This window comes from Diadema antillarum, unplaced genomic scaffold (assembly GCF_040938485.1).
Source record: "Diadema antillarum isolate AM-2024a unplaced genomic scaffold, OU_Dant_1.0 seq00000565_RagTag, whole genome shotgun sequence".
Classification (NCBI taxonomy): Eukaryota; Metazoa; Echinodermata; class Echinoidea; order Diadematoida; family Diadematidae; genus Diadema; species Diadema antillarum.
This window is the reverse complement of record NW_027271504.1, coordinates 1505695-1577783: the sequence shown is the minus strand read 5'-3', so window position 1 is coordinate 1577783 and position 72089 is coordinate 1505695. Positions and strand designations below refer to the sequence as shown.

The 72089-nt window shown below is 39.1% G+C and overlaps 4 protein-coding genes across 4 annotated transcripts in view; 2 read left to right on the top strand and 2 right to left on the bottom strand.

Annotated features, from left to right (window-relative positions):
* Positions 1-2008, top strand: part of LOC139735211 (putative methyltransferase GWCH70_2453) — a 5514-nt gene extending 3506 nt beyond the window's left edge. The window contains exon 5 of the mRNA XM_071645968.1: positions 1818-2008. Within this exon, the coding sequence (XP_071502069.1) occupies positions 1818-2008 (191 nt within the window). The remainder of the gene's footprint in view (positions 1-1817) is intronic.
* Positions 2009-12714: 10706 nt separating this feature from the next.
* On the bottom strand, positions 12715-49515 carry LOC139735180 (rabankyrin-5-like). The gene is made up of 23 exons (XM_071645942.1): positions 49494-49515; positions 45212-45404; positions 41049-41167; positions 39918-40053; positions 39077-39200; positions 37370-37519; positions 36116-36281; positions 34643-34847; positions 33763-33831; positions 31838-31989; positions 31004-31101; positions 30193-30538; positions 29403-29655; positions 23675-23843; positions 22288-22406; positions 21557-21713; positions 20822-21022; positions 20204-20380; positions 19642-19789; positions 19113-19203; positions 17388-17659; positions 16426-16516; positions 12715-15228 (listed from the first exon to the last, which is right to left on the bottom strand). The coding sequence occupies exons 1-23, from the start codon at positions 49501-49503 to the stop codon at positions 15099-15101; spliced, it is 3576 nt and encodes a 1191-aa protein (XP_071502043.1). The 5' UTR covers positions 49504-49515; the 3' UTR covers positions 12715-15098.
* On the bottom strand, positions 27771-29090 carry LOC139735169 (uncharacterized). The gene has a single exon (XM_071645930.1). It carries the CDS (start codon positions 29088-29090, stop codon positions 27771-27773), a length of 1320 nt encoding a protein of 439 aa, XP_071502031.1.
* Positions 49516-49736: 221 nt separating the features above from the next.
* On the top strand, positions 49737-68690 carry LOC139735210 (NFATC2-interacting protein-like). Its single transcript, XM_071645967.1, has 8 exons — positions 49737-49859; positions 53614-53736; positions 54868-55030; positions 56043-56177; positions 57396-57585; positions 64469-64613; positions 66445-66569; positions 67648-68690. Exons 2-8 carry the CDS (start codon positions 53616-53618, stop codon positions 67810-67812), a joined length of 1044 nt encoding a protein of 347 aa, XP_071502068.1. The 5' UTR covers positions 49737-49859; positions 53614-53615; the 3' UTR covers positions 67813-68690.
* The last annotated feature ends 3399 nt before the right edge of the window (positions 68691-72089 follow it).

The following is a 72089-nucleotide window of genomic DNA, read 5'->3' as shown; positions in this document are numbered from 1 at the left end:
GTGTGTGTGTGTGTGTGTATCTATATATATATATATATATATATATATATATATATATATATACACTCAGCAAAAAAAGAAGGTAAACACTTTTTCGAGTTCATATTTTTTCATGGCAGATTTTGATGAAAATCAATGTATTATATACCATATTAAAGGTAATTTAATTGCCTATCAAGCTAGTAGGTTAATACAAAAGGAAATTTTACGCATGAGTGAACACATTCGTTTTTTGTCCTCCAAAGCACAAAAGTAAAAATTGCAAAAATTGACATGCTGCCATTCATTTGCAAATGCCCTTCAGGATAACAATGACAGCAAAAGACAAGTTTAACACAATGAGAGACATGAATGGAATAGCAAAAATAAGTTTTTTTTTTTCTCTTTATATATATCTAACCTCGAACAAAAACAAAGTGGGGCACTAAAGTGGAAAATAAGGATTTTTTGTCAACTCAAACTTAAAATCATATAGGGAGTAATATGCATAAACATGGTTAAATGAACATATTTTTTTTTTAATTTCATTCTTTTATTTTTTAAGAATTCGTAAGACCAATTAAAGAACCAAACATTATTGACAATTTTCTAATTTGAACAAAGCAAAACTAAAATTTCTGCCATTTTTGTTAATTATTGCTTCTTCTCTTATTTCATTTGAATTTAGATTTGACAGAAGATTCTTCATTTTCCTCCATTGTTTTTAGCCTTCATTGATCTTTGGGGCTTTAAAGATATCATAGAGATCATAGGTTTATTTTTGCAACTTAATTTATGTTGCTTTTTGTGTGAAATTTGTTGTTTGTTCTCATTGTTATATGGAAGGGCGCCTACCCATGAATGACAACTTGCTCAGTTTTGCAATTTTAACTTTTGTGCCCTGGAAGAGAAAAACAAAGGTGTTCACTCATGCGTAAAGTTTTCCTTTTTGTTGACCTACCGGGTCGATAGCCAATTAAATTATCTTTAATATGGTGCATAATACATTAAATGTTAGCCAAATATTATATGAGAAATATAATCTTGAAAAAGTGTTTACTTTCTTTTTTTTTTTGCTGAGTGTATTTTTTTTATTCATTCATATGTATAGATATATGTATATATGTTATATTCATATTCTTAATTTATTCAAATGTATAGATATGATTACATAGATGTAGACATATTACATACAGACAAATATATATTGTGTGAGAACTACCTTAACCTACTGGGCTCTATCAACAAAATAGAAGGCGTAAGGCAGTGAGTATAGAAAAACAAAACATTCACAAAAGTTCCTTGTGCGTAGTCAAACTTACGACAGTCAGAAAAAAAAAGAAGAAAGCAACCTTAAAGGGATAGTACAGTATTGGTGGAGATGAGAATTGGGCTTTTAACTTTTTGCGAGATACCTAGAAAAACACTTATGATATAGTACAGAGCATACCATTTTAAGAGGAATTCAAAGTTTATTTGATGAAAATCGGGTTTGGAATGACTGAAACATCCAAAAACAAAGTAAAACAAAGCGATCGTAATAAAGTGTGGGTCCCACACTTCATTAGAATCGCTCTTTTTGGATATCTCAGCCATTTCAAAACCATTTTTTTTTTCAAATAAATGTTGAATTCGTCATAGAATTACATGTTCTTTCATATTTCATAAGAGGGTTTCTCATTATCTCACCAAAAAATATTAGAAACTTGAAATTAGGTCTCAACCAAAACTGTACAAATCCCTTCAAGCAAAGCGATAGCTTTTTTTCATACTCTTTGACCTTAAGGATCAAATCAAGATGATGGAAAGACTCTTTTACTGTTTTCTTTATAACTCAGGAGGTTACATCGTTATCGTGACGAGAAAACCGGTCTTTGAGGATGAAGAAGGAAACATGAAACTGAAGAGTGGTTTGGTGAAGTTCGCCAACGAGGGCCTCGTCGAGAAGGTCTCTCACGAGGACTTCGTCTACATGACAAACGGCCCCGTCTATGGGGTCATCCTCACGTACAGGGTCTTGAAAATGTAGCGTGCATCCTTGCGACGAGGCCACGATTTTTATCCTCATGGGATAACACCTTGACGGTGATTAATGTACATACAATTGTTGCGTATAATGACAATTACAATGAGAGCACATGCCTATAGTATCAGGATTCGTCATGAGCGGTGGCCTGGGGCTACTGAAAATTGATGTCGGCCACCAAATTTTTCAAAAAAAAAAAATCAATCATTTGGTGGTCCGTTTGGGCACTCAAGATTCAAAGTGGATTGTTATGTTTCCTCTTATTTCGAGCCGCTACATTTTTTTTTCGGGCCACCAAAATATCAGATTTAAGAGATTTTAGTAGTCCGGACGAGCCATCAGGCAAAAAAAAAAAGGGTTAGTGCCGAGCTCTGCTGTAGGATTGGACCAACTTCAGGACTTTCGGCTGTTGTCACAGCTCTCTTGACATTAAAATCTTAGCTGTTAAAACTTTTTTGGCAACATTTAAATAATAGATGGTGAGAAAGCTTGTACATACTATATTGAATGAGTGCGTGTGTGCGTGTTGTAATTTTAACTGCTGACGTAGGTATAATTGAGTTTGCAGATTGATCATATCTAAACTGTTTCAGGACCCGTATCTGGAACCCAGCTCAGAAATAGTTTGAACAGCAAGCCCCATCGTTTTTGTCAAACGGTGGAGAATTTGTCAAGCAAATACTCGATAGCAATGTGCACTTGTACTGCTTTGACGTCCAGGGTTCTAGGAAGTCTAGAGGAACATAATATGCGTATCGGACAAAGTTAAATACATCAAGGCGAAACTTCAGCTGGTATCGACTAAAGCACCATAACCACTTTATCTTGCATATTATATCTCAAAAGCGCTTTAAGAAAAACGACGGCTAGAGAGGACATTGGACAGCATCTTCTAGGCAAAATAAATAGAACGTGCTGAAATCCTTTATTGGTACGACACACAATATATAAATCATAGTGCGAAAATGTAGGACTTCTGTATTATTCTGTTGTTGCTTTTTTTTTCAAGACGCTGGTATGCAGCATTTTTAAGTGTTTCGTGAGAATGATATGGCATTTTGAGAGATTGCGTGTTTGCATTACGCGTAATATTTCGTAAGAAAACTCAACAGAAAAACAGGGAAAAGAGTTCATATTCGGGTTTGTGTCTGGCGACTGTCATTGTATAAGTCGCATATTTTTTTTTCTTTCTTTCTTTTTTCGCTGAAGGATAGAATAAATGATATGATAACTTGCATGCCATTATCTAAAACATTGTTTGTTTGTTTGTGTTTTGTTTTCCACCGTAATGGCAAAAGTTATAGTTTATGTGGAATGAGTGAACGCTTCAACAATAGTCGAACAATATACAACACATCAGTGATTATATTATATGGAAGAGCACATACGCATGAATGAGAACTTGTCCATTTTTGCAAAATTTTACTTTTGTGCCAAGGAAGAGAAAAAACAAGGAAAAGTAGAAATTACGCGGTGCGTAATATATGTCCCCGCCGGAAGTAACATTTTGTAGCAAAATGTACAATATAGGTTAAAAATCAAGGTCAAAGGTCAAAGAAGTCAAAGGTCAAAATTCTGTGTAGAAATTTTGAAGCCCTCACCTAGTGCCATCACATAAAGCAAACGGAATCGAAATCGGGTTAGAAATGGCGAAGGAGTAGCATTTTGTAGCAAAATGTACAATATAGGTCAAAGGCCAAGGTCAAAGGCCACAACTGAAATTCTGTGTAGCAGTTTCAAAGCTCCCATGTAGTGCTACCATATAAAGCAAACAGAATCAAAATTGGCTCATAAATGACAGAGAAGTAGCAAATTGAACATTTTGATCACACACGGACGCACACACGGACACACGGACACACACATACGGAGCCCGTTTCCATAGTCCCCTGCTCGAACTCATTCGGCGGGGACAACAAACTCAGATCTATTCAAACTGTTAAGTGATTTTTCCCCCTTAACACCTATTCAATTACGTAGATAAACATGCGTTATTCAACTATTTTACGCTACTGTCACCCATCGGGATTGCGATGACTTCATTGTATTATAATTTCATACACACTCATATTTACTAGCCAGCAAAACAACTGGAAGTCGGAATTAAAAAAGGAAAGAATAATGATGAGTTGCAAACGCATTCCAATTTTCCATTTTTGGCCACGAGTGTCGCTACATGAAAAGTTTTTTTTTTTTCCGTTGCGGTGTGGTCTGACCTACTGTCACGCACACGTATCTTTCGATAAAGAAAATCAAATGATTTCAGTAAATGATATAGTAGGAACATCGAAGATATTTCTGTGTCACATCGCGTGGTTTAGAAGAAAACATGGAAGGAACGGTACTTTCCAAAACGGGAAAGAGACATGGATAGCGTGAATTCAGTTTTCAATGTTTCGTTTGTCGCGTGTTTGAAAGCGGCAAGTCAAGAAATGTTTTTCGTTGCGGTGTGGTCTGACCTACTATCGCGCACGCGTATCTTTTGATAAAGGAAGAAATCGAATGATATAATACATAAATTAGTAATAACGTCGAAAGATATTTCTGTGTCTTATTGCGTGGTTTAAAAAAAAATGGAAGTAACGGTACTTTTCAAAACGTGAAAGAGACATGGATTGCGTGAATTCAGTTTTCAATGTTTCGTTTGTCGCGTGTTTGAAAGCGGCAAGTCAAGAAATGGAACCTCGCTATATCCGATCAAATTGCTTATGTTTTTCTTTATCATGATGAAACGAAATTGTCCTCGTTATAACCGGAATCTCGTTATAACCGAACTCGTTATAACCGAATCGTTCTGCAATAAGTTTACACGCAAAGGAAAACGGGACCGACGCGATCAACTCGTTATTTAAGCGGTTCTTCGTTATCACCGAACTCGTTATAACGGGGTTTCACTGTACTGGTATTCAACTGGCCTCTTTGGTTTTCAACTGTTTGTGGGATCGATCATTCCCCAAGACTTACGAATTGTTTCACTCAGCCATTTGGGAACAGTATACACTGGGCCAGGCATTGAAACCAGTAAAAGACCAGTTGAATACCAGTAAGACACCAGTTGAAAACCAGTAAGAGATGAGTTGCATGCCAGAAAGAGACTGGCAGTTGATTAGGCCTACCAGTTGCAGACCAGTAGAATACCAGTAAGAGACCAGTTGAAAACCTGTAAGAGACCAGTTACATGCCAGTAGGAGACCAGTTGAAAACCAGTAAGAGACCAGTTGAATGTCAGTAAGAGACCAGTTGAAAACCAGTAAGAGACCAGTTGAATACCTGTAAGATACCAGTTGAAACCCAGTAGGAGACCAGTTGAATACCAGTAAGAGACCAGTTGCATGCTAGTAGGAGACCAGTTGAATACCAATTGCAGACCAGATGAAAACCAATAAGAGACCAGTTGAAAACCAGTAAGAGACCAGTTGAAAACCAGTAAGAGACCAGTTGAATACCAGTAAAAGACCAGTTGAATACCTGTAAGAGACCAGTTGAAAACCAATAAGAGACCAGTTGAAAACCAGTACGAGACCAGTTGAAAACCAGTAAGAGACCAGTTGATTACCAGTAAAAGACCAGTTGACCTGTAAGAGACCAGTTGAAAACCAATAAGAGACCAGTTAAAAACCAGTAAGAGACCAGTTGAATACCAGTAAAAGACCAGTTGAATACCTGCAAGAGACCAGTTGAAATCCGGTAAGAGACCAGTTGAAAACCAGTACGAGACCAGTTGAAAACCAGTAAGAGACCAGTTGATTACCATAAACAGACCAGTTGAAAACCAGTAAGAGACCATTCATGCCAGTAGGCCAATCCCAGTATGCAACGCTGCACACTGGCACTGTTCCGACGGCCCAGGACCAGTAAAAATCACTGGCACACCAGTAAATTTTCCAGGAATGAAACAGTAAAAAATGGAACAAGGAAAAGGAGAAATTACGCTGTGCGTAATGTCCCCCTCCTGAAGTAGCATTTTGTAGCCAATGTACAATACAGGTAAAAAATCAAGGTCAAAAGTAAAAGAAGTCAAAGGTCAAAATTATGTGTAGCAGTTTTGAAGCCCTCACCTAGTGCCATCACATAAAGCAAACGGAATCGAAATCGGGTTAGAAATGGCGAAGGAGTAGCATTTTGTAGCCAATGTACAATACAGGTCAAAAATAAAGGTCAAAGGTCAAAGAAGTCAAAGGTCAAAATTCTGTGTAGAAGTTTTGAAACCCTCACCTAGTGCCATCACATAAAGCAAACGGAATCGAAGTCGGGTTGATATGGCAAAGGAGTAGCATACTCAGTAGCATTTTGTAGCAAAATGTACAATAGGCCCTACAGGTCAAAAATCAAGGTCAAAGAAGTCAAAGGTCAAAATTTTGGGTGGAAATTTTGAAGCCCTCACCTAGTGCCATCACATAAAGCTAACGGAATCGAAATCGGGTTAGAAATGGTGAAGGAGTACCATTTTGAAGCAAAATGTACAGTATAGGTCAAAGGTCAAAGGTCACAACTGAAATTCTGTGTAGCAGTTTCAAAGCTCCCATGTAGTGCTATCATATAAAGCAAACAGAATCAAAATTGGTTCATAAATGACAGAGAAGTAGCAAATTGAACATTCTGATCACACACGGACGCACACACGGACGGACGGACACACACACACGTACGGAGCCTGTTTCATAGTCCCCTGCTCGAACTCGTTCGGCGGGGACAATGAATGTGTTCACTCATGCATAAAGTTACCCTTCTTAATTTACCTACACAGGTTGATAGCCAATTAAATTGCCTTTAAAGGGATTGTATACTTTTGGTTAAGATCTAACTTCACATTTCTGACATATTTGGAGAGATGAAAAGAAAAATCTGGGGGGCATTTCATGAAGCGTTTTGGTCGGATATTTTTCGGACGAACTGTTACAAGCTACTGAAATCCTTGCATCTGATTGGCTGAGAGCAAATTTGTCTGACAACTTTGTCGGACAAAATGCTCAATGAAATGCCCCCCCCCCCCGATGAAATATGAAAGGGCATGTAATTCCAAGAGGAATTCACTGTTTATTTGATGAGAATTGGTTTTGAAATGACCGAGATATCCAAATCACAGCAATTCTCATAAAAGGTGGGACCCACCTTTAATTATGACAGCTTTGTTTTACTTTGTTTTTAGATGTCTAAGCCGTTCCAGAACCGATTTTCATCGAATGGACTTGGAATTCCTCTTGAAATGGTATGTTCTGTACGATTTTAGAAGCGGTTTCTTGGTATCTAGTAAAAAGCTAAAAGCCCAATCCTAGTCTCCACGAATACTACACCACCCTTTTAACATACAGTAGTATATAAACACCAGTATTTAGCCCAATATTCTATGAGAAATATAAGCCTGAAAAAGGGTTAAGGTTTGTTTGTTTATTTTGCTGAGTGTATGTGTGTGTGTGTATATATATATATATATATATATATATATATATATATATATACACATACATATGAATGATGTATTAATCTCAGTCAAGTTAGAGTGGATTTAAACTCCAGGAAATCTAAATTGAATCAATATATCACCTGTTAATACATTACCACGGATATAACACTGAAAGAACTGTTGGCCTGACACCTTTTATTGGGAAAAAAAAATACTATCATTTAACCATTATGATAGATGGAGAGAGAGAGAGAGAGAGAGAGAGAGAGAGAGAGAGAGAGAGAGATGGGGGGGGGGGGAGAAAGAGATAGGGGTGAAAAAAAAAAGATATAGGCAGACAGGAAGATATATATTTAGTATAACATTAGGGGAGACACGCTTGGCATAGTCATGCACAGCACGCTGAAATAACACTCAGTCAGGAATACCGAATTGCCTCTTTTCAAGAATCGTATTTAACATATTTCCCATTCAAGAGAACATTGGAGTCTTCAATATACATGCATTATTTCAATCATCAAAACTTAGTTTTTAAGTATATAAGATTTCACATAGTTTATCAACAGAAACTGTACCGCGTGTACAGCTGTATTAGTAAGCATCACATGTACACTTAGAAAAATAAAAAAAGTAAATAGAATAACTCGTAATTAGGAAACAGAGAACTTTGCGCGACATACAAATTTTCGTACCTCCTAGAGCAATACTTTAAAAGGAAGTCAACATACACAGATTCCTTTTGGAATGAAGCAGCTACAAATGAGACAAAAACATATCAATGATTTCTAAAACATTTTACACACATGGACATTTCAGGGCAATATTCAACTGACTGCGATACCAACTACACTATTATTAAAGTCAATTTGCCAGGGGAAAAACCCAATTACACACACATTAAACAGAGACTTCTTACTACACAGGATTTAATCAGATCAATCTGTATTCTGACTCTTTTTCTCTCCCTAAACTCTCCCCATCTCCACCCCCCCCCCTCCATCCTCCCCAAACAAAACAAAAGGAAGAAGAAGAAAAAAGGAACAATCCAATGACCACAAAAGCATGCAGCTAAACTACATGTAAAATTGGTCGACGACAGCCCCATCTATCTCCCCGTTCTGACTAGAGCCAATGCCGTTTTTTTTTTCTTGAATACTGCATTGCAGCACACTACCTGGCATTACCACAGCAACCATTAGCCCTGTTGAATACTTGTAAAATGGTGTCGACATCATGTGGTCCTTGTGAGCACATAGTAATAAACACAGACATGTTCCATCACCACAATGATACAGTACACAGAACTGGGAATTCAGATTCAAATCCACATTCCTAACTCTGCTGCCTGCCCCATCGATGATACATGCCTAACCACCCCATTGAATATCTGAATCTGCACTGCTCCAACAGAAGAGATCATTTAGAAATGGGGGGGGGGGGAGATGTTAATTCTATACATATCTGGCTACCAGTTTCATGACAACCGCACATCAAACTGTGGCAGTGATGTCCATCCTTGAGAAATCACACAAACTGTGTGAGACATACCTTGAGATAGCGACTGCACTGTAATTTACAAATACATGTACTCACTTGCTGACATAACTTCAATACTGCCTACACCATTTAATCGTCTGCTTCTCATATGCAGTCATACCATGCGGCCATTCCACGGTAAAAGGGTCTATCTTGAGAAATGTTACTTCGGAGAAAAACGGGTTTAAAGTTTGGTGTATTTTTAATATTTCATATTTTCATAATACATAACACTCACAAGCCATTCTCTTTACAAACACAAGAGGCAGACATACAAATACACAAAACTTTAAACCCGTTTTTCTCCAAAGTAACATTTCTCAAGATAGACCCTTTTACCGTGGAACGGCCGCATGTACCATGTATCAAAATCTGTGGAAACAACCACACCTCCGAGTCAGTGTGTGAATGTGGCAATGGACAGACTTTCTCTTCAAATTTCAACGAGTCTGAAATACAGACAAACACACTTCCTTTTCTGATCAAAGACTTTGCCAGCAAAGATAGAAATCTTTACCAGTTAATGATAATACTTTGACACATCTACTGCATCTCATTCACTAATGCGTTGTACAATGATGATTAGTTGTAAAACAAATCGAAGAGAGTTTAAATGATGTCTTTACAATTATGTGAATGTCCCTTCAAAAATAATTTTCATTTCAGTTTGCTGTTTGTAAGATCCCAATAAGGAATTATTCTTTCAATTATTTATTCAATTATTCATTAATCATTTATTGCTTGCCTGTCCGCCATCATTATTTCCATTGGCCTAAATTTCTTTCCCTTAAATCAGACCTGAGTTGCTTTAGAACTGAAATACATGTAAATGAACTACAAGGTGGAAACAAGAAATGCATAGAGATGTGTACTCAGCCAAACATTTTGATGCTCTTAAATGTATAAATTCAAAGTCTGTATACAGCTTCACACTATCCTACTGACCTAAAAAGAAGCACAGTGGAATCTTGTTGTAATGAGGACTTAGAAACCATGGCTTGTTAAATTACATTGTTAAATGAAAGAAAGACAATTTGGTGAATATTCATTTGTAGAGGGAGACAAATCGAAGGAACTCACACCTGAAATTACACGGTTCTATCACTTTTCTCACTCCAACAGGGTACAAGAACAAAGAGTATGGACTTTCAAAGTCGCCCTGTGCAAGGTTTTGTAATATTGGACCTCTAAAAAAAAAGGTTCAACTGTACCAATACTTCTTAATTCTAAAGTATGTGTATAAAACTTGCTCTCAATCATATCCACATTAACACCAGCCAGAGGTGCAGTAAGCATGTTTAAACATGGGCAGACAAGACTTTACAAAGCACTTATCTTAAGCCCTCCACAAGAAGTTGGATAAAGGTGTCGCTATCATTAGCCACAGCTTGACCATCACTCACAAGCATGGCATGCCATGTGGTGCAAGTGAATTTCATACTGCATGCAGTGGCGGATCCAGGGGGAGCGCACTGAGTGGATGTCCCTCCTTTATTTTTTTGTTAAAATAAAGAAATTAAAAGAAAAAAAAGAAAGGGGGTGCATGCGCCTCCCTTTATTTTTTTACTTTGTTGCGCCCCCCTCCCTTTCCAGGATTCCTGGATTCACCCCTGGCATGGTAGGTCAGCAATTGGAACATGACGTACGAGGAGGATTTTTTTTTTTCAATCAAAGTATGTTGCTGCTGTTTTCCTTTAACAAGACAAATGCCTAGTGATGTCTTGTATGCATATTGCACTTTGTGATTCTTTGATGTAAGTTCATTGACATTTTGATCTTTGACCTTGTTGGACTTCACCATTATGTGAACTTTAATAGCATCTCTAAGTGATATACCTGTTGTGTGAGTTTGGTGGTTACAGCTCAAAACTGAAAATTTATTGAGAGGACACCACAATTCTACGAGTACAGTGCTTATCAGGTAAAGTTCCTTGATCACTTGACCTTTGAACTTGTGAGACTTCCCTAAAATTCAAATTTTGACTGGCATCTTTAGGAGATGTACCCAAGGTGTGAGTTTGGTGGTCACATCTCAAAGCTGTCGAATATAATTTCAGAGTACAGCAAATTGTTAGAGACACCGCCATCGCCTCCGTCACCGCCGCTGGAGGAAAAGTGATGCCTATGTCTCGCTTCCACTACGCAGAGGAGACAAAAATGGCACAAGGAGAAATGCGCTCAAGGAGGTGCGTGGTACTCATTTGAGTATTTGATTGATGTTGACTCATCTGGGGGCACACTCTGCCCAATTCATGAAGGCACCCACTGCCCCAGTCTGGTGGTAGAGCTTTCCCCGTCCAGGGAGGTGAGAAGAATCACCTCCCTGCCCCATCACTCTCGTGCTGCGAAAGACTAGAACAATACAGCACTCGATCACGGAAGAGAAAAAGTGATAAATTTAGAGGACGAGTAGATGATTGGTGTAAAGCGGTGGAGGAACTGTTTTCTGCCCAAACAAAGTTAGATTCACCAGAACGGGTCATAAGTTCACAAGAAAAGGCCATAACTTTAACAATCCAGGCACCTCCACATCTATATCAATGTCCATCTACTCATGAGTTCCTGTCTTGCACAATACATGGCCCTAAGCTCGCTGGAATGAAGGGGTATATCGGCACTATCAGGATTATGCAGGATTAGCAAGAACAACAATGAAGTTAACTCTTCTGGTTACTTGTTCCAGGATTTTACATTTTGATGAGCGGATAAAAAAAGAGGTATCATTCATCAAGGTCACCTCATGTAACAACCATTTTGTATAGATTAAGGTTGATAGTTCATCAATGCATTGTCAATGAGATAGGCTACTCTACATGGATGGACAATGCATGTAATTGGTACCTGGACAGGTATTTACCTGATACAACATCCATGCATGGGTAGTTCATTGGCAGTTCAGTGTAAATCTGGACTTTATTAGATGACGTGCATTGATTAGTTTGTGGCCGTTCTGATCTACCGGGGGGGGGGGGGGGGGGGGGGGGGGGGGGGGGGGGGGGGGGGGGAATCATTGTACACCACACTGCTTTATATTCCTTTATCATTATATATACTGGAGAAAGCTTTGAAGAAAGTTAACAACAGAAGTATATGAGTAACAAGCACAAGCATATTGCATTCATCACCCATTGTCTGTAAAAAAATGTTTTACATGGGTTCTAACTCACTACGAATAAACATAAATACTGTACATGAAATGTTCGATATACATATCAACTGACCAACAATAAATCTCCAGCAAATGGAATTTCTTGAAAAGATGTATTCAAGATTTCGTACACGTCATCAGATTCAATGGTCCTTTACTGTTCCTTCGGTATCAAATGATAAATAAGTCCACAATCTTAAGAGGAATACTATCAACTTCAAAGCAAATACATACAGACATCCCAACCATGCTGTCATGCAAACAAATCAAGGTCTTCTAATGTCCTGTACCCCCCCCCCTTTTATCATCTTGCTCTGAAGCACATAATCACTGATACAGCAGATATTTTAAACAAATCAGTCTACTAGCTCAAAGACTCAAAATTATTCAGTATCAAGAATACTGTCAGCCCCATACAAAACAACAACTTATGGTTTTGTTACAATATCAAAAAGAGAACACTTGAATGTCTATTTTTAGCAAAAAGGTCTTCAAAGGATAATTATTAGACAGTTGACAGTGTTGATGTAGAAGTAATGAGGCATTATCCTGTTCTGTTTTTTTTTTTTTTTTTTTTTTTTTTGGGGGGGGGGTAAGTTTTCCACATTGACTAGAAAAAAAAAAACATAATTATGACTGGAAATAAAAGATGATCGGGAGAAGAGCATTAACATAAGTTGTGATAATGAGGCTAAAAGTGTTGCATACATTAAACACGATTTCCCCCTGGCATAATGCCCCAGTCACATTTAGACATCCCGGATCGCGCCGGACCACCCCGGATCTGATCCGGGGTGATCCAGGGAGAGATCTGTGTTGACACCTTGGACATCCGTGTAGATCCAAGGACATCCGGGAGGCCAACATGGCAACTTTTGAAGGTCAAAAACATTCGGCATCATCCGGGGATTGCCGTGTTGGCAGAGCAATCCGGAGTGGTCCGTGTGGCTGCCGTGTAACTGCCGTGTTGATCCGTGTAGACGCCGCGCTCTTCCGGCCTTATCCGTGTAGCTGCCGTGTTGATACTGTGTGTACAGTCATACCAACGCTCATTGACACTCCACCGAGGTCGAAACTATCCCGGATCTCCCTGGATCTCCCCGGATCACCGTGTAGATCCTTGAGCATCCGTGTTTATATGTGACTGGGGCATAAAGTATTCATGCTTGGCTGCAGCAATGTGCAAGCATTATCTCTAATGACCTTGACCTCAGCACACAATGGCATTACTGTCCATAAATATGTGGTGGAAGAGTTATAAATGACAGAAATGGAAGGAAAGAAACAAAAACAAAATACTAACAAAAAGGAGAGAGTATTATTGATCATTGATCCCTCTGCCACATAATAACAACTTATTTCCAATTCTACATAGATATACTGGTGAGTGGTTGTATAAAGATGAAATATAGGAGGGAATCATATACTGTAGGTTTGATTCAATGATACACTTCCATCAGTACAACTTTGGAGTCATCTTTCATATTCCACAAATGCAAATCCATTCCCAAATACAAAATATGTTCATTTTTTCCCCTTTACTCTCGCATGTTCTGATAGAAATGGAAAATATATGTCTTTGTTAAATAGAGTAATGTAGACGATATAAAGTGTTTGCTGCAGAATAGTATAAAAAAGGAGAGATTGTCTAGCAAACCCTATGAACCTAGGCTAAATGAATTATGTTATTCAACACAACTTTGACTATAGTGATCTAGAATGGGTATGGATATGCATATATGAATATAAAATGTATTTACATATCTATACTATATCAGACCTCACAACATTTCTGATTGAAAAAAAGGGGATAATTTGGCTCAAAAGTAGGAAAGAAAGAGCAGTTCACATAGGAGTGTGTAGTGAAATTATCAAGAAACTCCTATTGAAGAGCTGGGAATGGTCAAAATTCAGATTCTTTCCTCAAAATTCAGAATGGTTGGGAGGTGTGCTGTCATTGTGATAAACACAACAACTGCTGACTTTGAAAGGATAGAAGGAATGAGCAAAAGTATCAGCATTTAAAGGTGAATCCCAAATAAATTTTGTTTGACTATTCATCAATATCTTATCTATCAACCTATTCTTATCCAATTTATCCAATTCATTTATTAATACCTAATGTTTGATTTCATATCCCTCTCTCTGTGTTCAAGTCAAATTGATAGATCATCCAATACACTGTGCATCTTTTTTTTTTATAATATCCTCTTTTCCTCCATAAATTTCAGACTATAACAGGAAAGTAGCACTGATATCAGAGAAGAACAAATACAAAGTGATTATTTGTCAATAATACAAGATAAGAGACAAAATATGCTGGATATCTACTCACAACATCTTTTTTGAAATAGTCTACTCGCATTATCGGCATGAAATTGCAACTTACTTCTCAAGTTCCTGGGGGAAACATACCATTTTGGTTTTTGTACCAGCATAATGCACATTTTAGAAGTCCTTCTGTGACAAGAATGGTGCACACACATCCCATTCATGGATTCAAATTGGGTCAATAAAGTCCCAAGAAAAGTATTGGTATACCGCAAGAACTCTCATTCATACCCCTCACAGAACCTCACTTTCTCTTCTCACAAAGGAGACCACCTTTGTGCTCCTTCTTTACTCATTTCTTCGATGATCTACAGAACACATAACTCCTGCATGATCGTAAACTTACACCTGTTTTCAAATTTCACAATGAAAGCCATGATCATTTCACCAAAGTCGGCATCAATTAATCAAACTAAAAAAAAAAAGAAGTCCAGATACCATTAAATTTGAGTCTCGCAAGAAAGCACGTCTGAAAGGATGTTGGATGTCCAGCTGCCACTACAGACGATGCAGATGAGGAATAATGTCTTTGTCACCCTCAGCATGTGTCATCCACTACTGGACCTCCTCATCCTCCGGCCAGGAAGAAAAACTGTCACTTCAAATTTCACCCGAAATATATATAAAGGATGCTTCTCTCATTCTGCGTCATTATCGTTTTCATCAAGGAAAAGTTACATAGCACCGAGGGAGAGGACGTCGAAGCAGACGTCGCACGTCCTGACCGGGCGGGGCAGGTCGTACTTGACGATGGGAACCATCTTGGACGAGCACTTGCTGCACAGGATCCGGCCGCAGTGGCGACTGAAGCAAAAAAGAGACAGAGAGAATTAACTTGTATTCCTGACGATTAACAATAACAATGGGAGTTGTGACTAATCGGCACTAAAAATTACAGCACAGATTTAGAAGAGTCACACTTAATGGGGAGTAATTTGGTGCATGACTGACGACTAAGTTGGAAGAGTTTTAACTTTGTTCACAGTTACAGGATTGTTGTGCTGTCAAAACTGCATTTTGTTGTTGTTGTTGCGGCTCATGGTATAAATAATCTCATAGATCACAGTGAAAGAGAAAGAGAGAAAAAATGCATAATGGTTTGCAATCAGAAAATTGCATTTTGATGAAAGCAGGAAACAAATTTGACAATGTGCAAAAAGTGAAAAATAAAGTACATAATGAAAGACTAAGGCACCTCAACATATTTTCATGCACTCTCAGTGACCCCAAATCACGAAGTAATAATATTGCAGGAGGACTTGGGTCACACAACAATAGCTTTATAAAAGTTACACATTTCTAAAGTGCACTTATCAAACATATGTTTCTAATGTGCGCCTGGAAATTTTGAAGATTTACACATGTTTCATTTCATACTGTGAGACTATTTCTGCACACTATCTGTGCAAGACATGGCACTGCATGACACTTGGTGTAAGTGAAGTTAAGTCTGAGTGAAGTCTGATACAGCTTGTTATGGTTGAATGAATTGTATTTCACTTGCAATGGACTGGCAGTCACAAATGCTGATAGAGGAAATTAGAATGCTTGTTATCCGCAGTATTGCTCAATATCAATGTGACTGGTAACAATTATATTGTGATTACTCACAATCATTATTCTTATGCAACATACCTGCCATATTCCAAGGAAAGGGTAATAGACATTGTCTGATGTGTACACATTTTGTTACCATGTTCTTCAAGACACAACAGCAATGATAAAAAAAATGAACCAATTTCCAAACATGACATTTTGAATACCATACACTTTTTCATACGTAAATCGTGATGAGTCTAAGGTCAAAGATCTTTTTTTTTAAATTCCGAGTTTGAAACCTGCATTATTTTATTTTTCAACAGAAAAATGGAGAAATACAATAAAAACACTGACCACATATAGCCGAGCTCATGACTGCAGATCATTTTTGTTAAAAATGGTGACCTTGGTGATAAGTATCGATAAAGAAAATGGAAATTGCAAAATGCTTTTATCCCATACCAGTGATGTTTTCTCGTCTTGATGGTGAATTTCACTTGACATTCCTGGCAGAGCTCACTTTCTGACCAAGCCGGTTCCTTTGACAGCATGTCTGTATTGTAATAAAATAAGCACAGCATATAGATAAGGAATTACCATAGGAAAAAAATTTGTTTCCTGAGATATTCTGATTTCCCATAAAGTTTGTACAATACATATCTGACTTCCATAAGTCATGGTTGGAAAAAAAAAACTCTCTGTATAAATTCAGCTATCACTCACATCCTTGACCTCTACATTTCATGTCGATTTCAAATTATTTTCATTGGTGTTGTTCACTGGGGAAAATACCCCATTTTGTAATATTTCTTTAACCAGCACCACACGAATGATTACTTTTTTCACTACATTATTCAACAATATCCACAGCCAACATAATGATGTGATCTTTTTATTTTCTTTCCTTCAGAATGAACATTGCCTAAAGTACATATATCCTAGCTGAGTCAAAAGGAAGACCAACCAAATAATCAGTACAACAAAATAGAAATACTTGCTCCAACCCAATAATCTGAAGGATGTTCTTGCCCAATACTGTGAAGAATGTTCCAACACTATCGAGTCACCCTTCATGTCCTTTTAATAGGGACTTTTCAATATCATGTCCGGGATATGGACGATGAAAATAATGACATCATTTCGAGGAACTGCACACGCTCAATGTTCTCCAGCACGTCCAACGCCAGAATCGGGAACGCATCTCCTAAGAATTTCACATCCTCCTGGATTCAGGATGGGAATGACTTCATCGTTTGGCGCGCCAATAGCCAGCCCGTGGGAGGGGACGGGGCCATGACGTCATAACAGTATGGGTGATAACATCGCGTACATAGGTTGCAGCCATTTGGATCCACTTTAGTACGAGAATGGCGTCATCGTCTACACAATCAAAAAGTCCTGAATCTCTGAAAGTGGGTTCTCACCTAATAACCTGAAGAGGAGTTGCTTGGTCGCCACCTGTGCATTGAAGATGGACACGCCCTGCTTGTTCATGATGCCCAGGCTGGCACCGGCCCGGACGATCGCCCGACAGACGGCCCCGTTGCCCTTCTGGTAGGCCAGCAGCAAGACTGTGTTGCCCTCCGCATCCTGCTTGTCCAGCGGGTAGTTGGGCATGCACTCTCGGAAGAGGTCAAAGATGGCCGCTGCATTGTCCTTCCCGTACTGACCAAGCAGGTGCATTGGTGTTTGCCCTCTACATGTGTAAGATTTTAGATACCATTAAACCCTAATTCTCAAAGTTGTCCAATATTCATTTGTCTGGAAGTCTAATCCAACAGCGATTCAATTAATAATATACGTAAGACATACATCACCAAAGTCACAAAGGGGCAACATATTTATTTGTAGGGCAGTAAATTTTGCTTCTATGAACAGTACTAAAGATAGCGATGAACATTGCTTAGAATAAGACAGGTAGAGAATAATGTCGACAGAACTGGTAAAATGCTTTGACAAGTTTCACTGAATGCCATTTCACACACAAAAAAGAGTTAGCTTAAGAATTTGCTACATATACACTGCATACACAAATGCAAGTATCCACCCTTTCTAGAAACATGAATGAAAAGATCACTTTCACCATTCCATCTCACGATCACATAATGACACATACCCTAAACAGCACATACACTCACAGAACAATAACAGTTAAAAGAAGACTGACAAATCTATCTTTCTGTTTGTGTGGGTTTGTTTGTTTGCTTGTTTCTTGTTTGTTTTTGTACATATTTATTGTGTGATGGAGATCTCAACAGATCAATTTTGATCAATTCTAATTTGCAGAGTCTCAGTAGCAGCAAATGGTTGAAATTCATTGTGTAACATTTTTTCCTTCCCGAGACGGCTTTCACAAAACTACCATGCTATGAGTGAATCAAAAATCAAAGACTTTTGGGGCTTCACTGGCTGTGCACGCCTTCTCTCTTTAGCACGCACACTGAGTGATCTCTAAGGAAGAAATCCACACGTTGAGGCAGTCGACAATCTTACAGCATACAGAGTTCAACATTCATGCATCTAATACTTACTGTATACGCTATATATTTCGCGGGGGTTTTATTTTCGCGAATTTCGCGAGTCGGGAGCTATTCGCAAAATTAACAACACGCGAAAATGTTACCTTCCAAAACGAATCCCTTGCCTTGATGATACGAACATTTCAGTACTAGTATACTATGTCATGGCTTACCGAACAGACCAACATACACTGGCTAAGCTTGTTTACGTACATATAACGTGTCCACGTCTACTTACGAATACTGTAGAGAGCCAATCCATTATCGCAAGGGGACCACTCGTCAGAAATCTAGCGCGATGGACTTAACCACTTCAAAAATGTTGAATTCTAACTTACTAGTTCGCAGAGTTTGGTAAATTTTTTCCATGCAGTGTATAACTAGTATCATTCTTATTTGCTAGTAAGTTCAAAATTCATACTTTCTTTGCCACTTCATACTTTCTCTGGTCCCCCAATCGTGAATTTAACCACTCGCGAAAATGTGTGACAGCGGCAATTCGCGAAAATTTATGTACGCGAAAATTATAGCGTATACAGTACATTCCAGTCTCATCAAAGACGAAAACATAAACATTTTGAATTAGATAATTCACCACAAAAGAAGAGAAGGAAAAGGAGAGATTCTGACCTTGCATTGAAAGCTTCTGCGTCAATGTTGGACTCGGTAAGAAGCACCTTTGCACTATTTAAATTACCATATTGCACTGCAAGGTGAAGGGCTGAAAAGACAGAAAAGACACAAATATGGCATAGTTACAGACTTCACACATCCTTTCTTACTGCAGTCGACCTTGCTTAAGTCGACCTTTTGGAGATTCATCACAGAGCACATTCCCATCCCTTTGCAAGATGGCTAACTCTTGATATACCTTAAGTAAATCTTACACCATACTCTATTTCTCATATTCAAGTAATAAAAAAATGAACTCAGGAGATCCCACCACATGAAGAAGACAGGAGTATACAGTATATAACTTCAGAATATTACAGATACTAGACTGATAATGCAGCAATGACAAACTACTATTACTTCAATTTCACAAGGTAAGTAAAAGGGAACCCCCATCTGATCACAGAGCACTCCATGAATGTTGAAACATGCCAACTTGAAGAGACTCTAACAATCCTCTACACTACTTGCATGACTCATAGCATACCTCCATTCCCGTTGTCGTCCCTGGCGTCGACGTTGATGCCATTCTCGATGAGGATGCCGCAGATTGTGGCGTGGTCCTTTGCTGCCGCCATGTGCAGAGCATTCTGCTTATGATTGTCGATGTCATGGACACTCGCTCCTGCAAGAAGCTGTCAATGATAAACATAAAACAATATTATTGTACAGCACCTTTTTTTTGTTAACAAAAATAAACAGTAATTCTCAGGAGCCAAACCACTAAACTGTGCATTCTTCTACATGTAGTAGATGTATATAGTTGGAGATTTAATTCTCAATAATACCATCCAAATATATCAATGTCAAGGTAATAAATAATTAATCTTTTTACAGCAATCCAATGGTAGTCATGATGGATAAATCAAGAAACGATTTTGTGCAAATTGGATGGGCTTACAGAGAAGGGCTCTGTCCATTTCCAAAGAATCCGAAGGATACAGTAAGTGATAAAATTATAAATTTGACAACAGTGAGTATCAGCGTGAGAAGAGTCGCTGTCTTTCTGATACTTCACTGACAATACAACTTTCTCAGATGGAACTCACCAAGTTCCTGACTATGATTTCAGAGCCAGCCTGGACGGCGAGATGAAGTGGGGTGAGCATGGAGGAATCCTGGATGCGAGAGTTGGCGTTGGCTCGCACGCTAATCAGGAAAAGCACGCTCTCGATGTCGGACTTCTCCACGGCAACGTGCAGGAAATTCCTGCCCTTATTGTCAAGCTATGGAGGTGGGAAGCACAGTGAAAGATGGACAATTACAATATGTTTTTTAAGACCATAGAAAATATATATGTAAAATAATTTGTTGCATACCAGGCAGAAGGGCCTTAGAAGGGAAATTTCGACCACAAAATTGAACGCCACAGAGTTTTGAAAGCTCTTTCATATGATGTAACCATCACTGATTTGTGTTTCAATCAAGAAAGCAATACTTAGGGCCCTTATGCTGGATAGGTGACAATATGTTCAGGTGTAATATAGACACTTAAGAGTACAACTTTTAAAAACAACTGGAGACTAACAAAATTATGCCTTTGTAAAAAAAAAGACAACTGTGGTGTTGAAAACTAAAATCAAATAACACAATATGCTGTCATAATCATTCCCGTTCCAAACGTTTTGACCTAACTGTCCACCTTATCGCAGAAAAATTGTCAGCACCTGCTCAGCTGCCCGCGGCTCCCGATCCAGGATGGCCTGGGCGGCCTTGTTGTTCTTGTGGGTCAGGGCAGCGGCGAAGGGCGTCAGGCCACTCTTGTCCCGCAGCGTGAGGTCCAAGAGAGGGTGAGAGATGATGAGGCTGATGATGGCGGAATGCTGGTTAATGATGGCAATGTGGAGTGGTGTCCGTCCCTCTACATCCTGAATTTATTGGCAGAAAAATATTGAAAGATTGAAAGATCTGTGATCAACCTGCTACTTTCTTTCACATATACTGTAAACCCATGAATTTTTGCACGCACGAAACTTTCATAAGGAGCTAGGATTTGTGAAAATGAAATGCATATGACAGATCTATAACTGTCTACAAAATGCATCGAATGCACTGAAAGTTTCATGCCATGATATAGGCTGTTGCCTCCAATTCGCAACAGTTTCACGCCGCAAATGATTTTTGTTTTACAGTATTCCTTACAATCTTTATCATTTCTACCTGCACATAACTATTTTTTTTTTTGTCAGTAGTAAAAGTTTCATTGAAGTAGATGGTAACCCCCCCCCCAAAAAAAAAATATCTCTTATCAAATTCTAAACGGAGTAATAAGTGTCTTGTGCAGTATGATGAATATGAAGACTCACACTTCAGGCAATTCATTTCAGAACACTTCCATTCGTCACTATGGAAATATCAACTGCTACAAGGAACAGACATGAAAACAGCGAATCTCCTGTTACCTTGGCGTTGATGTCGGCCTGGTGCTCGATGAGGCACTGGACTACCTCTTCTTGGCCCCACTCACAGGCGTGGTGGAGGGGACCCTGGCCGTCGAAGGCTTCGTCTGGCCCCTCTCCATTTGGCCCGGGTCTTCGAGGGCTGTTTACATCACACATGCTGCAGGGAAAAAAAATAATCAGAAGTTATCTTCACTGTACTCATACCAGGCAAAATGATTATGATAAAGATGGTTCTTGATGATAAGAATAGCAACATTACAAAAAAAATAATCATTATGATGATGATGATGAACATTAATCATCATCACCATCATCATGTCCATCATCATTATCATTATTAGCGTGACTAATTTCAGTACTGTCATCATTATCATTAGCATTATGATGATCAAAATAATGATTATTATTAAGAACATGTAGAATAGTTGTATAATCATCATCATTATCATTCCTATTACCATCATTGTGATTACAACTATTGTGAGCATCAATATCTTATAAAATTTGGAAGCATAATGATAGCAATAACAATTACACTATTGATGACAATATTTCAAATGAAGTACCCTGCATATTCTGTAAAACCATCATGCACTGAAATAGAGTTCTGTCAAAAGCTGACCATTCCTAATACACAAATGCTAGCCTAATATGAGACAGCACCAACAAAACTGACTTTGTTTTACCCCAAGGGAATGGACACAAAATGTCACTGGACAGCCAAGGGTTACCTTCTGATGAGGAAGCAGGCCACAGACTGCTTGTTCTCATCGATGGCTCTGTGTAGGAGGGTTTGCTGCAAACCACCCTCGCCCCTCCCCCAAGCTGTCGTGTCGCACCCATGCCGCACCTGAAAAAGCCAAACATTGTGTCATTTACCATCACTTTTCATAGGGGTGAATGATATTACACAAACAGTAAATGGTCATGATTGTAATAGCACAAGATTTTGCATTCAATGAGAGATGAGGCGCTCTATTCAACGAGGTGAAGCTAAGCTGAATAGAGCAACCATCCTTCAATGAATGGGAAACCTTGTTGCACTTGCACGAGTAAAGACGACACACTAATTGTTTCATGCGACACATTTGATGCCAATGATTGTGGTGCATGCTAATTCCTGAATGAAGTGCAGAAATGACAACCTATTTTGAATTGTTGTGTTATGACACTGTTGTACACAGAAGCAATCAGATGAAATTGCTGACAGTAAATAAATGACTGAGTCCTGCAAAAGTATGTATAAGAAATTGTGACCTATCATGGGTAAAAAATGTAAAGGATGACATCAGAGTGCAATACATGTAACAACAACTACTTGACAAAAATTGCATACTTAACAGCGGTAGTGTGCAATGGCACTTTTTAGTGATTGTCATGTGATGAGCAGCCGTCCAATTGGATAGCAAGAAGCTTTGTATTGTATAAACTTGTGATGACGCTATGTTTTGCCTGAATAAATTTATATCCATGACTCCAAAGGTAAGAGAGGGTGATGATCAGATATGACCCCGTGCAAGTTGAAAATTAAAAGAAAGAGAAACAACCCCAAAATATAATGCCTCTGATGACACTTTGTGGTGGAGGCATAAAAACAAAGAACCAGAGCAATTTGCCTGCTGCTAACAGTAGACAGAGATGCCTCAACTTTCCCATGCAAATCAATTTATCTACTACAAATATTCTCTTTGTAATAATTTACATGCTGATAAAGCTTACTGATCCATACGCGACCTCAAGAACAGACCTTAAACCCTCCATGCACAAGGATAATAGGACTTTAAACCTAGTGGAATTTATGGCTAGAAAATGATATTTTAGCACAATTTGCACTTGAAATTTAGTTTTGTCTTTGAAATTCCTTTTTTAAAAATAACCAACAAACCTTGCAACACTTCTATCAGATGGCAATCAAATCATAGATTGTTATGGGTTGGTTACTTTAGCAAAGGGATGGTAATGAAATTATACAATACTATTATTTAGGCACTAGAAATTTAATACAGCACCTTCAATTAAGCATAAATGCAACTGAATTTGCACAAAAGCAGCTGTCATTTAAACTTTGTCATAGCCTCAGATTAACTGGTCCTGTTTTCCATGTCTTGGTTTACCCACCAGAGTCGAAGCCATGTCCTCTTGCTCACTCTCAAGAGCCACCCAGAGGGGTGGGTTCCCGTCCTCGTCAGGGGTGTTCATGTTGGCCCCCCTCACGCACAGGGCGTCGACCACCACGGGCAAGCGATTCTTGATGGCCAGCTGTAGAGGGCTCTGTCCATCTGATGTTCTGCGAGATCACAAATACCCACAAACATAAACATGAATACACTTTTCCATCTTCTATAACATCACATGAGGCATAACCCATGGCAATGTTGTTTCCACTTATATTTGAGTTACAAATCAATCCCAATTCATCAGAAAGCTCCTTCATCATACAGAATAACACATATCCAAGGGAAAAGATCAAATCCAGTTGACCATTCTAGCATAGAAATGGTGTGACATTCAAAACAATTCAAAATACAGACCTCCTGCCTACCTACATCATCTCAACAAAAACTTAGAAAACAGAATAAAAGCTAGGCTTCAAAATTGTACTTTTGTTTGATCTGTGCAGGCAACTCTATCTGATATGACAAATGGGGTGACTTGTATAAATGCAACATGAACATATGCCAAACAATGTATAAATACAGTCTAAATCATATGATTACCTAATCAATACATTCCTTATCTAATTTCATATTTGAGGACTATAGCTGGTTCATGCTGAAAACAAAAAACAAACAAATTATAAAACAAATTGATAGATTAAACGAGAACTTACCTGTTTGTAGTTTGATCTCAATTATATGAGTAATATTACGGAAGGGATTACGTTGACAAGAGAGAGACCCGCTGACGCATGCGCAGATTCCCCAATATTCGTAGAAAAAACGGTCATGGCTAACGAAAACATAGATCAACGAGAACTTTCCACTGTAGTTTGAATACACAGGGAGGGAAGGGAGGGACGTAATCCCTTCCGTAATATTACTCATATAATTGAGATCAAACTACAAACAGGTAAGTTCTCGTTTAATCTATCAATTACACTTCGTAATTCCGTCAGGGATTACGTTGACAAGAGATTTTAAAGCCGTTAGCCATGAACGGCTTATGTAAATTAATGGCTTATCTATGCAGTAGGTATTTACCTGCATTAAATGGCCCTGTAGTCAATGTGGGGCTGGCTGCCATTAATTCTGGTGGTTTAGCTGTGGATTGCTTTTGCTCAGGATCACAGCTGCAGCATAACTTCTCCTCGTTTCCAGTGGTTTGTTGTAGAAATTTCTAAATGTTCTTTCTCCAGCCCAGCCCGCTTGTGCCAGAATTTGACTGATGGGCAAATCCGCACACCTTGCGGCTGATGTCGTAGCTGCTCGGGTAGAGTGGGCTGCGTAAACCTGAGTATTTATCCCTGCAGCTGAAAGCGTGCTCTTGATCCACCTGGCTATGGTTTGTGATGTCACGCGATGATGAGGCTTCTTGAAGCTAATGAACAGGTAGCGCTCCTTGCCTCGTAATGTGCTTGTTCGCTTGATGTAGTGCTGCAGATAGTTCACCACACACAGTCGTCTGTCGGGTGGGAAGGCCCTCATCGACAAATTGAGGTTAGCGTTTCCTGGCCTGCTGTGCTTTAAGAGGTCCTTGAAAACAAATTGCGCACCGCTGGTTTTTAGCTGCATGTGGTCGAGGTGCAGATTGTGCAGCGACTGTACTCTCTGCGCAGAAACTAAGGCCATTAATGTGCACAGTTTCCAGGTCAACACTTTCAAAGAAAGTGTCTTTGCAGGTGCCCACCTATGAAGTTTATTAAACACTATGTTCACATCCCAAATCTCACGATATCTGGGTAACGGTGGGCGAAGATGAAAAACACCTTTCACGAAACGCGAAATGAGTGGATGTTTTCCAACTGGACAATTATCCTCCAATATCAAAAACGAAGAAAGTGCACTACGTGCACTGTTGATAACACTGTAACTACAACTTTCATCATAAAAAAGAACACTTAAAAATTCCAGCACGTCCTTTGCTTGTGCTGTTAGATAGTTCAAACTACGCTCTGTACAAAAGGACTTCCATTTCCTGATGTAAACCCCATACTGCTTTTTTGTAGATTTTCGCCACGATGCTGCGATGATGTCAACTGTTCTTGAATTCAGTCCACCTCTGCTTAGGGGTTTTCGCAGCACCTGAAACAGAGCAGATCAAGTCTGTCATGCAGGGGATGAGGTTCTCCCGTTCCCGGGAGCGTAAGCAACTCTGCACTATGCCTTAATAACATTGGTCTTTCAGTGGTCAGGGACATTAATACAGGGAACCATGGTTGGGTGGGCCAGTTTGGTACAACTACGATGCCTTTTGCTTTGTCCTGCCTAATTTTTTGTAGGCATCTTGAGATAAGACAGAAGGGAGGAAAGGCATAGAAATCCAATGGACCCCAATCGAGTGTGAAGGCATCTACATTTTCTGCCTCTGGGTCTGGCTGCCATGCTACATATCTTTCTACTTGTTTATTTAGCCTTGATGCAAACAAGTCGATTTCTGGGGTACCATAGTGACTGGCAATTTCCTGGAATTTCGCTGGATTTAGCATCCATTCAGACCCATCATTAAACTGTCTTGACCTGTGGTCCGCTTCTACTTTTAATTTTCCAGGAATATGGGACGCAGTGATCCAAATGTGCTTATGTATGCACCATTTCCAAATTTCCTTTGCGGCATCATTACAGTTAGGGGACTTAACGCCTCCCATGTTGTTTAGGTATGCTACAGCTGTAGTGTTGTCTACACGCAGCAAAACATGCACATCTCTTAGTTCTTTGCAGTACGACTTGAGACCATGCCCAGCCGCAACTAATTCAAGATAATTGATGCCACTATGCTTTGCATTATGTAGTTCCTTCTCACTCCATCTTCCCCCAGTACTACTGTGGAGGTTTGTGGCGCCCCATCCTGCCCCACTGGCATCTGAGCGCAATTCTAGATCTGCTTTCTTTCTTTGGATTGGTGCGAAGGCAGTGTGAATGTTCTCTACCCACCACTGAAGCTCCTGTTTTGCTTCGGTGGATAGTTCCATTTTTCTATCGAAATGACCTTTGTTTGCCTTCAGAGCTTGAATTTTGTCCTTTTCCAGTTCACGATAGAACAATGGACCATACTGTACTGCCGGAAAGCTTGCTACAATCTTTCCGATCACTCGTGCTACTTGCCTAATTGAAGGTCTATTCATATGTAGCAAGTTAGTGCACAGATCTCTGATTTCTGTCATTTTTTCTTCTGGCAGACTGATAGACATTTCTACAGTGTCAAGCATAAAACCAAGGAATTTTATTTTCCTGGTCGGATAGAGCACTGATTTTTCTGGGTGCACCACAAACCCAAGATGTGTGAGAAGGCTTACTGTTGTAGCTATGGATTCCTTCAGTTTCGCTTCACTTTCACTGATCAGTATGGTATCGTCAAGATATCCAATAACGATGTGGCCCAATCTTCTCAGTGTTGCAAACACTGGTTTCAGTATTTTCGTGAACAAACGGGGGGCTGAGCTAAGCCCATTTGGCATTGCTTTGAATTGCCAACACTGGTCACTGAAAGTGAAACGTAGGAATTTTCTGTCTCCATCATGTACTGGGACTGAATAGTAGGCATCTCGAAGGTCGACTGAGGCTAAGAAATTGTTTGGAGATATCAATTCCAGTACTTTGTGAATATTGTCCATCTTGAAATGACGATACACAAGGTACTTGTTTAACTCTGACAAGTCCAGAATTAACCGTATGCCACCATTCTTTTTGGGCCGTGGGAATACATTGGAGATGAACTCTCCTTCCACATGACTGCATTGCTCAATAACATTTTTTGTCTGCAGATTTCTGATTTCTTCATGCACACGAGCATTGTCAATTGAATTTCTCCGAAAGGAGTGAGGATTTCTTGTGCTTGTAGGGGGGGGATTTTCCCTCCTTAAATTCCAATTTCATGCCAGAAATTGAGTTCAGAATGAATTGATCATGTGTCACTGTCCTCCAGTTATTTCTACATAGCCTCAGTCGACCTCCAATAGGCCTATCATGTTTCAATGTACTACATGTACTAGATCTAGTGCCAAGTCTAGTGTGATTAGGTAAGCAGAGATTACTCACCGTTTCGGCGGTATCAGCTCCTACTTCCTCCGATGGGAGTGCCCACCTCGCTGGGCTGTCTGTTGAGTTGCCTGGCTCGACGAGCTCAGCGTTTGTGTGTGAGGTGGCTGCCTGCCCCTCCTGTTGTAATTCTGGCCTAAAAAAGGTCCAGCAGTAGATCCAGCTACCGGTCTGTTATATGCAGCATGCTGAAAATCACGTCCTCTCTGTGGATACGGCCTACTGAGAGAGCGCTGATACGCCGCGAGTGGTCTCGCCCTCCCTTGCGATTTCATGACTCCAGCTGCCGCTAGCTGTTGATCTTTCAAGTCCTTGACTTGTTTGCCTAGGTCGTCTCCAAACAGTAGACGGGTAGCAGGGAGGGATGGCTTACACAAATGTGCAAATCTAGAGTTTATGTCTGGTTTGATCAGCTCCTTACGGAGACAGTTGAGCTCGAAATTCGCGTTGCAAATCAGAGCGAGGGCATCTTGCTGCGTATCAGACATGCGACCTGCTGAGAGCGATCTTGTGAACGCATTTAATCCCTTTGTAAGTGATTTTTGCACCCGTTGTAGCTTTAGGTCCCGACTCTTGGTCGCTGGTGGCAGAAAATCCCAGATAGGCGGATTCACTTTGGGCACATCGATGAGCTGACAATTGTTTGGAGAGGGATACTTTCCAACCACATCCTCCAGAACTTTCAGTTCGAGTTGGTGAGTCATGAGATAGGTAGTCGACTTTGCCACTTCATCGTCTATTGGATCCCCAATGTCAGTGGGCATCGCGAATTTAGCTGCTATGGTGGGGATCTCAAACTGTTCCACTTGGGACTGCGGGATCTGCTCTGCGTGGTCGAATCCAGACGCAGTATCGTCGTCATGATCTATCATGTACATATCCAGTTGCCCAGTGGGCGAGTTATCCGGCAAGTTCATGTCCGCGTGTGGCGCGGTTGGATAGTATGCACCCCGCGTACTCATATCTTGCTCGCCATTGCCCGTGGCGGTTGCCATGTTGGCCGGCGAACGCGATGAATTTGCGGTCGCTTGTGGGAGAGCTTCGATCACTTTGGAAAGCAAACTTTCCATTTTGTCAAGCCTTTCAGCGAATTCAGTCATATGAGCAGAAGTTTTTTGTTGTGAAGATCCCGCTACGGTTTTGGCAGTACCTTTCTTCACCTTCGTATTACTGACCGACGAAGCGATCGTCTTCTTCGCGGTGTTACTGATAGCTACTGCGGCCTTGCCGCTTGCGTGTTTTTTTACTGGGATACCGACCTTGCTGGTGCCCGGAACCAGCGGGCCAGCTTTAGCGGGCGCCGCTGGGGTTTTGGGAGAGGCAGCCGTGCTTGCCTCCATACCGATCGTTAATTTATTGATAACGGAAACGTGAAATATAGTCTCTAAAGTGATTTACACTTCGACTAAGAGACTTTAAGTTTCAAAATTCCACTAAAGCGCTAACCTATTCTTGAGGATCGCACCGATATTTTCAGGGGAAAAAACGGGCATCCAAAGCCTTGCTTCAGTGCAAATGCGCCGTCAACGAATTGGGGAATCTGCGCATGCGTCAGCGGGTCTCTCTCTTGTCAACGTAATCCCTGACGGAATTACGAAGTATAATAACACCCACTTGGCCCTTATCCATCCGACGGGAATGAGGTGACTCACTTAACATTGATGTCTGCCTGGTGTTCCAGCAGAAAGAGGGCACTAGACGTGTCCTGCTTCTTGATAGCCAGGTGGAGGAGCGTTAGGCCGTCTGCTGTGGTGTAATTGATGTTTGCCCCGGCGTGGAGCAGCTGTGCGGCAAAGCTGTGCAGCCCCGTCCAAAGTGCCAGGCCCAGCACGGTCTGGTCGTTGGAGTCCCGCAGGTTGAAGTCTGGAATGATCTGGATGCCGTCACGGGACTGGAGAGCCATTGCTGGGGAATGGGCATGAAGCAATATGGACATAATGAATATATGAATGCTTGTTGATGATGGAGGATTCTCTACCTTTCTTCTTCAATTTATAGGTAATGCTTTGCTCATCTCATTGGCATAAACATAAAAAGAAGAAGAAATATGATTCTTACAAAATGAAGAGTGACACAGGTTCATCATTTGAGAAACATGTTTATCATTTCAGATACAGGTTCATTATTTGAGATTAGATGAATTTTCCAGTATTCATTTCAAAGGGATGGTGAAGTATTAATGGAGATGAGGATTGGACTTTAAACTTTTTGGATATCTCAGCCATTTCAAAAACAATTTTCATCAAATCAACACTGAACCCCTCTTGGAATTACATGCTCGTTCATATTTCGTAAGAGATTTTTCATTATCTCACTAGAAATGTTACAAACCTGAAGTTAGGTCTCAACCAAAACTATACAATCCCTTTAAACAAACATTTATTTATAACAAAACAGCTGATGAGAATCAATATCGCATGTATTGATGTCCACACAACTCACTTCTGTGCTCCATAAAGACACCGACCACGTCGGCATGGCGATTAGCCACAGCCATGTGGAGCGGTGTCTGTCTGCTGGCCAAGAGCAGACCCGGATCTCCGCTTCCACCTCCTCCTCCTCCTCCTCCTCGATCCATGCTCCCTCTTACAGCCTCATCCTCGAAGGGGTTACTCCTGCCACCGCCACCACCACCGGTAGTAGACTCCTGGCCGACGCCCATGGAGCCGAACTGGCTGGAGAGACTGGCTTCCCGGGTCTGGGCATTGGGGTTGGCCCCCTTGTTGAGGAGGAGAGCGGTGAGACGGGAGAGGCCGCAGCTGGCAGAGGAGTGCAAGGGTGTCTCTCCCTACATGGGATGAGAATGAAATCTTTAGCACAGGACAGCTCTTGAATTAATTACGACACTTTCAAAGGATTCTCATTATTCCACTGTGCCATGACTTTTTGCATCCCGAACACTTGCTCTAATCCTTACTGTAATCATCACATACCATGACACAGTGTAACTGTGCACAAATTATACTGTTAATGCATGCTAAATCTTACAGTCGACCATGAAGCATTCATCTAACCGACAGTATTCCATCAGGGGAAAAACACTTTTAACCATGCTTAAAGTTTCCATCTGTTACAAAAGGTCTATCTACCATGGCAACAATAGAAAAGACTTATTTCTTAACATAGACATTAGTTATTAGACTTACGTTTAACATTACAACCATAACACCTACAATGCAGCACTGTACTGCAACTAATTACATTGTGTTTCCATACCAATGTGACACCAGCTTTGTGTGACTGTTTGTATTACCTTGAAATTGGCAAGATTTGGCGAGGCACCATGCGTGGCTAGAAATAGGGCTCCCTCTTCATTCCCTGAACGTGCAGCTCGGTGTAACAGAGAATCACCTTGGTTGGGAGAGAGAAAAGCAAACACACTTCATTATAATATTAAAAAAAAACCAACTACAACGACTGAAAGACATAACAACCATACAATGACTAAAGGGGTTTGATACTGACAAAATTTTTGGTATAGTCACAGGTACATATTCAATCAATTCAGAAATGAATTAACCACTGATTTAAATTCAATAGTCACTCAGGAAATTACTAAAACTCTTCACATTATCAAATCCGAGGAGTATCCAAAAAACTTGACTACATAGAATCCATCCCACACAGAACTCTCATATGCAATTTTAAACAGCAATAAGTTCTATTTCTTCAGCACATATCGAGAGGGCTGGATGCTCCTCTGACTATACAAAAGGTGCCATGTTACTTCCCTTATAGTCATATTTCCAGTATGCATGCATAGGGTATGGCAATTCACTCATAAAAGTACATTTTCAAAACTAATCACCTCATTACAAAATCCGATATTCTCTGATTGCATTGTTTGAAGAAAAAATTATTCTATTACGGGATGTACATTGTATATACATTATACATGTATATATACATCACTGAGGTGATACACATGAAAAAGTGAAGTCCATTTCTACAGTTTGTCACAATTAAAACACAGTATTTCCATGAATGTGAACACTTTAGCCAAGGTAGATAATTATTGAATTCCAGCAGGGTTTAAACAGTCTGTTGCAGAGAATGGAAGCCAAAATATAGAGTAAAGATATGGTACCAGTCTGAGGATTAATGGCATCGGGGCTGCACCCCTTTCGGATCAGCTTGGCGGCAAAGCTGTCCTCCCCGTAGCTGACGTTGGTGGCAGTATTGTCCAGGGCCCACCAGAGGGCACTGTCTCCGTCATTGTTCAGGAGGTCAAAGTTTATCCTGAGGAGAGCATGGTAAGATACATAATGAGGGGAAAATTTCCCTTCGGAACGGCATCAGCTCTACAGACCAGCAAGTATCTTTCACAAAATGATCTTGGAATGTTATACTAAGTGATGGCCCAACAACATATCCACACCTGCAACCTCAAAGTGCATGAACAAATGAATAAAATGAGTACTTGAAGTGAGTTTATACACAGCACAATTACTTCATAAAGCCCAAACAACAGAGTCCAATTTCCTATAAAACAAGGAAAAGTAGAAATTACGCGGTGCGTAACATATGTCCCCGCCGGAAGTAGCATTTTGTAACAAAATGTGCAATATAGGTAAAAAATCAAGGTCAAAGGTCAAAGAAGTCAAAGGTCAAAATTCTGTGTAGAAGTTTTGAAGCCCTCACCTAGTGCCATCACATAAAGCAAATGGAATCGAAATTGGGTCAGAAATGGCGAAGGAGTAGCATTTTGTAGCCAATGTACAATATAGGTCAAAAATCAAGGTCAAAGGTCAAAGAAGACAAAGGTCAAAATTCTGTGTAAAAGTTTTGAAGCCCTCACCTAGTGCTATCACATAAAGCAAACGGAATCGAAATCGGGTTAGAAATGGCGAAGGAGTAGCATTCTGTAGCAAAATGCACAATATAGGTCAAAAATCAAGGTCAAAGGTCAAAGAAGTCAAAGGTCAAAATTCTGTGTAGAAGTTTTGAAGCCCTCACCTAGTGCCATCATATAAAGCAAACGGAATCGAAATTGGGTTAAAAATGGCGAAGGAGTAGCATTTCGTAGCAAAATGTACAATATAGGTCAAAAATCAAGGTCAAAGGTCAAAGAAGTCAAAGGTCAAAATTCTGTGTAGAAGTTTTGAAGCCCTCACCTAGTGCCATCACATAAAGCAAACGGAATCGAAATCGGGTTAGAAATGGCGAAGGAGTAGCATTTTGTAGCAAAATGTACAATATAGGTCAAAAATCAAGGTCAAAGGTCAAAGAAGTCAAAGGTCAAAATTCTGTGTAGAAGTTTTGAAGCCCTCACCTAGTGCCATCACATAAAGCAAACGGAATCGAAATCGGGTTAGAAATGGCGAAGGAGTAGCATTTTGTAGCAAAATGTACAATATAGGTCAAAGGTCAAGGTCAAAGGTCACGACTGAAATTCTGTGTAGAAGTTTCAAAGCTCCCATGTAGTGCTATCATATAAAGCAAACAGAATCAAAATTGGCTCATAAATGACAGAGAAGTAGCAAATTGAAGATTTTGATCACACACGGACGCACACACGGACACACGGACACACGGACGGACGGACACACGGACGGACGGACACACGGACGGACGGACACACGGACACACACACGTACGGAGCCCGTTTCATAGTCCCCTGCTCGAACTCGTTCGGCGGGGACAATAAACAATACACTCCAGCAATATCAGCTAAGACCTCACTTTTGAGTCCTTTGAAAAGTAAATCAGACCCTTTTTTTGTCAAAGATATGTCATCCATAGAGACAATAACTGAACCTAACACACCAAAGTAAGATCAATAAAACAGACTCATCACCAGATATCACGCTGGGTAAAATAAATGCTGAATTCACTTGCAGCAATATTCAAGACCATACACAAAAGAACCAATGATCCAAGATATATTGCCTATGCAGAATAGCCAAGCTACAGGTTTACAAGGGTTTATTGACAACAAGTGATTCAAAGGCATGGCTCCACTGCAGTGAAGACAGTGAACCATAAAGACTTTTGACAGAGAAATCTACTCACCCTTTGTGACTGATAAGAAGGTCAAAGACAGCAACATTTCCACTTCCTATGGCAATGAAAAGTGGTGTACTGGAGAAGAGAAATGGAATAAAGGAATGATGAAGGAACTCAATATCACTGAGGTATTATCAAACATTTCACATTTTTATTCCACATTATGTTTTATGACAATGGTGCTGTAAAAGAAATGTAAACAAATGAAGTTCTACAGACACAACGGCATACTTTTGCATGTGCTAAATGAATTAAGAGACATCCCAACCTTGTACTTTGGTGCTGACATCAGGTGGGCGTAATTTCAAGACTTATGATAGTGGTAAATAACAAATCATGTATGATTGCTATTTCCTGTACAGAAAATACTTATCATAAATTGAAGAATACATAACACATGCACATCATCCCTTCATAGCCTGTTCATCCAGATATGTCCAATACAAATATGTATTCATTATGGTTTCCTCTGCTTGATCACGTATCAAATGATGTCATGAAACATGTTTACTTGCATTCTCAAATCCTCCCCATTCAAACTCTTTATTCCAAGGTGGCATGATTCATAAAATAGAGCACACAGCATTCTCACTGGAGTTCATATCAACAGTGCACCTGTGAATAAAGTAGCCTTGCATATATTGATTTTGCTTAAAACACAATACATACTCTGAGTAAAATAAATGGATAATACATTCTACCAAACATTGATTACAAACAACATCTGGGAAAACATAACAACTATTGAAAACCTCCTAACCCATGGAGGCAGAAAGTATGCCATTTTGAGCCATTTTTCCTCATCTAGCAGCTGAATGAAATCTCAAGTTAACATGATTCATAGTCCCGTGCATAAGATTTCATGTTAGAACATCACATCACTCACTTGCCCTTGGCATCCTGAGCATTGGGGTTTGCCCCGTTCTGCAGGATCTGTTCGGCCACCCTGACCATCCCGTCCAGCTGGCTCTTCTCCGTAACAACAGGATTGAAGCCTGCCACCATGTGGAGGGGTGTCTCCATGTCTCCCCTTGTGATGGCATTCACGTTGGCGTTGGACTTGATCAAGAAGTTCGCAGAGAACTCGTCCACTGTTGTGAAGAAAGTGTGACAGGGCTGGGCTCTAATTCAATACATTTAATCTTAAAAGTCTTACGACTCCTTTCACAGTATCCTGATAGCTACCAAATTTTGTCATAATGCACATTATATTCATCGTCTAATGTTTAAAATGAATGCTGGTGGCAGTACATTCTCATCATATTCATGACACACCATCGCACCACATCATTTTAGACCTAAACAAGATCAATTATCAAATTTCTCATTACCTCTCAAAGACATATTAAAGTAGATACAGCTTAATTCAAGTTGTAAAAATTTTGTTAATATGATAATTCAGACATTAGCATCTTGACTCTGCTTCTTCACTATCATCCAGCTCTTGACATTTAAAAAAGAAAAGAAAAGAAAAATAAGTTCACCACATGGTTGTCAGTTTTTACCCATTACTTCACCACACAATTGTAAGCAGAGATTGAGCAAAGACCAAAGAATGGCACTTCTTTTCTAATAAAACTCATGATAATGATAATGATAATGAATAACATTTATATAGCGCTTAATACTGATGTTTCTAAGCGCATCGAATCGGGGGAAAATCGGGGAAAAACCCATGACATACATAATACAGATCAGTGAAAACTTGACTGAAATCAAACAAACAGTATAAGAATACCATAAAACTTAAAAAAAAAAATAAAACAGACATAATACTCTGTTTGGAAGGTAACCATAATACATGTAACTATCTCTGTCACAGGACATTACGAGACCAAATAGGGGTTAAAACATGATTTCAATTTCAATGAAATATTTTACATCCTACATATCCTTTTTGAATGAGAACATAATGTCCAGTATACTTTGTGTACAGCGCTGTGAACAAACAAAAATTATGAATCACAAAAGAACTATAAAACTTTACACAGAATGACAGGTAGAATCAAACATTGACTATTAAATCCAAAACCAACATTACAGTAACACAAACATGTCTAATTTCAGGTGAAAATAAAAACTGCAGTGTAACTGGGGATGACATGGAGCTATTTTGCCCCTTTTTTGTGATACTTTTTTGCTAAAATTTCCTCAGACCAGCTTCTTGTATTCCACAGCTGTACTTTAACACATTGCTATCTCTCTTTGGTGTTAACGCATGGGTGAGAATGGGAAAGTTGTCACCTTCATAGACTTTGCTCTCCTGATACTCGGGTGAGTACTGCTTTGTGGTCACCAAAATTACAAAAAATGCAACATATAGAGGCACGATCTTGAACTCTGCGGAGTTTTCACTGACCTCTCTTAATGGCCTTGTGGAGGAGGCTGAAACCCTGGCGGTCAGCTCGGTCCACGTCCACCCTGTGCTTGACCAGCTCGCTGGCAATACTCTCCTGCTTGGTGGACAGGGCAAGGTCCAGAGGAAGGTCATTCCTCTCGTCCACCTCGTTCAACTTTCCTGGCAGCTGATTGGGCAGAGGGGCACATGAAAACAATGAAAGTCTCTCAGTTTCACTTGTTCAGTGTGGTGGAGGCAAAACAGCAATAACATCATAACAGAGATCTCTGTAAGTTTTCATCTAGCAACAAGTGACTAAAAAACAAATTTTCATCCATTTTTTAGGTATTAAAGAGCATGTAGATCTAAATAACAGTGTACACTAACTGCACTGTATTGAATTCATTTTTCTCATTAAGTCATACATATTTCACTAAACCATTGATTAATTTCCGGAAAACCAGAGTAATGATAACATTTTATGTTACATATTTTTCATCATTACTTTATCCCTGAACGGTGGATACTGATATACTGCCTAGTGATGCCTTCATAAATAGTAGCAAGTGTAATAATGTCTATAATAATTGATATCATGTAATCATCTAATGAAATGAATCAAGTTCAATGTGCGCGCATGCGCGTGCGCGCGCATGTGTGTGTGTGTGTGTGTGTGTGTGTGTTTTTGTACAGACAAGTGCTTTGGACCCACATTTTTCAACTCTTTTCAACCTGAGGGCCACTTCAGGTCACTTTTTTTTTAGGTCCATAGTTAGATCAAATATCTTATTTTTGGCAGACTCATACCTCACCTGCAAGAAGTTTGCAGCCCTACGGTTGAGAATCACAGCTTTAGACATTGCACATTAGGATATGTACAGGTCATTCCTTGAAAACGTAGCAAAAACATTATACATACAGTACTTCACTCTCCTCTTTCTAGATTCTTTTGCCAACAACAGCCCTTTCAAGGACGACACACACACGGTGTGTACCACAAACTGATTCCTCCTATACATCTTATAATAAACCACTTGTAGTGCACTTTATGAATAGCAGGTCTTTGTCTTGACGTCTGAACCAGGAGGACTTTAGTAAATCATTGTAATACATAAGTCTTTCTGTAGATATTTTTTCTTTGTTGGGTTGCACAGTAGAGATTTTGTGAGATATGATAAAGTATGCCGAGTATGGATCCCTCTTACTGCAATGGGACTGATAGCAGTGCAAGGTGAGGTAATCCTTCCTAGAAAAAACATTGTGTAGACACCCTACCTGAGCGTCGAACTCGACGAGGTAGAGGAAGACGATGTCCTCCCTGCGATTCCTGATGGCAGTGTGGAGAGGGAACGGCGCCTTGGCCTTGAACATCTTGTAGAGCAAGGAGGCAGCCATGTTGCCAAAATCCTCGCTAGTAAAATCATTCTGAAAAAGTACACAGGAAGCTTTTTAGTTCTCACTGCACTCCATTCCCAACAGATGCGTCACTATCTGATTCCACTGGGGTAATGTGATCATACACTACCCTTCAATTCTAATTACTGTGTGTGATTACTGTTACTCAAGTTTTACGACATATATTTGGGCACGACTGCATGGTTAGCAGGGGAAAAATAAAGAAATCACATTCTAATTGGATGCATAAAATGCTATGTAACATAATGCTGTACAGAACTGCAGCATACAACTGAGTTTATACTTCAGGCATTCCACCTATATATTGGTAATACACTTAGTGTTGAATTCTCTATGCATTATCTGCATTCTACATCAAACTGTTTTAGTTATGTCCTATGTTACAGAGACAATTTTCAACTTGTGCATGCACATACAGAATTGTATTTTGCCATACTACAAACATTGAGTGCTAATGATTTAAATTGATGAAAAGGTGGTGTATAAATACAGCACAAGCATCATGTTACGTAATTTTCATATTGAATTTTTGGGGTAAAACTTTTTTTTTCAGACATTATTCATGTAAATTTCACAATCTCACTATGCATTAAGCATTTGATGTGCACTTTAAACTAAAAAAAAAAAAAGGAAAGATTTCATTTCCAAACTATATGACTGAATGCCACTATTTTGAGAACAGAAACTTTATATTAACAGCAAGAACAAACAGAGCAAAATTACCAAGAGGAAGCATAGAGGAAGGAAGCAGGAAGGAAGAATGCTATGCTAAAGCCACATTGATATTTTTCCAACTTGCTTTAATTACCAAGAGCCAAGCAGCCCACTTGATCTTTTCCTCTGTCAGATCTCCTCTCTAGCATTTATCTACTCATAGCCTTTTGTCAAGGCCCTCTCGTTGTAACAGGCAAGCAATGTGAGCCCAGCTGAGCGCAACAGCTGAAGATCAGCTGAAGATCCATGACACATGAACCCAAATGAATAGTCATATCAACATGTTCTGGTCGACCAATGGAATGCTGCGCTCCCCACATCCTCACTCTTGGCGCTGTCTGGGCTGCATCACCGACCACCCTTGGAGGTCTGTGGCGTGCATTCGCCGTACGCAAATCAGGCTCGGGCAGACAGACACAAAGATCGGTAGACTTTTGCTCCCGAAAACGGGGAGCAAAAGTCGGTAATACAAAGGGCTAACAAAAGGACGTGAAGCAGATCTCAAAAGGCCCTCGCACAACCCCACTCAGCTGGGCTCTCTTCACCATACAGCAAGAGGGCCTTGACAAAAGGCTAGCATTTATCAAGCTCTATGAGTCAGAAGTCAATGTCATCCTTTCAGTGGCAAAAGGTGAACGTTTTTTTTTTTCTTTGCCCCAGTGATTGCCAACCTATCTTATACAATAAATTCTAGTGTACTTATTCATCAAACAAATCAAGCCATTGAAACAATATTTGTTTGACAATAAACCCACATACAAATATCAAAGAGTTCACATTTCAGATGTGAATGGGACCCCAAGTCATGCGATAGCTCTTCAAATCATATCCAGTGCTCCATCAATCACTTACCCAATGATTTGAGATGAGCTGAGAGCAATAGTTCTTGAGTTCGGAGGCTGCAATCTCCTCGGCCACCTGGTAGTATCGAATGCAATTTCTCACCGTGACAGACGACATGAGGGCTTTCTCACACCTGTAAAGACAAAAATTCACATCCTACCATAATTGAGGGCTATTCCATTGTGTCTCTTTTTTAAACAAGAAAACATAACAAACATAAAAACAAAAATACAATACATCTGTACATTGAAATGAATAAATTAAAACATTATGACAGAATATTGATAAGAGTGAGACTGCTAATTTGTCACTGAAGTGTAAGATTTATTCAAATGCTAATGTGCATTCATTATCACGCTTCTGATGTGTATAATGTGGAAAAGCCAATGATTGTGAATGTTGGATTAGTATTCAGAATATATTTCTAAACATCTTGCTACAGTAGTTTACATGACCTCAGAAGTGCAGACACACACACACACACACACACACACACACACATACGCATCTATGGTGGAAACCGAGGACCTGTTTTACCCATAAGAACTTTACCACATAACTGAGGACCTGTGTGTCAGTAGGACTCTTGTCAACCGAGGACTCGATTTGTATATTACCATCCAACCAAGGACTTATTACAATAATGCTAATCGAGGACCTACAAACATGTACCCCTACATGTAAAAGCATGCATAAGCAGACCGTTTGGAATGGTCTGCGTACCGAGGACGTCCTCTGTTCTTTGTGTGTCCTTGGTTTAAATGTAAAATTTGTATGTGTGTCCACACACACTAAACGACACACATATTGGCACACACACACACACACACACACACAGCACATTGGTTACCTGTCTTGAAGTGGACTCAGTTTGAATCTGCTAGCCGCCCGAAGGAGCTCCAAGATAAAGGAGTCGTCCTGCTTCAAGGCGATGACATCCGTGTAGACCCACTTTAGGAGAGTCATTCCAACCTCCTGGGAGATGTCTGGTCGCGCAAAACAGGGGGGAAAGATATACTGCTTAAGCCATACATATTTATCGACTTTTTGTGGATCGGGTCTTCCAGACAATATCAAGAGTGGTTAAGTTTGCAATCGTGGAGTACAATACTGCAAGGAGAAATGTACATATCATGCCAGTGACATTCACATCAGGATCAGATGTTGTTAACTTGCAAATAAAAACATACATTGTATGGTGTATACAGTACTAGCACAACAGCTCATAGTGTTCAATCATACTCTATAAATAGTGTATGACCTCAAATGCACTACTGTATACTTGGATCATGCGTATGACAAATGCATTTAATTAGACCCAAGTGCAGTTCTACTTTATCAAGGTCAAAGGCTGTGGTGAAATAGAATTACAGCAAAGACTACTCATGATTTTTGTATGCAAATACATGTGAAGTCTAGAATAGTGCATACAATTTTGTAGCACTGACAGAGCATGCAATATTTGTTTTGATAGTTATATACCCTAAAGTGTATAATACTGAATTCCTCTTGCAAGAATTTTCAAGTTATATTGCATGAATGAGCCACATAACAAATATATAAACAAACATTAAGTGTCACATGATGCTTATCTAATCACAAATCATCTAAACAGCTGATTTAACATGACATGGTATAGTACAACACAATCTTATTCAACAAACAGGAAGGGCGCATTCCCTGTGGTAGAACTGCTTTTCAGTGAAATTTCAGAGAATATCACTTGTTCAAACTTTCATTGATGGAATTGTTTTTATAATCAATCTAAACTTTCCAAAAATATTTACCAGTCGTGTGAAATCATTTTCACACTGGAATGGCAGAGTGAAAAAAAAAGTCTTCAAGAATCTTATCATATATTAAAGTGAAATATTCACATTCACAATTAGCTAGCTAACAAAGTAGATAGCTAATACAAGCAATATAGGTCACAAAAAGAGAGAGACAGGCTTGAACACAACAACAACAAGTTTTCCTTTACCTGTGAAATCAATGGCTAAGACATCAGCGAGGTTGGGCACCCCCCAGCTATCACTACGGGCCGCCAGGACAAACTTATGGGCTTTGACCTCTTGACCTGCCAACCTCACTACCAGATCGCTGCACAGAGACAAAGACAATGTATCATACATGATAATATCCTTCCACAATCTTTCAACGATTACTGTAAACGTCAAAAGTTTTGGTGCGGAGCGGATCAAATACACATTTGCAGGTTCTTGAATTCACACTGCACAATATTGTACCCATTCAAAATGTGCACAGAAAATCATGAAGATATTTGTGTGGGTTTTAGGAAGCAGCACGAAATACGCGAAAATCAATTTGCCGCAAAAATTTCTGTGTTTACAGTACACCAGCAGATAGTGCAAGACATGACAGCTACACCTCTCTAACCCTTCATTACCTGAATTGTCCACAGCCTCTTTTATTGAAAATAACGGAGGTTGCTGTAACATCAGTTCTTGTTATTTTGTGGTTTTGTTTTGTTATTCTACTCATTTGTTCTGGAGCGGTCAAATTTCACTGTTGTCAGTAAAAATTAAAAGGAAAGAGAAATCTATAAATGGTACCCTATAATCTACCCTCACATACAAGTAGTTAGAAGTGATATGAACTTATCAGCAAGAAATAGTCTTTAAAAATGTCTACACCCATGTGAAACAATTGTGAAAATTTTTGGAGAGTTGAGCTCAATACTGTACAAATTTCAACTGCTAAAACATTGAATGGTGAGTAAAGCATCCAAAACTCACACCTGCTTAAGCATTTTGAAATAGTTGCAACTTTATTGCACCTGAGCTGAATCTCACAAAATGAGACCTGCATTATTGACCTTGAACAAGACAAGAATACTAATTGTGATGCTACCTGCATATTTTCATTTGTTTTGCTGTTTTTTTTTATGCTCAAACTTAAATAATACCACACTGGCACGATCTCACAAAAAACCCACTATTACAACACAATAATTTGATGTTTCTCGGCGACTACTGATATACTACTATTACCAGCATAAATCGATTGTAGCATTATCTAATGTACAATCAGTATTATCATGCCACAGCAAATTTTGAAGCAAAAATGACAATATTTGGTTTGAAAATGCAGACTCCCTAACAGGGGCTTTTGTTAACACAAATACTTCAAAATTGTTGTACTAGTAACGACAAGAATTTGATGGGCTCCAAAGCATTGATTGTTTGCAAATTTTGAAGGGCTACAAAACAAAAACATACAGAGTGCACATACAGATAGCTAAACAGATATGCAGTATTTGGCTGCTTACAACGTTGATGTGCCAACAACACAGCAATCCTCTTAAACACAGGAAATGCACAATTTGCTCTGATATGTCTACAAAACATGATCAGGCTAACAATTGAATCACACCTTGGTGAAATAGAGTACAGAGTACAACATACAAAAAAAAAACTGTACCTACATGTTTACAGGTATCTCAGTTTACGATGCTACACAAACAGTTACTGTATTGGAAATAATGCTGGCTGAGAGACAAGCAAATTAGCATGGATACGAAATTCAGAAGAGGCTGTTCAAAATGAGCACATATCCATAATGCTAAACTGAAATGCCTGCAAAATTAAATACTGGTATCCATGTTTACAATATATCTGGTGTTTAATAACATGTACATTTGTGGGTCATTTATCAGTTCACCATCACACACAAACACAACACACACACAGAGACATGTGTGTATAATGCAAAGAAACAAACACAAACAGGTACAAATACACACACAAGTACACAGATACTATTAAATGGTAACAATCACACTCGCATACACATACACGTGTACACAGAAAAATATATGTATACCGCATGACTCAAACAAACACACATACACACACAAAATCTATATATGGACACAATACACAGGACTCTAACACAAACACATAAACATACAAACGTGAACAAACACGCACAGACAGAAACAAAATGCACACAAAAACACACACAAGTCAAACACATTCATATAAACAAGCACACACTCACAGACACACACAAAAACACAGACACGATCCGGGCTCTGGACCCCCGCCCTCTTTCAGCATGTGTCAGATTGGCTGCTCTATTTTGAATCTATTGATCATCCCTTCCCCTCCAGGGCATGCCCCGCCCACACTTCCAGCCTATAGCTGGGTCGATCCCACACACTCAGGATATAACAGATTATGCCCAAGTTGCCCCACGACACAGTGTGAATGTACACAGAGTGCTAGCCTTGACTGCATCTGTAGGCCAATGGAATGACAAGTTGAAACACAAACACAGACATACATACTCACACACTCATCCAAACACACACACACACACACACACACAGTTTTAACAGTTTAAGTGGCAGCTAGTTACAAACCAGAAAAATAGACAAGCACTGACAATTGCTTTCTATTGCAACTGATTGACAAATTGCCTTTCATCGAGTATACCAGAAACACAGATTATTCAGTGTTTAGTAGCTATGATTAAAAAATAAATAAAAAATCATGAGCATACAGTATACTTGAGTTGGACATCTCTGTTTACATGGCTACTAATACAGCACTGAATAATCTGCGTTTATTTACGTCAATGTAGGGCAATTTGCCATCAGTTGCAATAAAAATCAACTCAAAGACTCATTAATTTGAACTGACAGACTCTGCTTACCCAATGAATTTGAGGAAATTAATGATAAAAGGAGGTTTTATAATTTATATTGTTTGTCATAAGTGACGTACATATGAGTAGCACGACAAACAGAAATGCTAAAGTGATGTCCACACTGCAAGCATTTTAGGTGTTTTCACTAATATTTCACCACTGTGTTGATGGAAAACACAAACTTATCAAAACAAGAGATGTGACAAAAGACACTATATCTGGGGAAATTTTCTATATTTTCAGCTCACATCTATGTGACACAGTAAACCACACTAAAACAGAATTACAATCAAGTCTTGATTTTACCTGAAAAAAAAATAGCATATATATGATATATATTTTTATATAAAAACATAACATACAAGGAAAAGTAGAAATTACACGGTGCGTAATATATGTCCCCGCCGGAAGTAGCATTTAGTAGCAAAATGTACCATATAGGTCAAAAATCAAGGTCAAAGGTCAAAGAAGTCAAAGGTCAAAATTCTGTGTAGAAGTTTTGAAGCCCTCACCTAGTGCCATCACATAAAGCAAACGGAATCGAAATCGGGTTAGAAATGGCAAAGGAGTAGCATTTTGTAGCAAAATGTACAATATAGGTCAAAAATCAAGGTCAAAGGTCAAAGAAGTCAAAGGTCAAAATTCTGTGTAGAAGTTTTGACGCCCTCACCTAGTGCCATCACATAAAGCAAACGGAATCGAAATCGGGTTAGAAATGGCGAAGGAGTCTTAGCATTTTGTAGCCAATGTACAATATAGGTCAAAAATCAAGGTCAAAGGTCAAAGAAGTCAAAGGTTAAAATTCTGTGTAGAAATTTTGAAGCCCTCACCTAGTGCCATCACACAAAGCAAACGGAATCGAAATCGGGTTAGAAATGGTGAAGGAGTAGCATTTTGTAGCAAAATGTACAATATAGGTCAAAGGTCAAGGTCAAAGGTCACAACTGAAATTCTGTGTAGGAGTTTCAAAGCTCCCATGTAGTGCCATCATATAAAGCAAACAGAATCAAAATTGGCTCATAAATGACGGAGAAGTAGCAAATTGAACATTTTGATCACACACGGACGCACAGACGGACGGACGGACAGACGGACACACGTACGGAGCCCGTTTCATAGTCCCCTGCTCGAACTCGTTCGGCGGGGACAATAATACTAAATTGCATACGGAAATGAATGAAAGTAATTGACTTAAGGTGTCTAGATACATCCACGGAATTGGCTCTGCATCTATCATGTTCAAGATGATTTTTTTTTTTTACAGTGTCATTGTTGCAGAGGCTGTTTTCAGATTATAAACAAAAAATTAGCACTATGGCAGGCATTTTGGGCATCTAGTTGTTCCTCGGAACATAAATTCATTTCCAATAGTTGAGTCCGTAACACTTGCAACAGACCCAAATTTGGCCCTGATATGCACCTTTGAGCCAAACTCAGATGTGCATGCAAATTTAGCCCTAGTCCCATGCCTACCTGTATAGCTCTTTGTCAAACAAATCTGCCACCGTGGCCAGCAGCTTGGAGACAAAGTTCCCCTCCTCCTCTCCTCCCTTCGCATTGGTTGCCGTGGCGACATTGTACTTCTGTTCCAGCTCAGCGAGCCGCGTCTGGAGTTTGACATACTCCTGCCGCAACAGGTCCAGATGGCGCTGCAACTTCTCTGCTTCTGCAAGAATTTTGACGAGCATAACAGCCAGTTAGGTGAGAGGAGGCACATTCCAAAGGACAAAAAGAAAAAAATCCACACTGGCTCTGACAAATTCCTTTCAGGGAGATGTTGAACACAGGAATGAAATGATGCAAGAAATACATGTATGTCTCTCTTCTATTACATTGAAGATTCAACAGTTCAACCTGCATCCAATAATTTCACAATTTTCATGAGCAAGGTATATATCTATAATACAAATTGTTGCTGCATAAAGAGTTTTGTAGTGTATTTCAGCCAAGCTAGCCATACAAGTAGAATGCACATGTAGATCTCACGTTGACCTTCTCACTAACCACAGTATGATGGTCATATTCTCCAAACTGACACTACCATGGCCCATTCAAAGCTATAGCACGGTATTAACATCCAACAATGTCAAACTTAATACACTCATCATTTCCAGTTGGTGAATTGTCCTCGTCCAAAAACAAACCCCAAGAACAAACACGAAACAACAACAACAAAAGAGGAACCAACACACGATGAAGTAGCATCTACACATACATCCCATTCGGTATGGCGGTTGTGCTCCGAACAGACCTATTCTTTCAGGATATGCCTTGACGCACACATAATATCTTTAACTGTTTTGAGGGGGTGGCTAAGGGTTGAACAGCTGGGGGAAATGGCCCATATATGTCAGCTTAGGCCAATCTGGATGGAAGGAATTAGGTTGGACGGATATAAATTGGATACGTCAGATTAACAAGATATATCTGTCAGCATGATTGATGACTGAATTTGATTAAATAAATCAAATCTTTGCAAAAGCAAGAAGAAAAAAAATCATACATCTTTTCTTTTTTGTTGTTGATAGTTTCAGGTAGTGTGGTTCCCAACATTCCCCCCCCCCCCCCCAAAAAAAAAAAGGAGTCACCAAATATATTTTCACAACTTCTTTGGTCAGGAGTTACATCAAATTAACTCCACAACACTCTGCAAGATACATGAATAGGGAAAATTATTTCATCATTCTGTTTAGAAGTAAAGAAAATCTTTATGGTGGTTGTTACATTACCACCATTTGGAGTGAAAAAACAACAACAAACAAACCTGGTTTTAACCCTTTGCACTGGTGGGATATCAAACTACTTTGACTAGAACTTTTAATATAGTGTACCTGCATTTACTGGAGCATGAGTTAAATATGATAGCCCCATATCAACACAATAAAAGCATACTTATATACCTTTTGAGTTAAACACACACAAAAAACCCAAACAAACAGCTCCCTGAAGTTGCTACAGTACACAATTAATACACTTACAAATATCATTCATTGCACATGAGTAATGACAGTCGATGCCATTTGCTGTTCCTGAGAAGATGGCACTACTTACTTTGGTTGATATTTTTAACATGCTTCAAGGTAGGGGCCTAACAATCAAATATCAAATTTAAACTCTTTCTTTCCCTCAATTATTATTGTCACATTAAACTAAAAAAAAAAAGAAGAAGAAAATCACAAACAAGTCTCAAAAAGTAATCTGCCACAGCATAGGTTTAGCTCTACTGTCGTATCTTATGCCTCATCTTTCACGGGATCTTTTCTTTTTTTAACTGAATGTAATCTTATAATTTCCATGTACAGTGTATTGTTGGAACACAATTTCACACATAAAATTTGCCAAACTGTAAAATTTGTCCCTGACGTGCTTTCCATTTTATTTTCTAAACTTAATAACTCACTGTGCATGCTTTTGATATAGAGATCACATCTTCAAAGTTTGAAGAAAGATTGATGGCAACAAGACAGATGGACAGATATAAAAACAGAAAACAAATCCAGAGCATAATTCATACTACCCCTTTTGTGCAAAGGCTTAAAAATAAGCATTTTACAAACAAACACACAGAGCAATGATGAACCATAAGATTGCGTACACATACATGTATGTATGTATGTATCAGTCAATTGAATACTGTAAAAGTGGAAATTTTCGCGCATTTCGTGCAACCAAACGCTAGCGCAAAAATAAAAGCATGCAAATATTTGTGCATGACATAAGTTCCAGTAGTTAATGTCCTGATGTGAAATCCATCTTACCTGGCCGAGTGCGAAAAATTACTCGCGTGAAAATATCCACTTTTAACTGGTAACTGGTCACATCATCTAAGCTACAAGTATTTCATTATAAATGCATTTAAATTTGCAAAGAGACAATACAGTTTTGTGTGGTATCACAGGGCACCTACTTTTCCACACTCAGTACACAAATATGGATACAAACACAATTGGAGGACTGAGCAATGTATTAATACGTAATATCCTAGAATTGCACACACATCACAGGACATTTCATATGCACAGGTTGCAAATATAGTGTAGCTGTATACAAGGGTACCTAAATTAGGTCACAGACCAAATGTGCCTGTTATGTAGTACATAACAGCTGACCAATATCGAAATGCTGAAAAAAAGCAACATAATTGTACGGATTAACTCTTTTTAATCATGCTTAAATTTCATGGCAATATTTCCGTTGATCAGCTTTGGAAATTTAAATGATTTGTGGCTCTGGTTGTAAACATTTGCAAAAACAAACAAACAAAAACAAAACAAAACAGAATTCGATGATACAGGACAGCTTTATACAATCAACAACGAAGAGTATCAAAAATGTTCACCTAAATTAATTTAAATACATCCATCAGACAGCCCGCAAGCCATGCAATAAAATGCTATGTACAAAAATCTCCTCTTGTGCATGCACAAGCTCGCTCTAAAAATCCCACAGCTTGCATGGTTTGTGCGCTGTCTGCACTGGATAAGTATGCAGCGCAGCGGGACGGACGCTTGCACGAAAGGTGCCCAAAGGTTGGTGGACGGAGGGATTTCACAAAGAAAGTGAACCCGTCATACATTACCTACAAAGTGATCAGTTTGCTGGCAACTTCGAGTGTGGAATAGTACAAGGTTAATTTGGAATATGGGTACAAGATCAGGTTAGTTCAGATTTTATTTTTCTCTGTATGAATCTTTGTAAAATGATGTCAGACTTCACTTTTGTAGGGCTGATTTGTGCATGAAGAGGCGAGAGCCGCAGAAAAGAGCACCAAAAACTTTGAGGTGGATCAGGCCGATAGGTGCGGCAGTCCTGCGTTGAGCGAACCCGCTGGCACCTGTGTTTCAGTGGGTCACTGCATATCGGTCGATAAACTTGATTTTTGTCAAAAAGCAGAGACAGAATGTTTTCTTCTTTTCAGTATGGAGAGTGGTGAACATGTGATGTGTTGTGTGTGTGTGTGCGTGTAACAATATTAAATCATTGTGCAAACTTGCAACAACTTAGAATTTATGTCAGATGTGGGATGGACGACAACTGAACAGGGGGCCTCATGAGCACCCTGGCCATGCTCATGACGATTGAGGTGGAGGGATCCTTATGAGCAGAAGTCCATCTCATCATAGTCATGAGCGGGTTCCCTGATCCTGGGCTCTGCTGTAAAACTTTACTGATTTAATTTACGTGTACTAATAAGCTTGTTCCATTTATTTAAATACAGTTAACATGGTAAATTTAAATTTAGATAAATTTTAAATTTACATAAATTGAACTATCCATAGCCATAGCTGTCATAGTTCTGGTTGATTAAAATGTGCAGATGTTTGTTAGGTATATTAAGCCTTCTAGTACTAGTACTCAACTACTAGTACAACTAGGTCTAGACTACACCCGCGTCCACGCCTACCACCACCACCACCTACCTAGCACCTATATACCACCCGCACCCGATCGCATAGGTCCGTCTGTCCTGCTACGCGACGGGACGGATGCCCGAGCCGTGAGCAGAGACGAGACTCTCGGTGCAGCGGTAGCTCACATGACTCTCGCGTGTCATTTTAATTCACTATCCTTTGTCTACGAAGGCGCAGTTTTCAACTACGGTGAAATTGCCTACTGTTTTACTCAAAACAAAACTTGTAATAATCTTGACTCCGAAGTACGACGTTCTACAGCATAAACGAGAGCACACAACGAATAAAAATCGTTCCAGTAAGTAGGCTTATCTATACAACAGAACACGCGTACACGCCCATACCTTCCGCCATGATCCTTCGCTCCTTCAGTGACAGGCAGGCTGCGAATGCATCTGTACGTGGTGTACCACCAGTGTGTAGCACTGTGTGAGCTAGCTAATGTGCGCGCGCTGAAGAGCTATTGACAGTGTATTACCGGAAGTGATTGTACGAACTCAACAGTGTTTTGCGGGAAAATCCCGAGGATTCAATACACTGACACTGTGCATTCGTCGACTGCACGGAATGAGAGTGCTTTCTGTAAATTTTACAGCTCTCGTATAAATAAGCACAACTTCCCTACCGCACCGGTATTTCTGCAGAGTTGTAGTCTTCATTTATTTACGATCAGAACTGCTTCCTTTCAAGTCACTGGAAGGGTGCAAAAAGTGAGTACAGCCCTAGCCAACAAGCCAAGCCAAGCAAGCCGGCGGCCTGCTGGCCTGGCATTCTGTGTCTGTGATTTTGTGAAGTGACTAGCTACTAGCTCATCTCTCCATCATCCAATGATCCATTACGACCATGCATACCCACTGAAGTGAAGTTTCATGATTTGGTTATTTGCCTAGCATGCAGTGTCAGCCAAGTGTACCACTAGTCGCACTCCATGACTACCACCAGTAGGCAGTACCACTTCCTACGTGTAGTCATACAAAATAGGCGTAAACTTACATGCACAGTTTTTACCATGATTGTAAATTTGTAGTAATGACGAATGACGGAATGTACCACTCAGGCACAGTCAGGATCATACACTGATAACAGAGTGCAGTGGCACCCATGTCATGATGTGGCAGCATGCAGCAGCTGCAGCATTGAGCAGTTAATAATGATTTGTATTTTTATTAAAATGTACAAATAGTGAAATAGGGTAGACTAGAGTTCTATCTAGAAAGTTAAATACTGAAAATATTGGCCAAATCGTGATATTGGTCCCCTCTCGTGCGTGTGCGTCTCCACTATGTGCAAAGTCTAGCGAGGTTGAAAGAAGTCCCGGCTATGACGAAATGAACGGCGGTGAATGGAGTGGGGGCCTATTTTGCAATAATGCCAAGCAAGATATATACACCTCCTCCACCAACTATCAAGGGATGATCGTTTGATCTGAATGTAGCGATCAAAGCAGATATTTCTATGGCGTCTTTGAAAGGCTAAAATTTGCTTTTCCCTTTTCCTCGGCCAAGTCTTGTGGTAGCAGTTGTAGCGTCTAGATACAAAGCGGTGTTAGAGAATGTGCGTGTGTGTGTGCAGCCCCTATGAAGGCCTTCCATGCATCGTTCTCTTTCTTCTTTATCTTTTCTTCTTTCATTTTCAGATATTTCTAACTTTCTTTGCCCTCCCAATTATTTCTTTATGGATTTCCTCTTGTCTAACTTTCTTAATTTCTTGTTCAATCTTACTTTCTGCCTAATTGTTCTTTGTTTCCTTTGAGGGTTATCTTTCCCTCCCTCTACCTTTCCTTTTTTTCCTCTCAAATATTTTTTTCTTTTATTTTGTTCTGATGTAGGCCTAGGCCTAATAACTCATTTCTTAAGTTTGTTTACGACCTGTATAATTCTTTTATTCCATCCTGTTCATCTCTTCTCTCATTCTTTTTATACTTCCGCCACGAAGTGGTGGCGGAAGCATGATGTTTTTGGGTTGTCCGTCCGTCCGTCCTTCCGTACGTCCGTAATGAATTTTGTGGACAGCGTAACTAAAGAACCTTTTGAGGTATCCTAATGAAACTTGGCATGTATGTGTGTTAGGGGGTGAAGTTGTGCCTATCAACTTTTGGGTGCACATGCTCAAGGTCAAAGGTCAAAAGGTCAAGGTCAAATACTTAAAATTTCACTATTTCCCCCATATCTACGCAATGCCTGAAGATACATTGTACTTTCTTGAAACTTAGTGTATACATGTATTACCCAATTAAGATTCTCTGGTGAAAGTTTGGAGTCATGAGGTCAAAAGGTCAAAGGTCAAAAAGTCAACTAAAATGTTAAAATTTCACTTTTTTCTCTGTATCTTGGAAATTGTTCAAGGTACATTGTATCTTCATGGAACATAGTATATATGCATACAACATGTACTGACTGGCAGTGGTTATCTAGGGAATTCGGGGTTCATGGGGTCAAAGGTCAAGGGCAATACTTCAAAATGTTACTATTTTCCTTATATTTATGCAATGCCAGCAGGATTATTTTTTTTAACTTGATGTATATGCATGTATAACCCAATAGAGATTCTCTGGGATTTTTTTTTTTTTTGCCAAGAAAGTCAAAGGTCAAAAGGTCAAAGATCAAGTGAAAGTGCTGAACTTACTTCTTTCTCCATATCTCGGAAGTGGCTCAAGTTATCTTGAAACTTAGTACATATTTATGTATGTTCTGCCTGACAGTGATTCTCTTATAAATCAAAGGCCAGATGAAAATGATAACAATTTACTGTTTAATACAGAAATTGCACTTTTTCTCCATACCTTGAAAATTACTCAGTGCACAAACTTAAGAAAGGGTCAAAGTCAAGTTAAAGTTCTTAAATCCCCAAATACATGCTCTCCTATTCATGCAATTAGATATAGGTCAAGGAAGTTGAACATTCAATACATTTGTGACAGTAACATGTCATTTTGATATTTTGCCAATTTTGTGAAAATGTAATCACACATTGTCCACATGTACTATAGACCTATCAGGAGAATCATGCATTATGGCGGAGGCATACCAGTCGCCATAGCGACATTTCTAGTTTATTTTTATGTTCAATTTTAATTTACTTTGCTTTCCGTTTTTTCCAAACACATCCACCTCTCCCTTTATAATGCAAGTTTCTCTTCCTTATTTCCCTCCATTATCTTTTGTTTTTATTCTAAGTATCCTTTTTATTTTGTAAACTTTTTGTTTTATTTTTTTCCAGGTTTATCTTTTTGGTATCTTTTCATTCATTTCCTTTCCCTCTTTTCCTATCCTTTCTCTGTATATTCTTTCACCCGTCTTATAACCTCATTTTTCACAATCTTTTTTCATTCACACACATACACACACACACACACACACGCACACACGCACACAACACGAACAACCCCAAACCTCAGTTAATCGCTACTGCAAACGTGACTCGGTACCAGGTGAGGGAAAGGTGGGGAAAAAACAAAAACAAAACAGGTTTATCTTTTTAAAGATACCATAGAAGAACTTGATGTGATGATAGCTATGAGATTTCTACATTCAGATCGATCATGGTGCTCACTGCGGTGCCATGAACATGTTTTGTATACCATGCGCTGCGCCATCTGCTCCTGTGCAATGCAGTTATCGCAGAGCGAACTCAGCTGTGATTGACACATTCTGACAAGTGTAAAAGAGTAAAAGCGGTGACAATTCCATTTCACTGGACTTGGGTCTCACTTACTGTAGATGCAAACATCCGTGGCATGGATATATTTAGAGTGAATTTGTGCATGTTTGGGGATCAATTGACTAACAGGTGCAAAGTACACTAGCGCCCATATGCTTTACATGTTTTGGATGGTGTTATGGTGAATTACTGTATTGGCAGCTTGCTTTAAATGTTAGGTCCAGGGGCAGGGCTATAATATCAGATATCAGTATTTTGTTGTTCATCTCATCTTTGTTTAAAATTGATTTTTTTTTTGTCTCTAGTGATGTCTACATTTGTGAAAATTGATATGTATGTGATTAATGTTAAAAACAATTACTTCTATAGTTATTGTATTTCATTTAGATAGGATATTGTTCTCTTCTCTATTTTTTTTTGATATACACATACACACACACACATACACAAAAATGCTGCTCTGCTTCTTCTTTTCTTAATCTTCAAAATGACATTCTATCATTATAATATGAATATGTAGCGTAAATTCTAGACCATTGTGAAGTTGTCACTAATTTGACCCTATACTTGAACTAAGCCCTCACCTAAACTGCAATATGATGAACTATCACTCTTACACTAACCCTTTGACCAAGAACCTGTGCTTTTTTTTTTCTAATATCAATCCTGACCAGAAATCATTTATTTCATTATTCTGTGGTACATTGTATTAGGTGTTTATTTTTTCTTTCTTTTTTTGTAGAGGGTGTTCAAGGAACTCCTGCAGCATTTCCTAAGTCTTTTTTTTTTGTCCGTATGATGCAGGAATGGCTCAGAAGCGGAGAAAGGCAGACCTTAGCAATGTACCGACGTGCAACCTCTTCTCAGCATTCACTGATGATGGGGTGCTGAAAGCGAGAACCTTCAACATAGACTCATTGGACTCTGGTGAGAGCAAGATAGATAACTTTCTGAAAATTATAATGATAGTATGCAGAGGTTCTGTAGCATTAGTATTTCAGAATGAATCACAAATTATCATATGACTCCAGGATATTTGCATTACCCACAACTATTGAAATAGATACTTACACACGATTGAACTTCTTTTTCTTTTTCTTTTTCTTTAGTTTGGCTGATTATAATATTTCTGTACATATTATCCTCTTAAAAAAAAAAATGTTTGTGTGTTTTGTTTTCACATCATTTCAGAAGACCACAAAATTTTAACAGATTTTTATGCCCTGAAATATCCCACATATGCAGCTTTCCAATATTTAGTGACATTGTGGCATGATTTATGCAAATGATACAAAGTGTCATAACAAAAACTGATGTATGCCTTTGGTATGTATGCAGTATTAATTAGTGGAGATGACTGATAAATTCCTTGATAGATTATAGTAAGAAAATTGTTAGGTAGTTCAGACTGAATACTGTGGTATAATCTTTAATAGGAAGATTGGTGGTTTCTGCTGCCTGCATTTTCTTTTTAAAAGTTTGTGTTCCCTTTGATATATGCAAAAGATGTTGCACCTTCAAATGACACTCACTAGCAAAGTACAACAGGGTGTAGAGAAATGGCTAAATGAAATGGACATTATAGATGTGGTATATTTTGAAAATATGACAGAACCAAAATCATGGCTGGACTGGAGCATTCACCTCTTGAAGGTGGCGAATTTCCTTTCAAACTTAATTAAAGATGCCTGTAAAGTTTTTATGAAAGTAAGCTGAAGTTCCAGGAATGCTTTATTGGCTAAAGCAGTTTGCATTGAAAGTTTGCAAGTGATTCCTGCTGCTTGGAACTACAGGTAGTGTAAGTTTGTTGGATTTGCAAGTGATTTGCCAAGTATGAACACAGGCCATAATATGCACCTTTAACTTCATATTTGCTGACATAGGGCACTATCTCGAAGATTTCTATCGATGCATGTATGTCATTTCCCCCCCCCCCCCCCACTCCAAAAGAAAAATAAAAATCCACTTGAACCACTTCTTCACAAGTGTTTGGTTTATAAATTCTAGATGAGACTAGAGTGTCTCTGTCTTTATTTTCTCTTTGGTAATTATATATAGATGAAGAGGAAGATATTGAGGAACTGAAGGCCAGGATACAGAACACTTCCCAGAGTCACATTACATCTTCCAAGGACGGGAAGATGTCGAGGGCAAAAAAACGAAGAAACTACAGCAACAATGATGACGACGACGATGATGATGATGTAGTGACTATATTGAGGTAGGATGATTCACACTGCTGCTTGAAGATTATCATACATGTATGTGGCCACAAACCCACAGAAAGTAACTTGGGATGTTCTTCCAGTTGGTCTGTAAATAAATTAAGTCAACTCAGATATTTTTGTACCTTCATCCTTTTTTTTTTTCATTTTTACTGAGCTACCCTTTTTTATCTAAAATTCCTAGTTTAAATGGATGGAATTAAGCAGAAGATCCATTTCTGACAGTTTCGTGACCTTTTTTTCCCCCTTCATCAAGTTTGCTTTCTTGGTTTTACACCCTTTGTAGTGGGCATGGAAACTCTACAGTCAGCAGTAGCTTTGCTACTTTGACATTCTTATGATTAGGATATTATTCATGAGTGTACCATATCGTAGATTAATATGGCAATCCCTTCCAAGTGGTTGCCATGGCTCAGTGCACTTGACTGCACCCTTGATCAAAGCCCCTTTGCTCAAATGAAGCTTTCCTACGTGTTGCTGTTGATTCTTTCCATTGTTTATTTCGTGACCTGTTGGGAATATTAGTATTGAAACTTCATGACTTGTGTATCATTTAAAAGCGGTGAGCTCCAAAATCTTTCCTAGAGAAATTTCCATAGGTTTTACTCATGTAGGGTCAATTGTACATTTTGTGAATTGTTTTTTAGGTCTTCAGTCATGAACTGTAAAACCAGAAATTTTCTGGTGCATGAAACTTTCACGAATTTTGCAGGTGTTGTAGCTATGATGTGCAAAATTAAAATGCATGTGAAAGTTTTTGTGTGCAAAATCAAGTAAAATGTAGTGTACTCGTAATGTTTTCATTGTTGACTATTTACAACAGTTCCATGCCGCAAAAGAAAAAAAATGCCATTAGTTCTGTATCACAAAAGTGTTACGCCATGAATGTTTCTGGTTTTACAATATACAGTTAGAAAAAACAAACAAAGACAAATATGCAAACATACAGTAGATACACAATTGACTTGTGCTTCTGAGGTCTTGTTCTTATTTTTTTTTTCTCCCCAGCCCATCAACGGGAGCGGAGAACCCTACGACTACAAGGAATCGGGACTCCCCATCCCCTCCTCCTCCCACACAGCTTGACGATATGACAGTGATGAGGATCCAGCAAAACAGCAGGAGAGCTGTACAAGTTTTTAGGTGAGAGGGAATAGGGATTTTTCCTTCTTTTCTTCCTCTTTGATCTCCGTGGTCTGTGCACAAAGCTATTCAAAAAAGAAGAAATCATGGTATTTGTGAATGAAAATCCATTCAAAAGTTGACTTCAAAGAATTGAATAAAGTAAAATCTGACAGCAATGAAAATTTTCATTAAAATGTGACAAAAGACTTAAGAAAAACATAATTTGCACATTTTTGCTCTACAATTGTGAGACATTTCTTGTGATTTGCAGATTCTATTTTTTTCGGTCCGTAGTATCACAACTTTAACTACCCCCCCCCCCCCCAACACACACTTTGTAAAGTCATTGAGGCTAAATCTTGATACAATTTGATGTGGAGGATGCAATTCCCTGCTCTTGAATTAATGAAACGAAAGCATGTAGAGAAGATTTGTGTGCTGGCAAATTAGAAACTTGTTCAGATGTGACATAGTTTGGCTGTCACTGGTATTACTGGTCCAGGAAAATTATGAGAATTTTCTTTTAATCTTATGTCTGGATCTAATGAAACTATCTTTAATTTTACCCTATTCATTTTAACATCTCATCTTAAAAGTCAACCCAAATCTGCTATTGTCTCTACAAACACAATTGCACCTGTACAAGCATATGAGTTCACAGAAAGATAGTTTAATGAAGGAATTACTGCGTGACGACCTGTACGGAAATCACAAGATATTGCTGTGAACAAAGACAATGCCAAGACATGTAATTTTTCACAATTTTTTTGCTCCCCTGAAGTAATGTGAAAATGATTACATTCAATTTTTTTTGGGAAGATGTTAGAATACACTATTAGTGTAGTAGCAGCAGTATGCTCATCTGTGATAGATTACACACTTTTACAGTTGTGTAATTGTGTGGTCATGATATGCCAATGTATGGTTGAATTACCCTCTTTCGTGTATACGTTTGTAATATTGCACCTCTCTTTTCTGCAAATATTAGAGATTATTAAATGGAAAAGGAGCAATTTTTTTTTTCTTTACACATAATATCACACAAGATTATACCGTGTGTCCCATGGGTGCCTTCATATCTTTGGATGAATATCATTGACAAGAAAAAAACAAAAACAGTACATGTGTATCATAGCATTCCTTGTAGATCATCTATAAAAGACACAGTTTCAAGCGTGTGGTCTTGAAATGGCAGTTGTGCTAAAAGCCCCTTTTCTCTCTGTTTCTGCATACTAGGAACCTTGAAAGCCAGGTGTCAAATTACCATGTAACCAAGGCGATATCAGAAATGGAGGGCATCATGTCGCCTGTCATGACCAGCCCCACAGAGCTTGTTGAGGACGCACACACACCCGGCCCAAGAGAAACGATCACTGTCAAAGTTCGGACCCGCGTGGGACTGACACGATACGAGAAGTACCCAATGGTGAGGACCAGTACTATAGTATGTAGAAACTGTGATTCTTCCTGGAAACCATCTGAATTATCATGTCTTCTAAATAACATTAGAGACTACTGTATTCCAAACTGCAAAAGAGCTGAGCAGCAAAAAGTGTCAGTATTACTGAAGCTTTTGTCGTTTTTTTTTTTTCCTCTGTGAATACTAAGACAAGATTCCAGTAATTCTGAATGTAAAATAGAGAGACTTTATTGCACAAGATATTTCTTGGACCTGCATTGAGTTCAAGACCTGCATGAACTTGTAGAAATAAGTGTTCCTATCTATGAATTTGAAATTGACGACTACAGTCATTGTTACGTAATCATCAGAGTTTCCGAAAAAAAAAAGAGCCTCAGTAGATTATGTGATGTAAATTTTATGTCCAATATAAAGAAATTGTTGCATTTTACGGTAATTGCCTTTTGCTAAGTTGGTATGAATCACATTGTTTGGCATGTCTCACAGACGGTGACACGACATTTGTTCCTGCAACAATTGCCTATGTTCTCCAAGGACTCAGGGTTAGGGTCAGGGTTGTCATAGAGTTTTAGGTTTAGTTTGATTTTAGGATTAGGATTTAGGGTTAGGGTTATGTTTGTGGGTAGAATTTATGTTTGGCCTAGTAGTCAGGTCAAATTTGGCATACGGATTCCTTTAGAACTATTAAACAATATTAGAGTAGGTTCGATTTTTAGGGTGAAAATGCTGAATTTTGATATTTCTTTATATTATACTGTATTGCGTAAGTAATAGTCAGGTCGCTTAGTGAAATTACCATTACACGGCGGATAAAAGCATAATTATTTTTTTTTTCACACGGATTCCTTTACCAAGGACTATTAGACAAGCTTTACCAAGTACTATTAAGCAATATAAGAGTAGGAGCCCTCCGGGATTTTTGTAGAAAAACACTTTAAAGATCAAATTTCAAAATGGCCAACACTTAATTGGCAAAACCTTCACTTTTCATGTCATATGGGTGATAGGATGACAATATATTACATTTGTTTTGGTATTGTTGGTTTGCTTTAAAACCTTGGCTTGAACATTGCGTTAGGAGCATTATATTCTTGCGTAATGTAAAGTCTCTGAACTACTGGGGGAGAGGTATAGGGCAAAAGGGGCGGGACCCCCCCTCCTTTAAAAAATGCTTGTTCGCTTGTTCTTTTGCATTCTGTTTTGTTTGCTTATTTTTTTTTCTCGTTTTGCTCCATATACACGGCAGATAAAAACATAAAATTTGGCGCACGGATTCCTTGAGGACTAGGAAACAATACTAGACCAAACACACACACACACACACACACACACACACACAAGATCAAATTTCAATATGGTCGACACTTGTGGCAAACCCCTCACTTTTCATGTGATATTACTTATAGAATGGTTGATCCTATGACCGTCAGTTTATATCTTTATTTTTGGTTTGGCGTAAAACCTGAATTTGGACATTGTGGTAGGAGCAATGTTTATATTCTTGCGTATAATGTAAAGTCTCTGAATGGCTGGGGATGGGGTAGGGCAAAGGGGGAGGCCCTCAACTTAAAATGTGGTGGTTCACTTGTTCTGTTGCATCCTTTTTCCGTCTTGCTTTAAACACGGTGGAAAAAAGCATCAATTTTGGCACACGGATTCCTCATGTAGAGTAAGAGACATCCTGCAATTTTTAAGGAAAACACACACACACACACGAAATCAGATTCCAATTCACAACCGATCTGAACTTATATGTTATCACATTTCCTTTGGCCCTATCAGGTCGCTTAATGTCAACATTTGGGCTTACCGTTAATTAGAGGGGATAAAAGCACCAAATTTGGAGAAGTGATCCCCTAGGACCTATACTCATTGATATTAGAGTAGGAGCCCTCTGTAATTTTTCAATTTTTAGGGTGAAAATGCTGAATTCTAATATTTCTTTATAATATGATATATATACTGTATTGCGTATATAAAGTATAATAAAGGGAATGTGATAACATATAATTTCAGATCTGTTGTGAATTGATTTATTTGTCATGGACTAAAAACTATAAACCCAAATATGAGACCATGATTTTAACATCAAAGCATCTGAAACATGGAGTTGGTAGAATTAATTACTGATCAAATATTATATACTAATCAGATATAATGTATGCAGTTTAAACAGACAGAAGATAGTTTCTAAACAGTTTTGCTATACTCAGTGGCGGATCGGGGTGCATGGAGGCGCACCGGGTGCACCCCTTCTATTCTTTGTTAAAACAAAGAAATAAAAAGAAAAAAAATGGAGGGGGAGGGCATGCGCCCCCTTTAATTTTGTAAAGGCGCCCCTCCCCCTCACGGAATTCCTGGATCCACCCCTGCTACTCCCATGCTCTGAGACTCTAAGAATCATTTTAAACTGAAATGATTTTTCAATGCAGTAAGATTTATTTGTGGATACAGTGCACTCCCGTTATGACGAACGCCGTAAGAATTTTCGTAACAACTAAGTAAAAATGAGGTCCCAAAACTCTCATCTATCTTTCTATACATTACTGTTCTGTTTATAATAAATCGAATTGTCGATATAATAGCGACAAAAGGTGCCGGTCCCGACGACGTTTGCTATAACGGGGGTGCATTCAACTGCTACTATTACTTTCTTCTTGTGCCACTGATATGTGTCTCAGTATACCAGAAAATTTCTCTTCTGAGATTATTGGTGAGCTTTATCTTTTACCGGGAATTTTACTGATAATTGTACCAAATGAGGACAGAAAGATAGACACGATGTCTTGTCATATAGTTGTGCTGGCCATAATACATATATTTGGGTTAAAGATGTTTAAAGTTGCGTTTGCATGCTGAGGGAGGTTTACTTTGCAGAATGTTTCATTAGACGAAAGGAACTAACTGACTATCATAGTTGCTTTACGAGAAACTGTATAATAATGTCCTTTTTTCCCCCAGAGGATTACCTTTATCAGTGTATGTGCTTTCTACTGTAACATTCCAAGGCAATATCATACGAGTTATACATACCAGAAATGACTTCTCTGATAATTGTATCACAGCATTACTCCAATCAACCGTAAGTGAAATGATGCCATGGATATCAAAGTTTTTACAATAATTGGATTAAATTCGAATACTTTTGTTTTTAAGAATGTGATCCATCATGGTATTTACAAACTTGTAAGTGCATGGGATCGTTATGTGATTTGCCAGCAAGACACTGCTCAATCCTTAAAGTGTCTCTTGAAGAGTTCAAGGGCAAGTGGTGACAAGACAGATGCCTACAAGTCATTCATGTTCAATGCTGAACAGTTCCGAGCAATTAATGCTGTTCCAGTTGAACTCTGTTTTGGAAGTGAAGAAACTGTTGAAAGCTTTGTTACACACTCAGCTCAATGGCACAAATCTTACTATTTGAAATTCAATCACTCTACATTGGAGAAGACTAAAGCCCCCATTCCACTATCATGATTTGGACCCCGATCTGTCCCGATCTAGCAGATCGGGAGAGAGCGGCAAGAGCGCACAGAGATCGGAAGCATCGTAGCAGCAGGTCGGGGTTGGAGCACGCATTTTTTCAGATCGGGAAGAAATTTTGAACCGGTTCAAAATTTCTTCCCGATCTCCCTGATCAAAATTGACATATTTTTAATCGTACGGCAAGCGGTGAGAGCGTAGTGACAGCGTAACGCAGTGGGGAGAGCGTAGAGACGGCGTAAACATAGCGGGATGAGCGTAACAAGGTCTTTCTGAGCGTAGTAACATCGGCACAAGAACGGGAAGTAATTTTAGCTGTAATTTTTGAAGAAGAAGAAGAGATGAAGAAAGAGAAGAGAAGAAAGCAGCGAAGCAGCTACCCAAAAGGCGAAGAAAGAGAGACTGCACGTGATGCTGAAAGAGGAGGAAGAGGACATAGCAGAATTTTGTAGAATATGAAATCATCTACAACTGGAGGAAGACGTACTACAAAAGGAAGGACATCGAGAAAAAGCCTTGGAAAAATCAGTCTTTGTTTATACAATGCATTGCTGCAAAAGAACCGTGAGTTGAGGAGCCTCTTCGAGGTCCACAATATATTTCTTCGGTTCTGCATGCTAATAAAAGCTGACTGACTGCAGACCGACAGTCGAATCGGGGTACATCGGGGTACATCGGGCACTTTTCAGCTCTCTGAACGGGGTAAGATTAGAGCGTGATAAGATCGTATAGATCGTTCGGAGCGTAGATGCAGCGTGCATCGATCGGATAACATCGGCAACATCGCACTGACAGCGTAGCTACATCGTTCTAAAGCGTACCGGCAGCGGCAGAGATCGTAATGTCTCATTCCCGATCATCGTAGAGCGTAGCAACCACTTGGTAGTCGTAACTGCAGCGTACTTAGAGCGTTCTAACATCGTACTGTGTCCAGATCGGCTCAGGTTTTACCCGATCCTTTCCGACCTAAGAAAATTGTCAAATCGTAGCGAGAACGGCATAGTGGAACGGGGGCTTAAGAAAAAGAGAGCTCACACCCCAAATGAAGATCAGAAAGGGCTCACTAAGCGCAGAGCGTTAGATGTTCAAAAATGTTTCTTCTGTGAGAAAGGAGGAGAGGCTGGAAGATGTCCTCCATGAAATGTCAACATCCGACGCAGATAAAAATATTCGGGACATGATCACAGAGCTCAAAGTCACCTTATTAATGGCCAGTACAACTGCAACTGACTTTCGCAAGACGCCAGAAAACGTAGATGAGAGGGCTCCTTATAGATACTCTCATAGTGTTTTGTGATCTCAAGGAATCCGTGTGCCGAATTTGAAACTTTTATCCGTTGTGTATATAAGAGGAAAAAAAAAAATTCAAAAGAACAAGTAAGCAGCATTTTTGTTTACATGGGTCCCATCCCTTTTGCACCCCCCCCCCCCCCCCCCCGGTTCAGACACTCATTATTACGCAAAAATGTAAACAATGCTCCTACCACAATGTCCAAATTAAGGTTCTAACCCATATGACATGAAAAGCGGGGAGTTTGCCATATAAGTGCTGGCCATTTGGAATTTGATTTCGTGTGTGTGTGTGTGTGTGTGTGTATTTTCCTTAAAAATTGCAGAAGGACTCAATCCATGCGCCAAATTCGATGCTTTTATCCGCCGTGTATAAAGCAAGACGGTAAAAAAGTATACGCAACAGAACAAGCGAACCACCACTTTTTAAGTTGAGGGCCGCCCCCTTTGCCCTTCCTCTCCCCAAGCCGTTCAGAGACTTTATATTACGCAAGAATATAAACAATGCTCCTACCGCAATGTCCAAATTCAGGTTTTAAGCGAAACCAAAAATAAAGATATATACTAATATTGTCATGGTATCAACCATTCTATAAGTAATATCACATGAAAAGTGAGGAGTTTGCCATCAGTGTCGGCCATTTTGAAATTTGATCTTGTGTGTGTGTGTGTGTGTGTGTGTGGTTAGTCTAATATTGTTTCCTAGTCCTCAAGGAATCCGTGCACCAAATTTTATGTTTTTATCCCCCATGTATAGAGCAAAACGAGAAAAAAATAGCATGCAGAAGAACTAGTGAACAACCATTTTTTTTAAAGGGGGGTCCCGCCCCTTTTGCCCTACCCCTCCCCCAGCAGTTCAGAGACTTCACATTAAGTAAGAATATAATGCTCCTACTGTTCAAGCCAAGGTTCTAAAGCAAACCAAAAATACAAAACAAATGTAATATTGTCATGGTATCACCCAAATGACGCAAAAAGTGAGGGTTTTGCCAATTAAGTGTCAACCATTTTGAAATTTGATCTTTTTAGCGTTTTTTCTTTTAAAAATCCCGGAGGGCTCCTACTCTAATATTGTTTAATAGTCCTAAAGGAATCCATGTGAAAAAAAAAATTGATGCTTTTATCTGCCGTGTAATGGTAATTTTGCTAAGCGGCCTGACTGTTACTTGCGCAATACAGTGTATATATCATATCATAAAGAAATATCAAAATTCAGCATTTTCACCCTAAAAATCGAAAAATTCCAGAGGGCTCCTACTCTAATATCAATGAGTAGGACCTAGGGAATCACCTCTCCAAATTTGGTGCTTTTATCCGCTCTGTAACGGTAAGCCCAAATTTTGACATTAAGCGACCTGACTATAGTGTGCAGATATTACATGGGAGCAATTGTCCCGGGGGGAAATGTCATGGAACCTTCACAGGTAGCCCTTTGTACCCTACTCACAAAATGGAACTGAATGTAACCTTTGGCAAAAATGCAAGTAAACTTCATCGAAAGTGCTCTCTAAGTACTGCTGTGTTTCACACACAACCACAATGACACACATAAGATTTCTAATCCAAGTTTCCTGGTCTTTCATTGATTAGGAATGAAAGGATTAAGCAAAATAAAGAAAAACAAAACTACCAAACGTGAATTGGATATTTAACAGTTACTCATCTTCTTTGCCAAAGGATGGCATTTTACTACTAACAATGTGTAAGGTTTATTTGTTATTCTCATGAACTGCACCATTTCATTGTGGCATAGTACCCCACATATAGTTAAGATGATAAAAAACCTTTGCTCTGTTTGAAACTGGAGATTTCAGAATGGCAATTTTAAAGTCATTGATTTTTGTGATATGCTTTGAATATAAGGATTAATAATCTTGTGTATCTTCAATATATGTTCCATAGCCATTTTCTGCAGCCACGTTTAGCCATTTTTCAAACTGGTGTAAGTTTGTGAGAGAGTGTATACGTGTTCATAGCACCCTTCCGTATGGCAATGGATTTAGTGAGGAAAAAGCCTTGAGTTGGTGTAAATGTTTTTTATACAGTGTGCAACTGTTCATCTTTGCCTGTTACATTCTCCCTTCTGCAATGTCTCCATTTGTGCCGAAATTACCAGGACCAGTCGTTTGGCGCCATCTTTGAGGACTTGGCGAGATTGTCCAGCGTGGAGAAGAAATGCATCAGGGTGACGAGGAAGGGAGAGGATGTGTCAGAGACTGACACACCACGCAATATATCACTTCATGTCGCAGACATTTTGGGTAAGTTGGTCAAAAAAAATTTTTGAAGTACCGGTAAATAATCAACATACTATGGTCCCAATTTTGCTGAAAGTGTGATACTGGTGCATGCTCTCTGTAATGCGTAGATTACTCATCGTTGTTATGAACATGCAGAGGATGAAGTCTGTGTTTTATTAGCTCACCTGAGCCGAAGCTCACCTGAGCTCTTCGTCCGTCGTCCGTCGTGCGTCGTGCGTCGTCCGTCATGCGTTAACTTTTACATTTTCATCTTCTTCTTGAAAACCCCTTGACCGATTTTCACCAAACTTGGCAGGTAGCATCCCTAGGGGGATAGGATCTCAGTTTGTTCAAGTGGGCACCATACCCCTCCTGGGGGGGACCCCAGAGGGGCCCAAACCCCCCAAAATTAAGGAATCTTAAAAAATCTTCTTCTCTAGAACCAGAAGTGATAGAGCTAAGTTAATACTATGAATTAGTACATTGATGACTGTAGTTTCAAGTTTGTTCATGGCGGAATCAGGGGTGCCCCCCTTGGGACCCAGGGGAGGGGGGTGGGAAGGGGGCCTAAATTTGGACCGAAATTGTAAATTTTCATCTTTTTCTTGAAAACCCTATCACTAATTTTCACCAAACTTGGCAGGTAGCATCCCTAGGGGGATAGAATCTCAATTCCATCAATTGGGCACCATGCCCCACCTGGGGGGCCCCAGGGGTCCCCCCCCCCCTCCTGTAAGGAATCTTTACAGATTTTCTCTAGAACTTGAAGTGATTGAGCTAATAATGAGTCAGTATATTGATGACTGTTGTGTCAAGTTTGTTCATGGGAGAATCAGGGGTGCCTTCCCTACCCCCCCCCCCCACCCCCTTGGGACCCAAGGAAGCGGGATGGAAAGGGGGGGGGGGTCCAAATGCAGGCCTAAATTTTCATCTCTTTGCTGAAAACAGCATAATGGATTTTCACCAAACTTGTCAAGAAGCATTCCCATAGGGATAAGATCTCAAAGTGTTTGAATGGGCACCATGCTTTCCTTGGGGGCCCCAGGGGGTCCAAACCTCCTAAATTAATGAATATTAAATAATATTTTTCTCTAGTTCTAATCAAAAGTGATAAGGCTTTAAGTCTTTTTTCCCAAGCTGCATAATCCAACATTCTTTAAAGTACAGTGTACACTTTGTACTTGGCAGGTATTTTTATCAGTGTGATGGAATATGTAAATGGACACCATGCCCCCATTCTCAAAGCTACCCCCACCATAAGTTTCCAATGTTCTCAGGTAAGAGTCTGCAAGAATGCATGGAAGGTGAACTTGCAATACTCAGGTGAGCGCGTGACCCGCGGGTCTCTTGTATTGTCCAATACGTCCAGTTAATATTTCTATTAGTTTGCAAGCAGTGTTGCAATTGTTAGTCTTACTTGATTAATTCCTAACTTCTAAGATCATTGATCATGTGTTTAATCTTACTAACTCTGAAAATATGTAGTTTGGCTGCCACACAAGGGTGATAAATTCCTGACGTAAACTCTGCATTCAAGGTTTGCCTGAGAATCTAATTATAGTGCTTGACAAACATGTAGCAGAACTAGTAAGAGAGTTGTATTACCTTATCCCTTTTTTTTTTAAAATGAGAGTCCTTCCTTCGCTGCGGAAGATTCTTGGAGATGTCTTCCTGTGCTTAGCATGCTGCAATTATCATACACTGTAACAAATCTTATTAATCTTTTTGTGTAACGTAAACCTGTATTTTGGATGAAAGCGATGCATAATGGCACAAATGGTAGCAACTTCTGTTACCCTCTCAGTAAAACCTCTGGCAAGAGGAATCACACCTCATGATTGCATCATTTCAGATTACGTCGTTGTCGACGGACAAGCGGCAGCCATCAGCTACTCTCTGCTTGACGAGGAAGATTTCGTCATGATCAGGATACGGACCCGAGAGAAAAACTCTGGCGTGACGAAAAGAATCGCCAAGGTATGCTTCGTGTTATGATTTGTGAAAGCTTCTCTCACAGTCGATGGATATGTCAGTCAGGGTTATATCAGTGGGACCCTGGTTCCTTGGTTTTGGATTTGCACGCATGGATTCATTGGTCTCTCACCTCTAGTTTGTTCATCATTAGAACTTTGTCCTATGTAAGTCAGTTGGTGATGCCAAAGGCAGACATCAGGCAAGCAGTTTTAACTGTATTTTCCAGTCCTCTTTCATATCAAGAAACTGACAAATCAATGAAGAAGTGCGTAATCTCTCTATTCTTATTTCTATCACTTCAGTCTTTTGTGTTGAACTTTAGCATTATTTTGCCCTATTTGGGTTTCTAATTTTAGCATTATTTTGCCCAATTTGGGTTTCTTTCATAGAGTAAGGTGAAGTTTGATCAAGATTAACTGAAAACCATCAGAGAGACTCGGCAAGTAAAGGTTTAAGTACTTTGGCACATAAAGGGTTGAATAAAGGGTTGAATAATGGGTTGACGCGAACATTAACCTGAGTTAAGGTTCATGAACAACTCACTGTATCATTTGAGTGTCTCACCAAGGACCAAGTAAATTTAAGTTCTAAATTGTTTTTCTCATTTCATTCATTCATTTCATTCATATATTTTTTTTATTTCCAACAGAAACATGTAAACAGTTTACAGAAATTCTCATGTGAATTGGTTGATTGCAAGAGTCATTCCAAAGGATGGAGATGTTCAGATGATTGTCAGGAAAATCATGTCATTTGAAGAGTATTGAATATTCTTTTTTGCAAGTATATGTGGGACCAGTCACAAGTGGGTCAGCATCGTAAAGTGACAAATGTTGCCATGCAAGCAATATTCCACTTCCTCACTAAAGATATCAAATAGAGAAGAAAAAAAAAACATAAAGAGAAAATTAAGAGCAAAAAAAAAAGAATAAAATCAAGACCAATAGTGAAGGAGATGAATTATTGTGCTTTAGAGAAATGTGTTTATTGGCCTAAACAGTAAACAGACACCATGTCATGACTTTAAAAAGGAATGTGTCTTTTGTTTGTTTGCATCATCTCATCCCGATGTGAATCACAGATGGAACCAATTGGCAGGGTGCTGGAGGAGTTTGCAGCATCCCAGAAGACGACGATCAACTCTTTCAGGTTCATGTTTGACGGAGAGGTCATCACCCCGGACTCGACGCCGCAAGATCTCGACATGAGCGAGGAAAATGTGATCGATGCAACAAAGTGTTTGTGATCATACATGTAGTTGCTGAGATGTCTGACATTTCTTTATAGACACCATCGCTGGTAGTGCTTATCACTCATATTCGAGAAGATGAGTGACGAATGTACAACATTCCGTGGCAATATTCAACAGATTGTTGTCAAGGCAACATTCTAGTGCAGTTTTCCAGAATTCTCTGACATAACCACATTGGGTGAATGCAAGCAAAAGCAATTGTTTGCAAGCATGTTTCACATGTTATGTACATATGCAGCTTTGAGTATTGCCTCTTGCACATACAAAGAACAACTTGCATCATAAACGAGAATGGAGCAAAGATTTACTGCTGTAAAACCAGAAATTTTCTTGGGCATGAAACTTCCTCACATTTCATGAGGAGCCAAGATTAGCAAAAGTAAAGTACACAAGAAGTGTTTTGTCTGCGTGACGTATTGAATGCCAGGGCCATTTGCGAATTGAAGCCGTCATGCTGTGAGTGTTTCTGGTTTTACAGTTTATATAAAATGAATCCCAGCATGATTTCCAGCTAGCTGTATTCAAAAATAGATTTTTGGCCAATGAATAGAATGGAGCCTTCCCCACCTTGCCCTGCAGTCATTACAATTCATGATTGTTGAGTACTTTTCAGCATAGTTCTTCAACATTTTTCAATATTCCATCCTTCATTCAACAGCCTGTAAGAACAAGACTGTTTGGGTAGAAGTTGATCTATTTGAAAAGTGATAGCTTGTTTGTCTTCTACTGGCCTAACTGTTGAGGCCCTATAGAATATTCTGCTATTCTATTGTTTTGGCAGAACTGCTCACATGTAGCAGAGGCTGTTCCCTTGTTTACTGTAGACAGTAGAAGTAACAGTCCAACTGTTCAATCTTGCTTCACAATTTATCACCTAGAGTCAACCTTGCTTAAGTCGACCTCGCATAAATCGAATAATCGCCTAACTCAAAGGTCTTTTCAAGTCCTCTTCTCTTTGTATTCTATTGATTTTAATCTCTCATATGTCAAATTTTCTCTATGTCGAAGCTATTTCTTCAGTCCAAATAGATTAAACTTGGGCAAGTTGAAAAATTGCATATGAAGTCAAAGAAAAATTCTACACAGGATGGACATTATATGTGTTAATTTTTTTGTAAAAGTCAAACTTTTCTTAAGCCGAAGGTTTTTCTCCCGTAGAATTGAGCTTGGACAAGGTTGACTGTATATGTAAGGTTAATGATAGCCTCATGCATTTATGACTTCATATCTAGAGATCAAAAGATAAATCTGATGTGATGTGCAGCCAAAGGAGACCCCACTAGAGCAGTTCATCTTCTGAATTCCAGCATTTAAATTTAAACTTTCTTTGGGATGCTGTACAATTCATGACTTTGTTGCTCCACTATGACTTGACCTTTGCAAAGAAGGAATCAGGCGGTCCCAGTTGTGATTGATTGTCGAGTTGAGCCGGGTTGAAAGGAGTTGCATTTATTTCGTTCAGTGAAAACAGAATTCATGTCAGGCAATATATCTGACAAAAAGGGGAATTAATAAAACTGAAATGGCCAGCAGCCAGAGAGGACGGTTTATATCTTTATGTAATGCTGACCCTGGCAACAAATTTGACAAGTATGTGTATTTCTACACCATAAAGAACACAGAAGGACACTACTGCACACAAACAATACACACAAAATCCAGTGTTTTGTTCTCATTTCTGTGATATGTTACAGCTAGTAATTCTTGCAGAAGATTTAGACGATAGTTATGATTGATTATAAGATTTATTGTTGCGTTGCACTTGGTATTGGACCATGTTCCCATAACTTGTGAAAAAAACTTTGACTGTTGTTACGTCAAAGGACAGACCCATGCAAACAGCTGAAACTTTCACGATATTTTTACTCGACTATGTCATTTGCTCTGCGAGGTTCCCAAACATAAAGAAATCATTGTACTTTTGGAACACAAAGACTCATCTATTAGTAATCATTCTGAGCAGGCTGCATGTTGACGAATGGTCACTGGCTTGCTTTTAGATACAGTGCACTCCCGCTGCAACGAACATGGTCAAAATGAAATTACATCACAACGCAGTAAAAAATTCAGGTAAAAAGATTGTCATCATCAAAGTCTGTGTTGCAAAATCCTTTTGGTTATATCAAAATTTCATTATAACAAAGGAAAATTACCAGCGTAGAGGATTTTGTAGTAATAAAAGTTGCTTACACACCGTCCATGAGTATTTGAAAGGTATTGTTACTTGCTGTGTGTGTACGCATTAATTTACAACTTGTAAAAGATGTGTATAAAAATGTGTGTATGTGCAGATAAGTAGCCGCTACACTTTATCTATTTGTTAGAAATACACGTCACCTGGACCAATATAATTTAACTTATATTCTAGCAATTTTGTGTGACTTTTTGTGCTTTTATTTGATTTGGTTGTAAACATGAAAATCAGAACTCAGGTAAGCTATGTATTGACATGACCTGTGAGCTCATTGACTTTTGATTGATTAATTGTATATGTTTGTTGTACGTGTCCTTTTTCTTTTTCTTTTTTGGTACTTCAGAAGGAAATTATAATGAAACAACAATGCTTGTTGAAAATTCTACCTCACTAGACGGATTAACCCACTGTTTAGTCAGGTGTGTAGCGCTCTCGTGTGACAATCAATAGCTTGGGACTGCGCACCAGACAATTTCGCTTCTGTCCATCAAAATGGGAGAGCTTGGAGGTATCCACACACAATATGGTGACTAACTATACACAGCTCTGTTGCTGTGCAGAAACGGGGACATGTTCGTGTCACACATGTCTGCCAGCAAAGTGTAGACCAGTCAATCATGCCTAGTGTGCGTTAAAAGGATGATAATCAAATGATAATGATTTTATTAAAAAGAAAAAAGAACTCTTTTTTTTTAATGGGTTGTTATGTCGCTTTCTGGTCCTGGAAAAAAAATGTATTTTGTGCCTTAAGAGTTCTTTTAATGCAGCAGTACAGACTTAGCAATCTCTTCATGTCTAGTTTGACATTCAATGTCCATCTAATTGTAGAATTGATAATGTAATCAACTGGTAGACAAACTGTACAGCTGTTGACACATTTTTAACTATAAGTATGAACTTGCTCCAGGAAAGAGTAATCCTAGTGTGTGATTACGAGTATAGTATGTGTAGATACATGTAGATATTAAGTATATTCTGTTGTATGTTCATACTGTAGATACTGTAAACAATGTTTCTATACTACTATACAAATTTATTCAGCATTAAATGACAATAAATGTCAGATAACTCCAAAAAAGTGGTCTGTAGTGTGTCTGATTTGATATTGTTTATGTTTTTTTATGGGAGCGAAAAAAATATTTTATGACCAAAAGATGTGGGTTCTTTAGATAAAATGATTTGTTCTTGTGTTGAAGCAGATTTATCAAATTAAAAAGAAATGTCATTCTTCATTCAAATTGACATTAGTCAAGACAATCATGTGCAACATAGAACGGACATGCAAGTGATGATGATGTGAATCAACCTCGAGGGGGAAAAATATTTTCACATTTCTCTTGTTTTCAGAAAGTAATTATGGATATCAGACACAAGAATACATTAAGTGAGAATGAGGAGATTCATTACCTTGTAATTCTTCCATAAGTTTTGACATCCATAAGTAAAACAAGTGTATGTGAATGATTTTAGGTGTTTGTATTAGATGTTTGTATTTGAAAGGTCTGCAGCAGCTGATAGAACTCCATTTTAAAAGGGTTCATTGCTCACTCATTACAACTCTAGAATACTTAGATATGAAGTAGAGAACTTCTACTTCTTCTTTCGAATTTGCTCTTGTAAAGAGATATTTTGGTGAAGGTTTGTATGTAAAAACCTATTAATGAGAGGATTGTGAGATAATTCGCGCCCCATAAAGAAGTTGATATTGTTTAACTTGAGCCAGAAAATAACATTACGCCAAGGAGGGAATACATGTATGCTGTAGTTGCCGGAAGTCCAGCTTAATTTGTCTTGTTTTGTTTTGTGTGTTTCTGTTGCTTCAGGATGAAATCTTGTTCCTCCAAATAAAGTGATCAGATTGGACATGTTTCCCTGTAGTGATAACGATGGCTTTTCCTTTTCGCATGAATTCCCATTGAGACGAGGTTTGTTATCGTTCGTTAGGAGCAAACAGTTAAGACACACAAGCGAATAAACGCTGATCATGCCGAGAACAGCCGTGTGATTCCTTCGAAGGTGGCGCTTTTGTTTTCTTATATTCCCACTTCCCTACACAGGTGTCCTTGGCTGTAGAACA

Excerpts from the sequence above, each read along its gene's own strand:
- LOC139735169 (XM_071645930.1), bottom strand. The coding sequence starts at position 29,090 with ATGGAGGCAAGCACGGCTGCCTCTCCCAAAACCCCAGCGGCGCCCGCT.
- LOC139735180 (XM_071645942.1), bottom strand. Across the intron at positions 33,832-34,642 it reads GCTCAGGATGCCAAGGGCAA|TACACCACTTTTCATTGCCA; the intron begins GTGAGTGATGTG and ends TCTCTTCTCCAG. Across the intron at positions 15,229-16,425 it reads AAGACGAGAAAACATCACTG|TCGCCACTGCGGCCGGATCC; the intron begins GTATGGGATAAA and ends TTTTTGCTTCAG.
- LOC139735210 (XM_071645967.1), top strand. The coding sequence starts at position 53,616 with ATGGCTCAGAAGCGGAGAAAGGCAGACCTTAGCAATGTACCGACGTGC. Across the intron at positions 53,737-54,867 it reads CATAGACTCATTGGACTCTG|ATGAAGAGGAAGATATTGAG; the intron begins GTGAGAGCAAGA and ends AATTATATATAG. Across the intron at positions 57,586-64,468 it reads GATACGAGAAGTACCCAATG|GACCAGTCGTTTGGCGCCAT; the intron begins GTGAGGACCAGT and ends CGAAATTACCAG.